Source organism: Hyperolius riggenbachi, chromosome 1 (genome assembly GCF_040937935.1).
Source record: "Hyperolius riggenbachi isolate aHypRig1 chromosome 1, aHypRig1.pri, whole genome shotgun sequence".
NCBI classification, from domain to species: Eukaryota; Metazoa; Chordata; class Amphibia; order Anura; family Hyperoliidae; genus Hyperolius; species Hyperolius riggenbachi.
In genome coordinates, this window is record NC_090646.1 from 488594094 (window position 1) to 488644846 (window position 50753).

At 48.1% G+C, this 50753-nt stretch overlaps 1 protein-coding gene across 1 annotated transcript; it reads right to left on the reverse strand.

Annotated features, from left to right (window-relative positions):
- Window positions 1–17952: 17952 nt before the first annotated feature.
- LOC137522460 (glutathione S-transferase theta-3-like) lies at window positions 17953–49112 on the reverse strand. The gene is made up of 5 exons (XM_068242530.1): window positions 48948–49112; window positions 36859–36946; window positions 29921–30071; window positions 23856–24032; window positions 17953–18717 (listed from the first exon to the last, which is right to left on the reverse strand). The coding sequence occupies exons 1-5, from the start codon at window positions 49060–49062 to the stop codon at window positions 18517–18519; spliced, it is 732 nt and encodes a 243-aa protein (XP_068098631.1). The 5' UTR covers window positions 49063–49112; the 3' UTR covers window positions 17953–18516.
- Between the last annotated feature and the right edge of the window lie 1641 nt (window positions 49113–50753).

Genomic DNA, 50753 nt, shown 5'->3' on the forward strand with positions numbered 1-50753 from the left:
AGCGGGCAGCGGAGTGGAAGCAGAGCAGAGATGGATCGCTGAATTGGAGGGGAGCTTGCAGGGACAGGTAGATGAGAGAGAGGGGACATGGGTGCCACTGCCAGATATGTGTAGAGCACACATACTGGCTGCAATGTGCATTTGAAAATTAGAAATATATCAATTTAAAGGATGAGAAAAAAGTTTAGAGTCAATCAAACCCCATTTTTAGTAGAGAAATAGATATATTTATATAGAAAGAGGGACAAAGTACTGAAAGAGGGACAAATGAGGAGGAAAGAGGGACAAGGCTCCCAAAGAGGGACTGTCCCTCTGAAAGAGGGACAGTTGGGAGCTTTGCAATATGATCCTCCTGCACTCGCTCTAAACAGCTGCACTTTACTTCTGGGAATGCTTCTGGGAATGCTTTCTTTCACTGTGAGACATGTGCATTCAAAGTATACAGATGAACATGCAGGTGAAATACATGTAAAGCATATGATTGCAGCATGTGGGTATTGTGTGCAAACATTTCTGCTCTCTGCTCGTCCCTCCTCCCTTCTCTGTCCACTCCCCGCCCTCTGTCCATCTTCTCCCCTTCTCTGTGTGTCCACCCCCCGCCCCTTCTCCTGTCCACAGCAGGGAAAGACCTGTCCTGCTGTTCATTTCACCCCCGAATGCTTCGGTAGTAAAATGATCTGAGATTCGGATCAAAGATCCGGATCTTTTCAATGATCCGATTCGAATCATCCGGATCATTGAAAAGATCCGAACTTCCCATCTCTATTCTCCTCCTGCAGCTTCTGCTGGTTTCCCGGGGATTGTGTGGGCGGGCTCTCAGCTGGCTGCCTCTGTTTCATTGGATGGAGAGAGGCACGAGCATAGTGGAGGGCTTTAATGATTGGAGGGCAGGAAGAGAAAGGGAAATACTACTTTCCCAACCCTGATCACCATACCTGTGATGAATGGGAGCTTGCAGCAGTGAGACACAGCTCTCATTCATAGCTGAAAGCAAACTGATCCACGACCTTGTTCCCGTCTACTGTTAACAGCAGACAGGAACTAAGTGTAGTGCCATCTTCTGTCCAAAATAAAATACACCATAATACGCTTTAACATAGAAAAAAAGAATAAATTATTATTATTATTATTATTATTTTAACCCCTTCCACCCTACCCCATGGTTACTGAAGTAAAACACTTATAAAAAAACAAACAAAAAAAACACATTATTTAAAAAAACCTACATAAATAGTTACCTTAGGGACGTTTTTAATATGCATGTCATGAGGACATATTACTGTTGCTTTCGTAAATAAACGCTTGTAATTATTGTTATGATATAAAAAAACACTATGGAAAAATACACCTGTATTTCCAAATAAAATATTATCACCATACATTGTACTAGAGACACAAATTAAACATTGTAATAACCAGTACAAACGGGCAAATAAAATGTGTCTTTTTTTTTCTACAATAGCAAATTTTATTTTTAAACTACGATGGCTGAAACCTGAGAAAAGAATTTTTGCAATTTTTTGTATTCCTCTTCCCTGTAAAATGTATATATAATAAAATAATTCTTAGCAAAAATTACTGCCCAAAGACAGCCTAGTTTGTCCTGCAAAAAATAATATATAGATAATTTCAGTGTGATAAGTAGAGATAAAGTTATTGGCGGATGAATGGGAGGAGCATAATGTGAAAATTGCTCTGGATTTGAAGGCACAAAAACAGTGGTAGGGAAGTGGTTAATGAGGAACTTTAACCAAGGATTGAACTTCATCCCAATCGGTAGCCGATATTGCCTTTCCTGTGATGAATCTTTACCTTTTCTCGAAAGATCATCAAGGGTTCTGTGTGGTTGATATAGTAGTGAAACCCCTCCCACAGCATGACGTCATGACCATGGCCCTGACATTTTGCTGCCTGTGAACCTTTTTGCACTGTGGGAAATAATGACTTTTTCCAACTGCCAAGCAAGTAATATCTCCCTGTGTGCACAGAACTCTCAGTAAATGAACATGCCGCACAGATCACACGTCACAATAGTGTGTGACAAGTTTCTAGTGTTCCTCACAGTGTGTCTCAGCTTTCCAGGATCCCCCAAAGTGATGTCTAGCTTTAGGTAGGTATGAATGAACAGGGCCGGATTTGTACTCTGTACCGCCCAAGGCCACTGTCACCAGCCACCCCGCTTCAGTATAGGTAGCGAGATGACCCCTCCATCCTTGCCTCTAGTATAAGTAGTCTGATGACCCCCCCCCCCCCCCCCCCGTATAGATAGCCAGATGACCCCTTTTCCTTTCCCTCCAGTATATGCAGCCAGATGACTCTCCATTAATCCCTCATTTTCCCACCCCCCTTTCAGTATAGGTAGCCAGCTCACCCTTCACACTGCAGCAGCCATCAGTGTCACTCATTTCTCCACACTTCTCCAGTGCAGAAGCTTCCTCTTCCTTTCCATCTCCAATTCTGCGCAAGTCCATATAGCCGCTGGCCACAATGCAAACAAGCACAGAGAGAACAAGGTGGCTGCTGCACAGGCAGTTGGCAGCAGAGTACCGCGGTCAGGTGCTCGCCTGATCTCCCTGCATTGCATCGTTTGCAAGCTTGCTAATTCTGCACCAGTTTAGCCTGCAGCTTTGGTGCCCTTGCTCCTGTGGTGCCCTAGGCCATGGCTTAGGCGGACTTGGCTTAAAGGGAAGGTTCAGGGACACCTTGCAAAAAATAAAAATCGATATCCACTTACCTGGGGCTTCCTCCAGCCCGTGGCAGGCAGGAGGTGCCCTCGCCGCCGCTCCAGAGGCTTCCGGTCGTCTTCGGTGGCCGACCCGACCTGGCCAGGCCGGCTGCCAGGTCGGGCTCTTCTGCGCTCCAAGGCCCGGCACTTCTGCGTCCCACGCCGGCGCGCTGACGTCATCGGACGTCCGCCGGGCTGTACTGCGCAGGTGCAGTAGTTCTGCGCCTGCGCAGTACAGCCCGGCGGACGTCCGATGACGTCAGCGCGCCCGCGTGGGACGCAGAAGAGCCCGTCCTTGGAGCGCAGAAGAGCCCGACCTGGCAGCCGGCCTGGCCAGGTCGGGTCGGCCACCGAAGACGACCGGAAGCCTCTGGAGCGGCGGCGAGGGCACATCCTGCCTGCCACGGGCTGGAGGAAGCCCCAGGTAAGTGGATATCGATTTTTATTTTTTGCAAGGTGTCCCTGAACCTTCCCTTTAAATCCGGCCCTGTGAATGAATACAAACTAGGAATGCAGTATCTATTATTTTATCTAGTGTTCTTGTTAGTAAACATATTTCTCAATCTAAACATTTATGTTCTCCTTTTTGATATAATAAAAGAAGACTTTTGATATAATAAAATAAGTCCTCAGCAAATGTGTCTGTATAAATAAACAATGTATAACTAGTTCTGACATACTAAACTTCTGTAAACTACTACTAGTAGTAAACTTCTTTTCCTGGTTCCTTGGAGTTTACTATAAAGGGATTCTATTGTGTACAATTATTACTGTGAAGGCAAACTGTTGGCTAAAATACTTTTTATACTTTATGCATTTTTATTTAATAAAAAATACAATAGTGCGCCATGAGAGAGCCCTTGCTTCACTTTTGACTTTTAGTTCCTGAGGCGGGAGAGGAGACAAGTGCCGTGCAGACTTGCTAGAGAGTCTGTAGAGTGGCTGATATCCCAGATGCGTTAATGGGCCCATCATTGGCTGCTACATCTGGTGAGTCTGGGTATCAGGGTTGCTCGTAAACTACGCCAGCGCTAATCTACGCGTCGTAGTACGCAACTACGCATCGTAGTTCGTATGCGAAGTTTAAGAACTACACGTACGCATTTCCGCGTAGTCGTAGTCCCGCTATGCGAAGCTTTGCCCGCTAAGCGTAGTTGACGTATGTATTGCGAAGTCAACTACGCATGCGGTAACTGCTTCTATATGGATCATTGCGCATGCGCAGAAATATAATTGCCCTTTATACGCATACAATTCCGCCTTGGATGGTGGAATGTACGCCTACATTAGTTTATATTTGCAAATAGGTTGAAGATTATTGCGGAAATTTTTCCGCATAAGGGCATAAGCGGTCGCATCAGCTACGTTTCGCACTACGCGAAGCTTGCGTATTTTAACACGTAGTCTACGGAATGCAAACATAGTGAAGTTTGTGATAACATAGCCGTAGATTGCGAAGCGTATTTGCGTAAAATTACGCGTAGTTCCAGCGTAGCGAAGTTGGCTGAGTACGACCATCCCTGCTGGGTATACAGCGGAGGTCCTCAGAATAGACACATGCACTGCTGGTCCCTGGAACATTAAAATTGGACTGTGCTATTGGAAAACAATTGTCTATTGATGAAATAAAGAGTTGGACTAATTATAGCCAGTTGATATCATACATACATACATACGGTGTTTGATAACTCATATACAGTTTCTGGTGTTTAAAGAGAAACCAAGGATTGAACTTTATCCCAATCAGTAGCTGATACCCCCTTTCCCACGAGAAATCTTTACCTTTTCACAAACGGATCATCAGGGCGCTCTGTATGGCTGATATTGTGGTGAAACCCCTCCCACAGTGTGATGTGAGGACCATGGTTCTGACATCACACTGTGGGAGCTTTGTTGCATTGTGGAAAATAACAGCTGTTTATAGCTGTTTCCAACTGCCAAAAAAAGCAAGCAACATCTCCTTCCACTGACATCACCTGCCAGCAGTAAAAATGTCACCATATGATAAATGTCAGAATGTAAAATCAGGGAGAGGAAAGATTTTACAATGGGCAAACACTGACTAAACCATTTATACATAATTATTGTAAAAATGAAGCACTTTTTTATTACAATATTTTCACTGGAGTTCCTCTTTAAAGTGCTTTGTAACTCCAATCTTCTTTCATTATTCCACTGTTGATAATTTAAACACATCTAGCTGGGGAGCGCTGCATCAAGGATTGCTAAGTGACCTATGTTGACTGCAGATGATGTGTTTATGTGGTTTTATGTGATCTCTATAGTAACCGCATTGTTAAGGACAGTATATTCTTTTCACCTTTTTGACATGCATAGAAAGTGCAGGGCAAAGAAAGAGAATAATTATTCTGGGCATTTTGTCAAAATAACAAACAAAAAAGTTACGTAAGGCGGGAGTGCAAACATTGTTCTGTTCCAAGTTTGTTGGAGAAAGCAAGTTTAATGAGCATACTGTACTGAGCAAACCTCCTAGTCATTCCTCACTGTCAGGCGTGCCAGTTTGTTCACTAGTGCCAGGTAGGGACACGTGAAAAATATATCTGCTGATTCACCATGACATTCACTGGTATTGCAGTTTCAGAGATTATGAATAGATACCTGTACAAAAGAAAAAGGAGAAACCGAGAGCCCACAATAGTGTAGTAGTATGTTTAACATAATGAGGAGGATAAATAATACACACAAGCAAGGGTTACCACTCAGGCAACCACTGTAAAGGCAGGTGGGCTGATTAGACCTGACCCCACTCAGAGTTGCTCTCTGTAAATAGAAAAAGTAAGGGATAACACCCCTTTACTAGACTAGAATATACACTGTGTATTTGAACAAAGGCGCCAATAACATGAATAGAATATACTAAAATCTATTAAAAAAAGGTAATTAGTGGTGGACTTACTTCCCCAAAAAGTGGACAAGATTCTGTTGATTTGTTCAATAATTCGTTTTATTTGAATGCTTCACAGTGCAACGTGTTTTGCAGCTACAATCCTTCATCAGGCAGATATCGGAGATGCGGAGAGGTAGAGAGAATTTTTTGTTGTAAAATTAAATATTCTAACATTATTTTGCTAGAAAAACACCTTGTGCTCATGGATTTAGTATAAAGCTAATGGTATCCAGGTGATTAGTATACTCTCTATTGTCACATCATGGCATAAACATCTCACCAAATTTACATAATTAACAATCCATAAGCCAATTATTTAAGTGAACCATATGTGCACTGTGCTGAGTTCCCAGACTAAAAATAGCAGAGGTGAGACTTCTGTTTAGGACTTCTGTTTTTAGATACCGGTTGGAACTAAACCGCACATGTGTTGAAAGCAAACTGAGGAAAAGATGTTCACATATCACAGAACAAATTTACACGTATTTTTTAATTGTTATTATAAAGTATAATAGATTACGTAGCCATCTATGTATAGCACAACTGACAAAGTGTGCTTCTAAAACAGGGGTGTCAATCTCAAATACAAAGTGGGGTGAAATTGAACACTGGGACCAAGTCATGTGCCAACCTCAATGTCTAGTAGCCACCTCCCTACCTTATAAAGTTTCCTGTTGTCTAATGATCCCTCCCCCCGTCCCTTCTCTATACAGTTCCCTACCATCTAGTGCCCCCCTCCCTTCCCTATACAGTTTCCTGATATCTAGTGGTCCTCCCTCCCCTTTACAATTCCCCTGTATAGTTCCATGGTGTTTAGTGGTCTTCCCATTTCTCCCCTATACAGTTCACTAGTGTCTAGTGGCCCCCTTCTCTCTCATCAGTTCTCTGGTGCCTAGTGTCCACCTACCTCTCCTATACAGTTCCCTGGTGTCTAGTGGCCCCCCTCCCTCCCCAATACAGTTCCCTAGAGTCTAGTTGTCCACCCTTTCACCCCTAAAATGTTCCTTGGTGTCTATTGAACCCCCTTCGCACCCCTAAACAATTTCCTGGTGCCTAGTGAGCCCCCTTCCCCTATACAGTCCCCTGGTGTCTAATGGTCCCCCCACCCCCGCAAATGGCTTCCCTGGTGATCTAGGGCTTCACCTTCTCATAGCTTTCCTAGTGGTCTAAAGTGTGCCAAACAAAATGCAAAGTGGAGGAACCACTTTCAGGCCAAATGTAATGGCTCTGCAGGCCTGATTTTGCCCTCGGCCCAGAGTTTGACAAGTATACTCCCCCCTTTAGAGATTTTAAGTTATTGAAAAAGCTGTCTATCTGCAATTGATAGCCAGGCTCTCAGCAAACAACATCTTGGACCCTCTACAATCTGGCTTAAAGAAACATCACAGCTGCGAAACAGCCCTCATCCAGGTCTGCAACGATCTGCTTATGGCAAGGGACAGAGGGAATACTACATCGTAATCCTGTTGGATCTCTCAGCAGCTTTTGATACAGTTGACCATGAAATCTTGCTCACCAGATTGCAGGAGTACTGTGGCATCAGTGGCTTAGTTCTCCAGTGGTTCAGATCATTTTTGACTGACAGAACACAGAGAGTATCCCTAGGACCTGTCATGTCCAACTCTGCACCTCTAAAATTTGGAGTCCCACAAGGCTCAATCCTATCCCCTCTGCTATTTGCAATCTACATGCTACCACTTGGTAAAATTATCTGACAACATGGCCTAACATACTACTGCTATGCTGATGACACGTTACTATACTTGTCCTTCAAACTTGGTGGAACAGACCCTACTCCAAAAAGAAATTCTTGCTTAGCTGAGTCACAAGAGTGGCTGAATGACAAGTGGCTGAAACTGAATGCTGACAAAACAGAAGTCCTTCTTGTCCAAGGCCAACATGTGGCATCAAAACAACTCTATTCTAAATCAACACCAGTCAAGATAGGGTATTCAGACATAAATAAATTTGACCTTGTGCACAGTCTTGGTGTGCTAATCGATGGAGAATTGAGCTTCAGAAACCAAACCTCGTCTGTAGTCAAATATTCCTACTTTCATGTGAGGAACATTGCAAAAATTAAACATCTCATTCTCCCAGAGGGTCTTCCAACCCTAGTTCACACCTTCATCACAGCACAGCTGGACTACTGCAGTGCCCTCTATGCAGACCTCCCAATCAAGGACCTGTACCGACTGCAATTAGTAAAGAATGCTAATGCTAGATTGCTAACAAACCAGCCTTGCCAATGTCACATTAAACTGATTCTTCTCTCAATGCACTGATTACCTGTAAAATTGAGAATACTCTTCAGGATTGGACTGTTGACATTCAAATCCCTACACAATCTGGGCCCTGGATACATGAAGGACTTGCTGAAACTGCACCACACATCTCACAACCTCAGATCAGCAAGATCCATAAACTTGGTCACTCCCAGAGTGCACCTCAAAACCTTTGGAGCCAGAACTTTCTGTAATGCTGTCTCTACCCTTTCGAATCCCCTACCACACTCAGTAAAGGCAGCCCTATCCCTACAGACTGAAACGCCACCTGTTTAGCCTGGCATTTGCGGACTTGTAGAAAACTTCCTCTGTACCAAAATGTATTAATCACCCAAATACTGGTCTGAGTCATATTTATGGGTTTGAGTCCTATCAAAGAAAAGTGCTTTACAAATGTTGGGCATTGTTGCTGTGGATGCGAAGCATAGCATAGGTTTGATCTACACATATAAACTGCCTTGCTTCTGCCTGACCTCTCTACTCTAGCTGTCCCTGTCTTGGTGAGAATTCAGGGATCCAACTTGGTATTTCTCAGTAGTGCAATAGCCTCATAATCAGAGATTCTAAAGAAGATTTAACAGTTAATTAGACCCAGCGCCTTAATTTAAACAGCACCAGTCGAATAGCATAGCATACGCACTCAGGTGAGTCTCCAGCTGCTAAATGCTGGTCCCAGCTGTAACTGTAAACCAGGGATTCCCAACCGATGTGCCATGACACAGTTATGTGTTGCGGCAGCACTGGGTATTTGTATTATTCATTTATAAAGCGCCAACATATTCCGTGGCGCTGTACAAAGTATGTGTCGCCTCTTGCCATGAACCCCCTACCCCTGTCTAGTCCCTGCTTCTCAGATCCACCTTGTCCTCTGCTCCGTCTATTTAGAGCAGGGCTACAAGAAAATGTCCGCCAATATCCACAAACGCTGATGCAAATGCTGAGATTTTATTACCAGCTATGAATGGTTTGTCTCTTAGGAAATTATCTTACTTTTTTCATTATGGTATTGAACTCTGCCAGTGCTGCATCCAACTTCTTAATGATAGGAAAATTTGACCAAGAGACAACTCTCTCCCTGATTGAATGTGATTAGAGCGAGATCTGCCTGCTGCCGATACACCACATCAATTTCAGCATGCCGAGTCTGCCACATCCGCTGCCTCACCGCTGACCCCCTAGTGTATAAATGTGCCTCTTCAGAATCCCCTGCTCTTTCATTAGCACTATACACACCACCGACGTGACGTCCCACACACGCCATGTGCTGGATCCAGGTGGCGTGTATAGCGGTGATGTACATAAAGGGACAGCTTTTTACCAGTTAATGCACGTAATGACAGACTGCGTTTCCGCAGTAAATGCACATAAGAGCCTGCTTTTCACCAGTTAATGCACGTAATGACAGACAGTTTCCCCATTAAATGCACATAAGAGCCTGCTTTTCACCAGTTAATGCATGTAATGACAGACAGTTTCCCCATTAAATGCACATAAGAGCCTGCTTTTCACCAGTTAATGCATGTAATGACAGACAGTTTCCCCATTAAATGCACATAAGAGACAGCTTTTCACCAGTTAATTCACATATTGACAGACTGCGTTTCCGCAGTAAATGCACATAAGGGACAGCTTTTCACCAGTTAATGCACATAATGACAGACTGCGTTTCCGCAGTAAATGCACATAAGGGACAACTTTTCACCAGTTCATGCACATAATGACAGACAGCATTTCCCCAGTAAATGCACATAATGACAGACAGACAGTGTCCCCAGCATAGGTAGCCAGGTGTATAGATGTTCCCAGTATATGTAGCCAGGCGTATAGCTGTCCCCAGTATATGTAGTCAGGCTGGTGGTGGTGGGCTGGGGGCCCCAGGGCACCTCAAGCCTGACTGGTGGTGGGCTGGAGGCCTCATGCCTGCGTGGCTGGTGGGCTGGGGTCCCAGGGAAGCTCAGGCCTAGCTAGTGGTGGTGGGCTGGGGGCCCCAGGGCAGCTCAGGCCTGGCTGGTGGTGGTGGGCTGGGGGCCCCAGGGCAGCTCAGGCCTGGCTGGTGGTGGTGGGCTGGGGGCCCCAGGGCAGCTCAGGCCTGGCTAGTGGTGGTGGGCTGGGTGGAAGGGCTCAGGCCTGGCTGGTGGTGGTAGGCTGGGGGCCCCCCAGGGCAGCTCAGGCCTGGCTGGTGGTGGTGGGCTGGGGGCCCCAGGTCAGCTCAGGCCTGGCTGGTGGTGGTGGGCTGGGGGCCCCATGGCAGCTCAGGCCTGGCTGGTGCCAACATCACATGTAAAAAACATCATTAAAGTTGGCTGGCTTGGCTGCCCACCCACCTTGAGTCCTCCTCCTGCTGCTGCTGAGCGGCTGTCAATGGCTGGCTGTCCTCCTCCTCGTCCTCGGACATAGTGTGCCGCATGCTGTCCGTGAGTGAGTCACTCACTAGTAGTGAGTGACGCAGTCTGGTCTGGTGTGGCTGGCGGCTGCAAAGTCCCCCGGTGCTGCCTGCTGCTGTTTAACTGCTGGCCGTCATACGAAAAGCGGCAGCAAGCCTCTCTAAAGCTGGGCGGGCGGGTCAGGCAGGCGACTGAGGCGAGGCAAGCGCATTGCACACTGTGTGCGTGTAACGTGACGGACGTCTTCATCGTCACGTGACACACAAATGTAACCGCTAGGAACGTTCCCGTGCGGGCTGCTCTACCATACCTCCCAACATTTGAAGATGGGAAAGAGGGACACTTAAGCCACGCCTCCTGTGTGGCCTTAAGCCACACCTCTGCTTTTGCAGGAGGGTGACAATGGGAGGAATGAGTTTGCGGAGGAGGGTGACAGTGTGTTGGAGAGCGTGACACTGGGTGGAAAGGGGGGTGCCAGTGGGTGGGGGAGAAGGTGACAGTGGGTAGGAGGAGGGTGTTAGTGGGTAGAAGGGTGACACTGGGTGGGGAGGAGGGTACCTGTGGGTGGAAAGGAGGGTGCCAGTGGGTGGGGAGGAGGAGGGTGCCAGTGGGTAGGAGGAGGGTGTCAGTGGGTAGGAGGAGGGTGCCAGTGGGTGGGGAGGAGGGTGCCAGTGGGTGGGGAGGAGGGTACCTGTGGGTGGAAAGGAGGGTGACACTGGGTGGAGGAGAAAGGTGCCAGTGGGTAGGAGGAGGGTGTCAGTGGGAAGGAGGAGGGTGACACTGGGTGGGGAGGAGGGTACCTGCGGGTGGAAAGGAGGGTGCCACTGGGTGGAGGAGAAAGGTGCCAGTGGGTAGGAGGAGGGTGTCAGTGGGAAGGAGGAGGGTGACACTGGGTGGCGAGGAGGGTACCTGTGGGTGGGGAGGAGGGTGACACTGGGTGGGGAGAAGGGTGCCAGTGGGTAGGAGGAGGGTGTCAGTGGGTAGGAGGAGGGTGCCAGTGGGTGGAGAGGAGGGTACCTGTGGGTGGAAAGGAGGGTGACACTAGGTGGAGGAGAAAGGTGCCAGTGGGTAGGAGGAGGGTGTCAGTGGGAAGGAGGAGGGTGACACTGGGTGGCGAGGAGGGTACCTGTGGGTGGGGAGGAGGGTGACACTGGGTGGGGGAGAAAGGTGCCAGTGGGTAGGAGGATAGTCTCAGTGGGTAGGAGGAGGGTGCCAGTGGGTGGGGAAAAGGGTGCCAGTGGGTAGGGGGGTCGTCAGTGGAGGGGGGAGAATGCCCGTAGGTGGGGAGGAAGGTGCCCCTGTGTGTGAGGAGATTGCCCTGGGGAGAGAAGACAGGAAGAAAATGATCGAGGCGCCAGCCGCGCTAATAAGGGATGCGGGAGCCTGCTTTATTCCTCCCTCCCTCCTCCCTTCCTCTGAATGCCCCCACCTGCTGTGAATGTCCCCCCCCCCCCCCCGTAGGCAGTGTGTGCGGAGCAGAGCGGAGCGGTAGGTCCTCTTACCGCAATCCATGCTCACCGGCAACTAGTCTCCTGCTTCCTGTGACGTCATGGTAAACAGGAAGCAAGAGACTAGTTGCTGGTGAGCATGGATTGCGGTAAGAGGACCTACCGCTCCGCTCTGCTCCGCACACACTGCCTACGGGGGGGACAGTCATTCACAGCAGGTGGGGGCATTCATAGGAAGGGAGGAGGGAGGGAGGAATAAAGCAGGCTCCCGCATCCCTTATTAGCGCGGCTGGCGCCTCGATCATTTTTTGTCATCTGACAGCCAGCAGGCCAGCCCCCCTCCAATTCTCCTTCTCTTCTTCTGAAAATACGCAAGTACAGACTTGCGGTGGCCACGGCCAGCGGGGGGGCTTTAAGAGGGGCTAACAAGTTGCCAGCTGGGGCTGAAGCCCGGGCAAGCCCCAGTGTAGCGCCGCCACTGCTTGCAACATGTCCGATCAATATATGCAACCAATTTAGGCCCAAAATTGGTTGCATCGTCAATCAGGCATGCTCTTGGCGGCACCAATTTTCAACCAATTTGATCAGCCGCCAAGTCAAGAGATGTAAGGCTACCTTTACTCTCAAGTTCATGGCCAAGCAGAAAAGGTGCCATAAGCTGCACCAAGAATATGTAGTTTATTTGGTATATCACATATATTACGATGCAGCTTTTTTCGGTGCGCGGCTCTAAGCGCCGAAGCTGGGCGCTGTCATAGCAGCAATGCTATCCTGCGCACCCCGCATAACGGTAATTCAGGGCTCTGGCGGCTGCTAGACCCCGAATTACATCTCCCTCCGAGTTATGACAACTCGGAGGGGGGAATAGTATTTAACGCTGCCTCGGAGTTTAGCGGCAGCAGAGAGAGACGCCATTCGGCTTTCCCTGCGCTGAACTGGATGCAGGCCACCGATATTTAAAGGTGCAGTGAGCCACATCTATAAGTTATACATTTTGGGCTTGATTCACTAAACTGTGATAAGTCAAATCCCGGCCGTTTTCACGCGCATTTTCGCGTTTGTGCACGATCGTGAATTATCCCATGCAATTGCGCATTTTTGCATGCAAATACGAATTTGCGCATGCAAACGATATCATTTTTGCATGCAAACGTGAAATTGCGCGCAAAAATGATATTGTTCGCGCGTGATAATTTGCGATTGTGCGAAAATGCACCTGAAAATGGCCGTGATATGACTTATCACGGTTTAGTGAATCAAGCCTCTTGTGCTTGGGGGCCAGTGAAAAAGCCTCAGGGAACCGCATTCGGCCTTGAGGACCACTGATCTAAAGGATCTGATACCCCAGCCAAAAACCTACATTGACCAGTCTCATAGTGGTTACTCAGTTGGGGTGAGTTTTCATTTTTTTGTCTCTGGGTGCTCACAAGTCCATATTGAACTGATCATTGATGGTGATGTACACTTGGAACTAAACTTGACTGCTGAAAAGAGTGACTGGTGAAACATTGAAACAGCTCACTCAGAAAAAGACAAGCTGGTGGAAGTTGACTGTTGACACGCCCTGTGCCCACTAACGGTATTTAACAATTAGCACTTAGCACTGGCATGCTCCTATATAGTTTGATAGATTGCAATTATTATTGATGCACGTTTCTGCAGGTCAGAAGGGCACCAGACAGTGATCAGGCGTCTTAAGGTGGCCATACACTGGTCGATGTGCCATTAGATCGACCAGCTGACAGATCCCTATCTGATCGAATCTGATCAGAGAGGGATCGTATGGCTGCCTTTACTGCAAACAGATTGTGAATCGATTTCAGCCTGAAACCGATTCACCATCTGCTGAGCTGCTCCTGCCGCCTGTCATCCCCCCCCGTATACATTACCTGATGCTGGCTCCCGGGCATCTTCTCCGCATTGCACGGCTCTGTTCCGGCTCCATTACGGCGCTTCCTGTGTTACTCCGTGACCAGGAAGTTCAAATAGAGCGCCCTCTATTTGAACTTCCTGGTCACTGCAGTGACACAGGAAGCGCCGGGATGGATGGAGCCGGAACAGAGCCGTGCAGCGTGGAGAAGACGCCCGGGAGCCAGCCTCAGGTAATGTATACTTGATCGGATCGGCCGCCGCTAGCGACGCGCACTTTACCCGCGGGCGATCGAGGGTAATTTCCCGCACGGCGCGATCGACGGACCGATCCGATTTCGGGAGGAAATCGGATCGGCGGCTGCGTTTACCGCAAACGATTGGCAGCAGATTTGATCCCAGGATCGAATCTGCTGTCGAAACGGCCGGGAATCGAGCCAGTGTATGGCCTGCTTAACCACCTTAGCGGTATGGACGAGCTCAGCTCGTCCATTACCGCCAGAGGGTGCCGCTCAGGCCCTGCTGGGCCGATTTACATGAAATAAAGAGCAGCACACGCAGCCGGCACTTTGCCAGCCGCGTGTGCTGCCCGATCGCCGCCGCTCTGCGGCGATCCGCCGCGAGCAGCGGCGAAAGAGGGTCCCCCCAGCCGCCTGAGCCCTGCGCAGCCGGAACAAATAGTTCCGGCCAGCGCTAAGGGCTGGATCGGAGGCGGCAGACGTCAGGACGTCGGCTGACGTCCATGACGTCACTCCGCTCGTCGCTATGGCGACGATCTAAGCAAAACAAGGAAGGCCGCTCATTGCGGCCTTCCTTGTTTATTCCGGGCGCCGGAGGCGATCAGAAGAACGCCTCCGGAGCGCCATCTAGTGGGCTTTCATGCAGCCAACTTTCAGTTGGCTGCATGAAATATTTTTTTTTTTATTTAAAAAAAACCCTCATGCAGCTGCCCTGGCGATCTTAATAGAACGCCAGGGTGGTTAATACTTCTCGGCCATATATAGGAGCATTGCAGTGCTGGTAAAGAGTGAAAGGTGTGGAGCTAAAATGTGTAAGTACATATCACCTGCATTCATATCTTTAAAACCTCAGGGTCCTTATAACAGAATCTTGTTTTATACACTGGTAGGACAGACTCAGCAAAATTATAGGTATATATCTTAACATGTGGGAATTGTAGAGCTAGTGTACAAGGACTGTAGTAGGAATACACCGAGCATGCAATGCATTACATTCATACTGCAGTTGTGTGGTATTCATACAGTGGTGGTAAAACATATGCACCAGGCGTGTTTTTAGGGGCCGGGTGTCCCGAACCCTCTGTGGGATCAATTCGAGATCTCAGGAAGCTCCTGTGGCCCTCAGCCCATGTGGGATGCGCCATCTTTTCCATGGAATTGCCACATCTGCCAAATGTTGTAGTTTACGGGAGTGTCTCTCTCGCAAGCCAAGAGATGTAGTCCATGGATGTGAGAACATCTCTGTACTCACATCCCCGGACTACATCTTAGGCCATGCATTGTGACGCATGAGACACTGCCGGGAACTACAAAATTCAGCTGATGCAGCCAGTCCATGAAGCAGATGGTACATCCCATAAGGGTCATTCTGAAATTGTAACGATTGGTGTCAGCAAGCACAGATTTTCTGATTATTGGTGATCTGCAGTATCACCAACAATACAGATGTTATACCTGATTATGTGGTGATCTGCAGAATCACCAATAATACAAGTATAGCAAGACACAGGACACACAGGTGTAAGATAGTGTTTTGGTGCAACAGTAATATTGGAGGAGATACCCACTATCCCAGAGGCGCTGGTGGAAGGGGGTATCTCTAAGGAACACAGTACTCAGTACCCCAGAAGGCTGGAGACACAGAGCAATGATGATAGTTTCACCCGAGGTGCGGGTGATACACAGTGAGACAATGTAGAGTGATCACTCGAGGGGCGAGTGATTCAGACTGTACTGCAGCAGGTGATTCCCTGAGGGGCAGGGGATCCCGAGAGTGCTGTATAAACTAGTCACCTGAGGAGCAGGTGATTAAGACTGTACTGCAGCTCTCAACCTGAGGAGCAGGTGATTAAGACTGTACTGCAGCTATCAACCTGAGGAGCAGATGATTAAGACTGTACTGCAGCTAGCAACCTGAGGAGCAGGTGATTCAGACTATACTGCAGATATCTACCTGAGGAGCAGGTGATAACTAAACTGAGAGTCCCTCACCAGGACTAAGCTCCCTGGTGAGGGCAGAAGAGTCAGACAAGCAGGTTCGGCAACACACGGACAGATACGGTACAGAGACAGGAAGCTAAATCAGAGTAGTAGTTCAGGCAACTTATATCAGATAGGCAAAGGTACCGAATCAGAGAGCAGAAGAATAGTCAAACTAGCAGAAGGTCATAACAAATATTACAATTCAATTAGTACTTTAAGCTATCAACAGAATCTGGCTAAGTGTGGATCCCCAGCTCCAGCTGGTTCTTGCACACTTTGGGATCTGACTAGGTCTGAGTGCTAACACGTAGCATATGCAACAGCAGACCCGGAACAACTGACAGTCAGGTCCTATATGTATTAAATGCGCTCTATAGCACCACCCCAGTCACTCAGCCAATCCAGAGCATAGCTGGAGTCAGCTGACTGCGTGATCAGCTGACTCCCCTTCTAGATGCATAAAGGTCCTTTCGCTCGGCGCACGTAGCCCTTAGTCTATGAGCGATAGAAGGACCAGGCAAAGCACCAGCATGTAACTGTGAGGCGGAAACCGCCGGCTGCGACACGGAGATAGCCGCCATGCCGCTTGCTGTTGCGGCGGTATCTCCGCTATCCATTACAGAAATCTATTGAAAATCTGTTCCTAGTATGTGGCACACATCAGATAGATTCCTGTTAGATTCGACTTGACAGGCATCTGACAGAAATCTATCTGATGGTCGAATCTGCTGCAAATCTATAAGTGTATGGCCACCTTTACTGTACCACTTTATGTAGTGTGAGGGCCAACAGATTTTGAATACTATGAACAGATTGTGTATGTAAGCTCTCTCACTTCATGGAAGTCAAAATTGGATGCGTGTATGCACTTTAACATTGCTACAGTAGAGTAGAGTCTCATTTATCAGGCGGGGATTGCCTGAAGCCACATATGTGTGCTTGCCAATTGCTTGAGAAGTCAAGCAACTGGCGTTAAAAATAACAGTAACCTCTCCGTAGTGGATTAACTGCACAGCGGTGTGCAGCAGAAACTGTTTATTCATCCTCTGAGCTCCTTCCTTTTCACGTTTTGCATCTCCCAGCTGCTGTGCAGTATTCTCTGTGGATGACCCCGATGTATCATGTGACCTGATGCGGGTCAGGTGACAACACAGGAAGCTTTGCAAGGACACAGGAAGCTGCAAGAAGTGAAATGGACGGTGCCCGGAGGATACATAAGTAGTTTCTTCTGCACGCCGCTGTGCAAAATGGGTAAGAAACACCGCCATTGTGTCCCACCAGGTTGAGACTGCCGGATGCCCGATTTCCAGTTAACCGGGATTCTACTGTATTTGTTTTTGAACCAGCTGGGGATACTTGTCTCCGTAATTAAATAAGTGCTTACCTGAAGTGGTGTAGCAATAGAGGGAGCAGAGGTCGCAACCGAACCAGGGGCCTTGGGCCAGAGGGGCCACGAGGAGCACTCCCGCGACTGCAGTATAAGCTCTTTATTGGTCCTGTGCTGATAATAAACACTTCTATAGATGAGTTGAATAGTAGTAATCATAAACAAACTGTTTCCCATCCCCTTCTTGCACCTCTGACACTGTGGTTGTCCTTGGCCAGTTTTGGTGCGCTGTAGCAATTGTTATGTATAGAGTGCTTGGGGGGACCCAATGTAAAACTTGCATCGGGGCCCACAGCTCCTTAGCTATGCCACTGGAAGGGCTTTATCATGAATCCTCTGTATGGTTGCATTGATATGTATTTTAATATAACCATGGCAAGTTTTTGTTACCCACCGTGACTGAGCATCTGGTGAAGCAGTGTTGAGCCGAAAAATGCACATCATGCAATTACTATTGTACCACCTTTCACTTCCATGTCTTCTATATGGCTGTACATTAGGAAGATAATATAACAAACCATACTGTTACATTCTGAGCCTGGATCCAGTAAAACACACATTTTTTCTTAATATTTATTACAGTAACAAAAATGTAAAAAAAAACTATTAGTAAAAGCTGTTGTTAAAAGATCTTGAACATTCTGTAAACAAATATAATCAACGGCTGAACTGCTGTAGTCTGCATTTAAGTTTCTCCCTAACTTCTGCTGGAAGCTGCACATTTTGTATGTCCTCAATGTGCAGTATTTTCTCATGAGCTTCTTTGAACAGCTTGGCCCCAATCGCCTCTTCCACCCTTTGCTTCCATGCTGCTAACTTCGGCCTGCTCCCAAAAACATCAGCTCCACCAGCAGCAGGCTGCAAAATTAGAAGTCACATTACATACTGTGAAGAATTACACATTAAAAGGTTTAACAAAGATTCAACTATCCAAGATGTCCAGTGGCTCAGCATATGCATGCAAATTGCATTAAAGAGTACCTGTCAGGCTGCAAAAGCTAATTTAAACCTCTATTCTCCTGTGTTAAACAGTTTAGAAGGAAGCCAAAAAGGCAATACTGAAGTTAAAAATCATGCAATTACTATTGTACCACCTTTCACTTCCATGTCTTCTATATGGCTGTACATTAGGAAGATAATATAACAAACCATACTGTTACATTCTGAGCCTGGATCCAGTAAAACACACATTTTTTCTTAATATTTATTACAGTAACAAAAATGTAAAAAAAAACTATTAGTAAAAGCTGTTGTTAAAAGATCTTGAACATTCTGTAAACAAATATAATCAACGGCTGAACTGCTGTAGTCTGCATTTAAGTTTCTCCCTAACTTCTGCTGGAAGCTGCACATTTTGTATGTCCTCAATGTGCAGTATTTTCTCATGAGCTTCTTTGAACAGCTTGGCCCCAATCGCCTCTTCCACCCTTTGCTTCCATGCTGCTAACTTCGGCCTGCTCCCAAAAACATCAGCTCCACCAGCAGCAGGCTGCAAAATTAGAAGTCACATTACATACTGTGAAGAATTACACATTAAATGGTTTAACAAAGATTCAACTATCCAAGATGTCCAGTGGCTCAGCATATGCATGCAAATTGCATTAAAGAGTACCTGTCAGGCTGCAAAAGCTAATTTAAACCTCTATTCTCCTGTGTTAAACAGTTTAGAAGGAAGCCAAAAAGGCAATACTGAAGTTAAAAATCTCTCTTACTTTGATGCTTGCTGAACAGCAAGGCTGGTTATTCCCAAGCTCCTAAGGAGGCCGCAGGACGCATAACAGATACTGCAAAGCATTCTGGGGCTGCTTCTTCTCAGGGGCGTAGCTTGGGGTGGGCGGGGTAGGACATGTGCCCCCGGGCGCTGGGTCCCTAGGGGCGCCCTGCCATGACCTGTGTTTTTTTTAAATTATTATTTATATATCCCCCCCCTCAGGGGGAGCGCGGAGAAGAGGGAGAGCTGTGGACACAGCGATGGGGAAGGGGGGAAGTCTCCCCCCCTTCCCTCACCTTCTCTCTCGCTCCCCCTGCAGATATGAGCGGCGGGCGGGTGGCAGAACACTTACTCCATTCATGCCAGATCTGCGCTCCGCTGTGAATATTTGGCCCCACCCATTACCATGCCCACATTCTGTTGCATGGCCACGCCCCTTTTTGGCGCAGTGCGCAGGTCCCTCCTTACAGGGCGCATTAATAGTCTTTGTCCCCGGGTGCTAAAAAGCCTTAGCTACGCCTCTGCTTCTTCTCCCCACTGCACTCCCTTGGTCCTTCCCTATCCCGCCCTAAGGCTGCTTTTACAGTGAGAAGTCACAGGCTCATGTTACAGCAGCTTGTAATTTGCAGCCAAGCTCACAACACTGAAAAATCTACGTGCTGTTCACAGGGCATATGTTCCGTTAGAGTATACTGCAGGAGTCCGCTATTGTTCCTAACCATGTGACTAATTAATATTCACTGCACAGATTCACTGCACAGTTGTCTGGATCATGAACCATTAGGATCTTTGATCTTGATCTTTTTTGTGAGTCAAATCATCAGGAAGCAGGGTAAGGGAGGATATGACATCACAATTGGCTTCCTAGAAGACAGACAAACATGGAACCTGCCATGAGCTGTCAGGAGCATCAATCTCTGCAAATACTATATAAACATTCTGTGAAATCCAAACGTGGACAGAGAAATGCATATGTAATGTAAGTACAGCCAATATTTAGCTACTGATATATGTGTTTTTTTTCTGTGAGACCCAATACCTAACAGCTCCTCTTTAATAAATTCCATTTTGCTACTACATTAAGATATAATAACATAGTCCCCAACCGTCCCGTTTTCGTCGGGACTGGCACGATTTGGGAGGGCTCTCCCGCTATCCCGCTATGACCCCCCAGTGTCCCGGCTGGCTGGGGGGTCAGACGCAGGGGCGGGCTGTTTGCGCAGGAAGGGAGGCAGCCAGTGAAAGGGAGCTGGTGGCAAAGCGGCAGAGAAGGGGGGAAGTCTCCCCCCCCTTCCCTCACCTTGGTGCTCCCTTTCCTGGCTCTCCCTTCCGGATTAATGTGTCTCTCTCCGATGGCGCAGCGGCTGACAGCGGGCGGGGAGGACTTACCGCTGTTACGCAGCTGCCGGAGAGAGCTGTGATCTGTGCGCCGCAAGTCTGGTCTACTCAAGACCAAACTAGCGGCGCACAGATCACAGCTCCCTCTGCCGGCTGGAAGGACATCGGTAAGTCCTCTCCGCCCGCTATCACTCTGCCGCTGCGCCATCGGAGGAGACACATTGATCCGGAAGTGAGAGCCAGGAAAGGGAGCACCAAGGTGAAGTAAGGGGGGGGGGAGACTTCCCCCCCCCCCCCTTCTCCGCCACTTTGCCACCAGCTCCCTTTCACTGGCTGCCTCCCTTCCTGGGGGCACCTATACACCTGGCTATACTGGGGGCACCTATACACCTGGCTACATATACTGGGGGCACCTATACACCTGGCTGCATATACTGGGGGCACCTAAATACACCTGGCTGCATATACTGGGGGCACCTAAATACACCTGGCTGCATATACTGGGGGCAGCTATACACCTGGCTGCATATACTGGGGGCACCTATACACCTGGCTGCATATACTGGGGAGACCTATACGCCTGGCTATACTGGGGAGACCTATACGACTGGCTATACTGGCGAGACCTATACGCCTGGCTACACTAGGGAGACCTATACACCTGGCTGCATATACTGGGGACACCTATAAACCTGGCTGCATATACTGGGGACACCTATACACCTGGCTGCATATACTGGGGAGACCTATACACCTAGCTGCATATACTGGGGAGACCTATACACCTAGCTACATATACTGGGGGCACCTATACACCTGGCTGCATATACTGGGGGCACCTATGCACCTGGCTGCATATACTGGGGAGACCTATACACCTGGCTGCATATACTGGGGAGACCTATACACCTGGCTGCATATACTGGGGACACCTATACACCTGGCTGCATATACTGGGGAGACCTATACACCTAGCTACATATACTGGGGAGACCTGTACACCTAGCTATATATACTGGGGAGATCTATACATCTGGCTGCATATACTGGGGAGACCTATACACCTGGCTACATCTACTGGGGACACCTATACACCTGGCTACATATACTGGGGAGACCTATACACCTGGCTACATATACTGTGGAGGTACTTTAAATTGATATATTACTAATTTTAAAATGTTAATATGAAGGAAAATGAACCAGGATAGAAAGGACCAGTGTGGTTTGAATTATAAAACCACATATTTTTCTTAGGAAATCTTTATGGTATGCGTGCCTAGGGGTGTGGCGGGGGCGTGATAAGGGGTGTGGCAGGGGCGTGGCTTAAGTGTCCCTCTTTCTCATCTCAAAATGTTGGGAGGTATGTATTAACCACTTCCCAACCATTGACTTATGAAAACAGTCACCTTCCCACGCTGCACGCATGCATATGGGCCCTGGAGCATTGTTGCAAAATGGACATTTATAAAAACGTCCTATTTCTAAGCATAAGTGCAAAAATAGGATGTTTTAAAACATCAATTTTGAAGTAAGGTTCATCAAAGTATATAGCGTAAGCAACCTCCTGTTGCTCGCGCTAATAAATTAGTGTGACTTCATTTTCATTATTATTTAATTATTGCTACCGCAATACTTCAATAGCGCGGCTGTACTATGTTAATTAACCTAGAAGTGACCGCCCTAGTGAAGTATCACAGTAGCGAGCAATACGACGAGGGTTAACTCAACTAATCACCGCCTAATTGACACCACAGTGCTGTCACGTGACAGGCCGTCAGCATGTGCCAGCGTGTAATATACTGGCACTTCCTGATGGCATGTTACGTGACGCCGCTGTGGCCATGTAGACTCAAGCTGGAAGTGACTATTATGGAAGTTAACCCTCTTCCTATCACCCACTCGAAACTCTGCAAGGGAGGGGGGATTAAAAAAAAGGAATGTGGCCCGGGGTCCGGAGCTGGTGCACCGGGTTGCTTCGAATTTGTCCAGGTCTGCACTAGCTTCTACTGCGAGACACAGTGCACACATATGAGCAAAATGTTCTTGCCTCAGTTGGGAAAAACCTGTCTTGTCTGATAATTACATTTATAACTCTTAAATGAAAGAACATTTTAACATAACGTTTAGAAAGAGCTTTAATGATAAGCTGTGAAACACGAAGCTAGTAGCGACAAGAATAATAACAAAGTTTCAATACACTTATGTTTAAGGATACCCAGAGCTGAAACAATGGGATTGAAAGGAAGCTAAGGCCCGGTTCACATTAGCGGTGGCTATCCGGAATCGCCGTGCCGGAGCCGCACCGCATGCGGAACGGACGAAACGGACGCACGGCATAGCAATGTAAGTCTATGCCACCGTTCACATGCGTCCGTTTCGTCCGGACCGGAGCCGGACCGGATCCGGACTCCGGCGTCCGTTCCAACATGCGCTATTTTTTGGTCCGGCTCCTCCGGCAGCCGTATCCGGGGCGGAGCCGGACTGCACCATCCGGCCAATACAAATCAATGAGAACCGGATAGCGCACAACACACTAGCTAAAAATCCGGATGTTCTACCCCACTTCCTATGAGGATTGTTGCGGCGATATTGGATCGGGGACACATGGGCAAGCATTTTGGAGTGGAGCAGCACGAGCTGGAGATGTTGGCAGCATGTTGGAGGTGGAGGTGAGTGCTAAACAGCGGAGGGCCTGATTCCACAGGTCCCCCTTCTGCTGACCTCCCAGACCCCAACATTTTTATTGTTTTTTACGTAACTTTTGCCAAACGGAGCCGGATCGCATCCTGATGAACACCTGATGCAACCTGACCGGATCCGGATCGGATCCGGATCAGAACCGTACGGTTCCGATCCGGATCCGGTCCGGATCCGGTCAGGTCATCCGGTCCGTTTGGCAGACAACCGCAAGTGTGAACGGGGCCTTAGAGAGGTGTGTGGAGCAGTGCAGAGGCTTACCACTCCTCCATTGCACTTTGCTCCCCACTGTTCTTTTGCAAAAGGTCGTGTTACTGTGGCAACTCAGCTGACTTTGGCATGCACAGTAGGTACTTCCCCCTTGTGGCCACACTCCCCAAGCTGCTGCATCCCTGACCCTGCGCTCCTGTCCTCACTGCACTACAAGAAGGTGGATCAGTGGAGCTACATCCCTCTACTGAGCATGCACAGACCTTATTCGCACATGCTCTGTGTGGATGCACTAATTTATGGCCACCCTCTCAGCCAGAAGAAGCCTATTTGACCCAATAGGTATGGAAGGACTCAGCACTGGATGGGTTGGCTGGAGGAGGGAAGCCTTTTAACTATCTGGATATTTCCCACCTATGAGTTAAGTTTCTAACTGTTCAACTTTTTTCTACTTTAGGATTGCCCTAAGAAAAACCCATTTTTATCAATGTATTTCTATATACTGCAATAATTTATTGCAAAGCTCATTTTAGCTTACTTATTTTGACTTTACGTACTTATAAAGCACAGGAATTCTGCATTATTGTTTATGGAACACTTACCTATATAGTAAATATTATTATAGTACAGAGAACATTTGAATGTCATTGTTTCAGGAGGCATCTCACCTGCATTATCTCCACAATAGCCACAATATCAGCGATAGAGATCTTATCCCCAGCTATAAAAGGCTTGTCTTTTATGAAATACTCTTCCAGAGTTGTCATTGTTGTATTAAATTCAGCCATAGCTGCATCCAGCTGTTCTGGTTTAGCTTTATGTCCAAGTAGATAGGGTGTCATAAACTGCAATAAAAATAAAAATGTTATATTCCGTTTATTATGGCATTGCTCTATGGACTAGAAAAACAGCTTAAAGCCAATGGGAACCACTACATAAAAAAACTAAAGTCAGATACTTACCTAAGGAGAGGGAAGGCTCTGAGTCCTAATGAGCCTTCCCTCTCCTCTGCCAGGTATCCGCGGTGCAGCACTGTTTCCGGGAGCAGTATTTGACTAAATTGGTCAAATACTGCTCCTTCCGCCGGCGAAGGTGGCTTCGGAAAGTCTTCGGGAGCACGAATACTCTCGAAGATGGACTGCTCCATAGTGCGCGCACCCGCGAGTGCCCTCTATCGGGCAATCGCGCGTGTGCAGTATGGAACCGCCTCTCTTCGGGAGGGCTTGGTTCCCAAAGACTTCCCAAGTACCCTGCGGTGGGGGATTTAAACGGGGGAGCCAGCGCTGCACCGAGGGCACCGGCAGAGGAGAGGGAAGGCTCATCAGGACCCAGAGCCTTCTCTCTCCTGGGGTAAGTATCTGGTTTCTTTTTTTATTAAGTGTTTCCCATTGGCTTTAAAGGAATCCTACATTGAAAAGTACATGGCGGCTGACATCCTTATATCTAAATTATCAGTTGCTTCATGTCATTCTGATCTTTTGATTTTATTGGTTTACTAGAAAACCCTGTAGCCAGCAGAGTCAGAACATAGACATAGGACTGTGGTAGGGATTAGATTGTGAACTCCTCTGAGGGACAGTTAGTGACTAGACTTTATACTCTGTACAGCGCTGCAGACGATGTCAGCACTATATAAATACTAAATAATAATATTGCCTTGCATTATATAGAGCAATAATACCTGCCTTCCAAAGACAGCCACAGACAGGCACGTAGCTAGGGGGGGTCAGGGTAGGACAAGTGCCCCCGGGCGCCGGGTCGCCAAGGGCGCCCAGCTGAGCTGCAGTGTTTGTTTTTTTTGGGAGGGAGCAGCGCAGAGAAGAGGGAGAGCTGTGAGCAGCGGTAGGGAAGGGCCTACGTCTCCCCCCCTTTCCTCACCTTAGGGTGCTCTCCCTCCCTCGCAGTCCCCTCCATTAATGTCCGGGTGTCTAGCGCAGCGTGCGGAACTCACCTCCAACTCGCTCCAGCGCCGGAAGTTCGGGTGCCGCAGCCGCTGCTCTGGTCTGGACCAGATCAGAGTAGCGGCAAATCCATCCGGCGCTGCGATGAGACGGAGGTAAGTTCCGCCCGCTGCACCAGACACCCGGACATTAATGGAGGGCACAGCGAGGGAGGGAGAGCACCCTAAGGTGAGGGAAGGAGGGGGGAGATGGCCCCCCTTCTCCACCACTGCCCACCGCTCTCCCTCTTCTCTGCGCTGCTCCCCTCCTGCTGGGGAGGGGGACACCTGGCTGCCTACTCTGGGGACATATACCCCTGCCTACATATACTGGGACATATACCCCTGCCTACATATACTGGGCACATATACCCCTGCCTACATATACTGGGCACATGTAACCCTGACTACATATACTGGGCACATATACACCTGGCTACATATACTGGGCACATATACCCTGACTATATATACTGGGCACATATTATACCCCTGGCTACATATACAGGGCACATATACCCCTGGCTACATATACTGGGCACATATACCCCTGCCTACATATACTGGGATATATACCCCTGCCTACATATACTGGGCACATATAACCCTGACTATATATATTGGGCACATATACACCTGGCTACATATACTGGGCACATATACCCCTGACTATATATACTGGGCACATATTATACCCCTGGCTACATATACTGGGCACATATACCCCTGGCTACATATACTGGGCACATATTATACCCCTGGCTACATATACTGGGCACATATACCCCTGGCTACATATACTGGGCATATATACCCCTGGCTACATATACTGGGCACATATACCCCTGGCTACATATACTGGGCACATATACCCCTGACTATATATACTGGGCACATATTATACTCCTGGCTACATATACTGGGCATATATACCCCTGGCTACATATACTGGGCACAACTAACCCCCTGACTACATATACTAGGCACATATACACCTGGCTACATATACTGGGCACATATACACCTGGCTACATATACTGGGCACATATACCCCTGGCTACATATACTGGGCACATATACCCCTGACTACATATACATACATATATCCAGGCACATCGCCTCTAGTTAGGACATTAAATAAATTATTAGGGAAAGGGAGGTGCTGAAGGGGGTGTGGCTAGAAAACAGTCCTAACTAGAGGCGATGTGCCTGGATATATGTATGTTTATTCTTATCATTGACCCCTGTGGCTAGGGTCCAATTCGGTGCACCCCCCCCTTCCCCTGTATGTTTGTCAGCATGCAGACAGCTTATGCTGGTGTATGCGCATGGTGCACATGGACACATAACATTAGCTCCCTTGTGCGATTGGTAAGATGCACTGTCTTTCCCAGGAGAGGAAGTTAGGATGTGTGCTCCTAATCCATTGATAGGTTTGATGCAATGAATGTGTTTGCATGTCTGCACTATGCATGTTACAGGGCCAGAGTTAGGACACCTATGTTTACCTGGGTACTTCTGCGCAGTATAGGTGATTAAGCATAAGAATGCATTCTTCTGTGAACTAAAACCCTGGCTTTTAATTTAGCTGTAGGGATAACAGTTGTGCCTGGATGAGTGAATCTGTGAATGCAATTGTTTGAACATTTGCATGTGAGTGTGCGAAGGGTTAATAGATTTTCGCTGTTTTCTAGCCACACCCCCTTCAGCACCTCCCTTTCCCTAATAATTTATTTAATGTCCTAACTATAGGCGATGTGCCTGGATATATGTATGTTTATTCTTATCATTGACCCCTGTGGCTAGGGTCCAATTCGGTGCACTCCCCCCTTCCCCTGTATGTTTGTCAGCATGCAGACAGCTTATGCTGGTGTATGCGCATGGTGCACATGGACACATAACATTAGCTCCCTTGTGCGATTGGTAAGATGCACTGTCTTTCCCAGGAGAGGAAGTTAGGATGTGTGCTCCTAATCCATTGATAGGTTTGATGCAATGAATGTGTTTGCATGTCTGCACTATGCATGTTACAGGGCCAGAGTTAGGACACCTATGTTTACCTGGGTACTTCTGCGCAGTATAGGTGATTAAGCATAAGAATGCATTCTTCTGTGAACTAAAACCCTGGCTTTTAATTTAGCTGTAGGGATAACAGTTGTGCCTGGATGAGTGAATCTGTGAATGCAATTGTTTGAACATTTGCATGTGAGTGTGCGAAGGGTTAATAGATTTTTCCTGACTACATATACTGGGGACATATACCCCCCACTACATATACTGGGCACATATACACCTGGCTACATATACTGGGCACATATACCCCTGACTATATATACGGGGAACATATACCCCTGACTACATATACTGGGCACATATACCCCTGGCTACATATACTGGGCACATATACCCCTGGCTACATATACTGGGCACATATACCCCTGGCTACATATACTGGGCACATATACCCCTGGCTACATATACTGGGGACATATACCTCCCACTACATATACTGGGGACATATACCCCCCACTACATATACTGGGCACATATACACCTGGCTACATATACTGGGCACATATGCCCCTGACTACATATACTGGGCACATATACCCCTGGCTATATATACTGACAACATATACACTTGCCTACATATACTGGGCATATATACCCCTGCCTACATATACTGGGCACATATACCCCTGCCTACATATACTGGACACATATACCCCTGGCTACATATACTGGGCACATATACCTCTGGCTACATATACTGGGGACACATACCCCTGCCTACATATACTGGGCACATATACCCCTGGCTACCTGTTCTGTGGACATTTCTACCCCTGGCTACCTGTTCTGGGGACATCTATACCGCTGGCCACCTATTCTGGGGACATCTATACTGCTGGCCACCTATTCTGGGGACACCTATAGACCTGGGGCTACCTATTTTTGGGGAACCACTGCTGTCAGATTGAGTGTATTTTTGGAAACTGCTGCCAGGTGAGAGGTGTCTACCATATTAAGGGGGCATTCTGCCTATTTATGTGAAATGCTGTCTATTTATGTGCCTCATGACTGCTGAATTTGTCTTGTTGGGTGCCTCATGGTTACTGAATTTGTCTTGTTGGGGGCCTCATGATTGCTAAATTTGTCTTTTTGGGGGCCTCATGATTGCTGAGTTGGTCATGTTGGGGGCCTCATGTTTGCCCATGATTGTTGAATTTGTCTTGATGGGGGGGGGGGGGCTCATGATTGCTGAATTTGTCTTGGAACATGCTGGAAGGTACATACTGAGGGAGGGTGGGTGAGCGTGAGCCTGCTAACCTCCATGTACATTTGGCTCCACCCATAACCATGCCCACATTTATTAGGTGACCACGCCTCTTTTTGGCGCGGTGCAACCTTCACCTTGGGGGGCGCATTAATAGTCTTTGTCCCCTAGCTACGCCTCTGGCCACAGATAGGCGTAAGCTGGAGAAAGAGGGCAGTGTTTTAAAGATTTCCACTATTTAAAGTGATCCTAAAGTCAAGTATAAAAAATGAGATTTACTCACCTGGGGCTTCCCTCAGCCCCCTGCAGCCGATCGGTGCCCTCGCAGCCCCGCTCTGACGCTCCAGGACCCGCCGGCGAACACATCCGGTTTGGCCGTCACCGGCCGACAGGCATGGGAACGTGAGTAATTCTTCGCGTTCCCAGCCTGTATATCGCCCCCTATGCTGCTATTGCGGCCGGGAGGTTCGGGAGGCCGCAATAGCAGCATAGGGGGCGATATACAGGCTGGGAACGCGAAGAATCACTCGCGTTCCCATGCCTGTCAGCCGGTGACGGCCAAACCGGAAGTGTTCGCCGGCGGGTCCTGGAGCGTCAGAGCGGGGCTGCGAGGGCACCGATCGGCTGCAGGGGGCTGAGAGAAGCCCCACGTGAGTAAATCTCATTTTTTATACTTGACTTAAGGATCACTTTAACTGAATATACAAGTTATGGCCACTTTTGAACCTATGGGGAGGTACTGCCTTGACTAAGGGTGGGACTTAAATGGGTCTTCTGGTGGCCTACATTTCCTACCTCTGCATGTTTTTTGTGGCACCAAATATTGCCAAAGTTACTTTTTCAGCAATATCTCTATCATATTCCTTCTCCCTCCTCCACTAACCTCCTTGCTCCTAATGCCTAACACTAATCTCCCACTCCACTCCTAACCTTCCTCTACTCACTTCTTATATTAACCTTTCCCTCTCCTAACACTAACCTCCCCATCGGCATTGCTACTGCATTCTTTTGCCGAACCAAGTGCCATTCCAGTTGCTAGTTGAGCAACCACGCCATGTGTATGTTCAGCTATATGAAAGCCGAGCGAATGGCTTAGTCAATCTTTTATGCTGGGAATACACGGCTCGATTCTGAGCTGATAAGATGGTTAGATAGATCATTTCTGACATGTCTGATCACCGTTCGATCGTTTTGCCGCTCAATTTGTCATTGAAGTGAATTGAAAAAAGATAAGAAAAATAAGCAGAAGATAAGAGAGAGAGTCGAGCGGGCAAAACGATCGAGTGTCAGAATCGACCCATGTATTCCCAGCATTAGTCAAGTGGCACTTTTGTGCATCAAAATTCAGGTCCCTGGCACCCCATAACTGCATACTTATATTGTGGTCTATTGGTAGCTGGAGATGTGACAGGCGCCTGTGCACCAAAAACACTTGCTTTATTGTAGTCGAGTCCAGGCGTAGCCACAACCTCTGCCTCCTCTATTGCTTTACCACAGCAGACAGAAAATAATCTTACCACAATCCAAAATAGCTTGGCGCTTTGGGGACGGGTATTAGTGTGCTGCCAGGCAAGGTATTCATCAATCCGTGCACGCTTCTGCAAGTCACATGGGTACCAGTGATCGGGAGTCTTGAACTTGTTGGCCATGTACAGAAGCATTGCAGTGCTGGTGAAGAACAGGAAAGAGAGGGGAAACTAGTATCGATTATTGAATTCCCAAATTCAATCAAAATAATTTTGCCTTTAACCACTTCATTTCCAGATCTTATTTCCCACTTATGAACCAGAGCAGTTTTGACATTTTAGCTATGTCCCTATTTAATCAGCAATAACGTTATCCCTACTTATGACACCTAAATGAAATTATATATTGTTTTTTTTCAAGACAAACTAGGCTTTTATTGTACAGCATTTTTTTTCCTTGAACAATTTTATTATCTATGTATTTTAATAGGAAAAAGAGGGGGGAAAAAGTTTTTACCAATTCCACCAGTTTTAAAATTAAAAGCGTTATTGTAGATAAAAAACACAAATTTTGTTTGGCTATTTCTACTGTTTATTACAAAACTTAAATTACGTTCCTGTCAAAATTTAGGTTAAGATATTTGATTCTGAAATAATGTTATAGTGTGTATTTTTCACTGTGAACTGAGAAAATAAAAGTATTTTTAATGGGAAAAATCATTCTTATTGGCTCAGGGAACATATATTCGCTTTCATCAATTAGTGCTGCATCAGATAGTGCTGGAGGTTTTGCACAGGAGCAAGCCCAATCCTGCACAGCTGTGCTTCAGCTACACGACTTATATCTACGTACTTGTGGCTTAGATGGAGTCACAGAGGATGTAAATATACTGTAGTGGTGGAAAAAGTTTAAAGTGAGACAGAGGCAGAAAAGAACACAATATAATGAATTGTATGTGTAGTACGAATAATTCATAGAATATTAGTAGCAAAGAAAAAGAGTCTCATATTTTCAGGTATATAGCTTTTACAAACTACACTCTATGATAGAGAGCAGAGCTAATGTCTCTTTGAACTTTCCTGCAGTAAAACCTACAAAAAAACAAGAAACTGTGAGAGACAGGTTGAGATAAGTGCTTCAGAAAGCAGCACTGAAGCCGACCAAGCTTGGTTGGAGAGCTCAGAGAAGCTCTTTTGCATAGATAACTGGAGTTTCTTAAAGGAGTACTGTAAGCCCTAAAAAAAGAGTTTAACTTACTTGGGGCTACGGTCCCTCACCGTGGCTCATTTCCGTTTTTTGCAACTTTAATGTCGCAAGCAACTGCGCATGCGCATCCTCACTCACTGTGACGCACAGGCGCCCCAGGTAAGTTAAACTTTTTTTTTTTAGGGCTTACAGTACTCCTTTAAAGTAAACCTGAACCAAGTAAAATTATTTAAAATAAACACATGGTGTATCTGCAAATCAAATTACATACTTACCTTGCCATTAGTACCTCTCAAAAACTCAACATTTTCTTCTTACAACAATTCCTTCCAGTTCTGAGAAGATTTTGTCAGAACTGAAATATATCAGTTGCTGTCAGTTATAACTGAAAGGACAAATGATCAGCAAGGTAATGTCCATGTTTCCCCATGGCTCAAGTGGGTGATATTACAGTTTTATACTGTGCTGACCAGGAAGCTGTTATGGCGTAATGGCCATTTTCAATTGATCATAGTAGGCAAACAGGGCGCAGGAGAGGAGAGAGAGATTCATGAGTAGACTACGCGGGAAGTAAGTATGACGTGCGTATGCTTATTTTGACTTTTCATTTTCAGTTCAGGTTTGCTTTAACTCTTCCTCTACCGGAAACAATATGAGACTCACTCATATCTGTGCTACGAATGTCCTATTCCTTAGCTGTACAAATTATTATCTCATAAGATTATTTTCACTTCAGATTCCTTTTAGGGGCCTATTCTTACTGGATGCCGTGTCTGTTTCTGAATCGGAAGCGGCTCTCCCAAATCACATATCCATGCCATGGAGGGCTGCGGATGCGTGCTATGACAAAACTGCTGCATGCCACCCAGAATCGCACCAGGATGTCATTCGGATGGCAAACTATTGTCGGAATAGGCAGCATTTCTCTATCCGGCTCACATGCGGAGAAACTCTGCATGTTCAGAAACGGGCCTTTAACCTACTAGCAGCCCTGCATGCATTATCTCAAGATAGATAATGGCCTTGGTTCACAAAGCAGTGCTAATGCATAGCACGGCCATGCTATGTGTGTAGCGCGCAGAGTTTTACGCTCGTAAAGTTTTACACGAGCACGCTAACAAAGCTCTTTGCGTGTTAACGTGTCACAATGCGCACATTATGTCAGGTTAACATGTGAAGAGCTTTGTTAGCACGCACGTGTAAACCTGTGCGTGCATAAAACTTTGCGGCCAATGTTCCTTGCGTACAGGTTTAAAACATTACTCAGCGTGATAAACGAAGGTTTGCACGCTTTAGTGAATCAAGCCCATAGCTCGGTCGTGCTATGCTTTAGCACGGCTTTGTGAATCAAGGCCAATGTGTGCCAGGGCATAGCTCAATGGCATTTGCCATTAAAGGGACTCCGAGGAGTGCCCAAATTTAAAAGAATACACTTACCTGGGGCTTCTTCCAGCTCAGGATAGGCAGCGTCCACCTGGGTCGTCTTCTGGCTCGTCTCCTTCAGCCCCCGCCGCCCCATCCCATCTACACCCCCCCCCCCCCCCCCGTTATCGGCGTCACCCGGCGACACCCGGGCCTGGTGTCGGCGTGATGACACATTGCCTCCTTTGAAGCAGCAGAACGGCTGCGACCGTGTCAGGCATCCTCCTCTCCCGGCGGCTTCCAGCCCGCATAAGCTCCGGTAAGGCTACCCATCACACTTAGCACACACTTTATTATCTTACTAAGCTCCTTCTTTAATATTAACTTGGGTCTTGTATTTATAGTGGTTGTATTTTGCACAGGTCCTGCGTGGGGAGTCTGTGTGATTGTGCATCTCCAGGTGGTTGTTCCCTGGAGTTGGATATGCACGCAGCCCCTACACGCAGTGCGCCCCCACAGATATGTATTAATGTATGTTATCTATTGTTAGTAGCACTTTTGGGTCTTGTATTTATAGTGGTTGTATTTTGACATGTATTAATGTATTCATGTATGTAATTGATTGTGGGGATATACTTTATGAATTCATTGGCACACATCACTTTATAATTGTGTATTTTGGACATTTTTTTGTCTAGTTCTTGTTCCACTGGTTGCATTTGTACATTAGATAGATAGCTGGGTATATTCAGATCAGATCACTTTGCTATATACACCTTTTTCTTGCACTTGCTCCCCCCCCTTTTTTTTTTTCTTGCACTACATCAGGGCTGCCCAATAGGTCGATTGCGATCTACCGGTAGATCGCGACCGCCTTCTTGGTAGATCGCGGCCTCTCGGACGAGTCTCGTTAAATTTTGCGGCCAGCAGCTCATTATGTTTAGCTGCCGGCCGCTGGCCAATAAGGATGCAGGAGGAGAGGCTGTGAGTTAGAGAGGGAGGAGAGAGGCGGCGCAGCTGCTACGTCATGGCTGGGGGCAGCGGCGGGCAGCCTGCAACGTGCGTGCTTGTAACATGCCCGGCGCCGCCCCCAGCCATGACGTAGCGGCCGCGCCGCCTCTCTCCTCCCTCTCTCCTCGCCGCGTCTTCTCCCCTGCATCCTTATTGGCCAGCGGCCTGCCTGCCGGAGGTCCCAGGAGTCCAGAGGACCTGGCTAACCTATGCTGCAGGTACATATACCTGGCTAACCTACACTGAGGGCCCCTATACCTGGCTAACCTACACTGAGGGCCCCTATACCTGGCTAACCTACACTGAGGGTCCCTATACCTGGCTAACCTACACTGAGGGCCCCTATACCTGGCTAACCTACGCTGCAGGTACATATACCTGGCTAACCTACACTGAGGGGCCCTATACCTGGCTAACCTACACTGAGGGCCCCTATACCTGGCTAACCTACACTGAGGGCCCCTATACCTGGCTAACTTACACTGAGGGCCCATATACCTGGCTAACCTACACTGAGGGCCCCTATACCTGGCTAAACTACACTGAGGGCCCCTATACCTGGCTAAACTACACTGAGGGCCCATTAACCTGGCTAACCTACACTGAGGGCCCATATACCTGGCTAACCTATACTGAGGGCATGTAACCTGGGCAGCATGGTGGCCTAGTGGCTAGCTCTCTCGCCTTGCAGCGCTGGGTCCCTGGTTCGAATTCCAGCCAGGGCACTATCTGCAAAGAGTTTGTATGTTCTCTCCGTGTCTGCGTAGGTTTCCTCCGGGCACTCCGGTTTCCTCCCACATTCCAAAAACATACGGATAAGTTAATTGGCTCCCCCTAAAATTGGCCCTAGACTACAGTACTTACACTACATAATATAGATATATGGCAATGGTAGGGATTAGATTGTGAGCTCCTTTGAGGGACAGTTAGTGACAAGATATATATATATACACTGTACAGCGCTGCGTAATATGTCGGCCTAATGCAGCTATGCAGAGTGGCACAGTGACTTCTTTATATTGTTCCGTGCAGCTGGATCAGCTTCTCCTCTCCTCCACCCGTGGCGCTGCACTACTGGCATCCACTTCAGAGTTCTGATCACATGATATGACATGTGATCTTAACCTGGGTGATGGTGTCAGCATTGCAGCGCCGCCTTGTGGTGGAAGAGGAGTTATGGAAGAGACTGTTCCATCACCACTCTTCCACCACCGGGCGGTGCTGCAATGTTGACACCATCCCCTGGGTTACGATCACATGTCATATCATGTGATCGGAACTCCAAATTTGATCATTGCTGCACCACCCATGGAGGAAAGGAGAGGCCAATCCAGCTGCCTGGAAGAGGTAAATATGGCAGCTATAATGATAATTATCATGGTGTATTGTATATGGCAAACTTTAGATTTAAAGTGTACCTGAGATGGGGCCACAGGAATAGCTGTGCGCTCGCTGCCGACTCTGTCACGTCGCCGTACTGCCCATGTTCAGAACGCTCACGGCGATGTGAACATGTCGGCAGCGAGCACCTGTGCCCCATCTCAGGGTCACTTTAAGATGAGGGTTAGGTTAGCATTAGGCATGGGTTGAAGTTAAGTTTAGGTAGGATATGTTAAGTAAAAGTGATACTTAAGCCGTGTCCTTCCGATCCTCCTGTCCCCGCCGGCGGCTACTTCCAGTTTTGCCGTCACCAGCTGTCAGGCTGGGAACGCGAGTGATTCTTCGCGTTTCCAGCCACAATATCGCCCCCTATGCTGCTATTGCGGCCTTCCTTGCCGGTGGCTGCGAAACCGGAAGTAGCCGCCGGCGGGGACAGGAGGATCGGAGGGACACGGCGAGGGCACCAATCAGCTGCAGGAGGCTGAGGGAAGCCCCAGGTGAGTAAAACTCATTTTTTTTTTATGCTTAAGGCTTACTTTAAGGTTAGGCTTCTAAAGACACTTAGGTGGCAGTGACTACATGATGTACTGAATTTATTTTGCTGCCAACACCCAAACATTCCTCCTTACAACTCTGTACTAGTCAGTGAGTGCTGGAAAAAACATGCCCTGATTTGCAGATGAAAACGTGAGTAGACACCAGCTTTTTTCTTAGTGATCTGACAGAAGAATTCTATAACTGCCTTTTGTCCTCATTTTTTCCTGTCATTTCAGTTGACCCTGGAAGCAACTTTCAGCTGTTAGGGTCACTCATTACTTGGGGGCAAATGCAAAGGATAGGCTCAAACTCCAGAGAGTCATCAACGTGGCTGAGAAGATCACTGGGTCGCCCCTGCCACCAGAGCAGGTACAAGGTCCTCCAGCACCCAAGGCTGAGACACCAAAATGCACCCCTCCATCCCTCTCACACCAGCTGTCGCACACTGATTGCTATTAGACTAAGAGGGCCACAGGGCCCACAACCTCCCCAACACCTTAATCTCTAGTTATCTGTCTTGCAGTCACTGCTATGTACCCCTTTTCTTATTTCTTTCTCCTTCATACACAATTAGGAATGACAGCTGAATGAATTCTGCGCCCCCTCCTACCCTGCGCCCTGAGGCTGGAGCCTCTCCAGCCTATGCCTCGGCCCGGCCCTGCCTGCCACCCTTGGACCTTCTACACACATCCAGAATGAGGATCAGGGCAAATAGAATCTCACTCGACCCCGCCCACCCTGGCAATCACTTCTTCAGTCCCCTCCGCTCGGGACGTCGCTATAGGTCCATATACACCAAAACCACCAGGCGTAGGAACACATTCTTCCCTCAAGCAATCACTCTCCTCAACTCAGACCTTCTCCCCAATGTCATCTCCTAATCCCCTTCAGCACCTCGGGGCGCTAGTGTACGAACGCGTGCCCATAGGCTGTCTCTCATGTTCATCCTTGCATAATAGGGAGACAACCGCTCTATGTGTAATTTTTGCTATGTTAATGTTTCTCTATAAATTGTACTATGTGTAGTGTTACTTGCACTGTTTGCACTTGCCAATATGCCTTGTGTCCACAAATAATTCCGGGTACGGCGCCTGTCGCACTTGGCGAATAAAGTGATTCTGATTCTGATTATTACCGCATCTCCGTATCCCCCTGTCGATCAACCCAGAAAGCCGCCGAAAGTCGCCAAATGCTTTTCTGCACACTTGTAGAAAAGCATCTGACCGCGATGCCGCACGGCCCCCGGCAGTCAGCTGTGTGGACCAGCCCTCTCTCCCACTGTCTTCCAGAGAAATGTATTTTCATCCCCTACCTATGTGAGACTAGAAAGCATTTTAACAAATATGTCTGAAAAGGGAATACATTATACCTAGTACTGACTCCAGGATGATCCAAGTCTCAATCCAAGTCAATGTGATTTGTGTTTTTGTACCAATTTTTTTGTACATTTTTAGTATTTTATGCAAATCTCAAATAACAGCTGTGTTTTCACCTCTCAGCCATTGTGAACTCTCCATCTCGGAGGGCTGGCACCTTACGTAATCGATTCACTTTGCCATAGTCTTCACTTTGAGTTTCTCCTGTAAGTAAAAAAGGCATAAAGATAGTTTATAAAATAAAGGCCCAAGTGAACCAATAGGAATCCCTGGTCAGTTATTCAAGAGCACAGCAGAAGGGGCTCCTGAACAGTATTGGAGCTATTTGCCATAGGCGCCTTGGGGATGCTTTGGGGTGCTGAAGCACCCCCTAAAATTCTCCAAGCACCCGCAGCCGCTCGCCGCCCCGCTCTCTCTCCCTTCTGTAGTGCTACAAAAAAATGGTGGCCAATGTCCACAAATGTGGACATCGGCGGCCATTTTCTTGTAGCACTACAGAGGGAGAGGAGGCGGGGAGATGCCTGACGCAGGAGTGGCGGGAACAGCCATAGAGGTAGCGGCCGCCAGCTCAGAAGGATGCACGAGCGGCGGCTGCAGGAGTGGAGGGGGAGCAGGCTGGGGCAGCATACTACCTACTGTCTGGGCCAGATCTACTACCTACACTGGGGCAGCATACTACCTACACTGGGGCAGATCTACTACCTCTGCTGGGGCAGCATACTACCTACACTGGAGCAGCTCAGCTGTACTACCTACACTGGGGCAGCATACTACCTACACTGGGGCAGCTCAGCTGTACTACCTACGCTGGGGCAGCATACTACCTACACTGGGGCAGCTCAGCTGTACTACCTACACTGGGGCAGCATACTATACACTGGGGCAGCTCTATTACCTACACTGGGGCAGCTATACTACCTACGCTAGGGCAGCTCTATTACCTACACTGGGGCAGCTGTGCTACCTACACTGGGACTACCTACACTGGGGCAGCTGTACTACCTACATTGGGACTACCTACACTGGGACAGCTCTACTACCTACACTTGGGCAGCTGTACTACCCACGCTGGGGCAGCTGTACTACCCATGCTGGGGCAGCTATATTACCTACACTGGGGCAGCTATACTACCTATGCTGGGGCAGCTATACTACCCATGCTGGGGCAGCTATACTACCCATGCTGGGGCAGCTATACTACCCAAGCTGGGGCAGCTATACTACCCACGCGGGGCATCTATACTACTTATACTGGGGAACTATTCTACCTATACTGGGGCTACTTTATTACCTATACACGCCTACTTTTCAGTGCATAAACATGCCCCTTTTGACCACGCCCCCTGTTTTGGCCACGCCCCCTGATTTTTTCAGCGGCGCTTTGCACGTCACAAGTTTACAGCTACCCCTAGAGAAGATCCAGCACCTACATAGCACCCCCTAAAAAAAGGTCCTGGAGCCGCCGCTGCTGGTTGCAGAAAGGACAGATGGAGGTAATGTGTTCCTGTCAAGGTTAGCGAAATACAGAGAAACAAAGAAGACAGAGTTATACAGTAAAACTCCTGTTATCCGGAACTCAGGCACCCTAAAGTCTCATCAGGTCACATGCACGCAGGGCTGGATTTACCTACAGGCGGCCCATGTATAAAAGGTGGCTCTTTGGGCGTCCCAAAGTCTCCCCTCTGCAGAGTGTGAGCAGAGTGGTTAGGAGAAGAGTGACTCACCGGTTTCCGATGTTCCACCGATGATGTCCATTCAGCAGCAGCAGAGCGTGTCCAGCGTGTCTTGGTGCAAGTGACCCGACAGCTCATAATAGAGGGTCACATGATTCATCATTTGACTCGCTGTTACAAGCCGCCAGGTCACACACAGAGAGACCCACTGTAGCTATGGAGACGGCGCTGGTCGCACAACTGCTGCTGAATGAAAATCATCGATGGAGCGCCGGGAGCCGGTGAGTCTCTTTTCCTAAATGTAAAGTATGTATAAAATAGGCACCCCCCAAAATAAATGTTTTCCTGTCAGTTTCATAAATGTATATAATCATAAAAGATCCAGATTTGAAACCCTGGGATTTAGGGTTGCCAGGTCGGCTGATGGAGAAAACCGGACAGGGGGTGGAGTTAGGGGTGGAGTTAGGGGCGGAGTCAGAAGCGCACTTTTATGTAGAGTGGGGCTAAGCAATGGGCTTTTTAAAAAAAAAATTTTTATAGTAATTATATCGCACTGACATCTTCTGCAGCACATTACAGAGTACATAGCCATGTCACTAACTGTCCTCACCAGTAGTACTGGTCCAGTGCACATAAGAGACAGTTTTTCACCAGTAACTGCACATAAGAGACAGCTTTTCACCAGTAAATGCACATTATAAGAGACACGTTTTCGCCAGTAAATGCACATAATAAGAGACAGCTTTTCCCCAGTAAATGCACAAGAGACAGCTTTTCACCAGTAAATGCACATAATAAGACACAGCTTTTCACCAGTAAATGCACATAATAAGAGACAGCTTTTCACCAGTAAATGCACAAAAGAGACAGCTTTTCACCACTAAATGCACATAATGACAAACAGCCAGTGTTCCCAGTATATGTAGCCAGGGATATATGTGCCCAGTATATGTAGCCAGGGGGTATATATGTCCCAGTATATGTAGGCAGGGGTGTAAATGTCCCAGTATACGTAGGCAGGGGTATATATGTCCCAGTATATGTAGCCAGGGGGTATATGTGCCCAGAATAGGTAGCCAGGGGGTATATGTGCCCAGAATAGGTAGCCAGGAGCTATATGTGCCCAGAATAGGTAGCCAGGGGCTATATGTGCCCAGAATAGGTAGCCAGGGGGTATATGTGCCCAGAATAGGTAGCCAGGGGCTATATGTGCCCGGAATAGGTAGCCAGGGGCTATATGTGCCCGGAATAGGTAGCCAGGGGGTATATGTGCCCAGAATAGGTAGCCAGGGGGTATATGTGCCCAGAATAGGTAGCCAGGGGCTATATGTGCCCAGAATAGGTAGCCAGGGGGTATATGTGCCCGGAATAGGTAGCCAGGGGCTATATGTGCCCAGAATAGGTTAGGTAGCCAGGTGCCCCCCGCCCCCCCCCCCCCGCAGGAGGAGAACAGTGCAGCAGAGAGAGAGCTGGGAGCAGCGGTGGAGAAGGGGGGCAATCTCCCCCCCCTTCCCTCACCTTAGGGTGCTCTCTCTCCCCCGCTGTCTCCTCCAATATGATGTGCAGGCTGGCGGGTGGCTGCGGGCGGAACTTACCTCTGTGTCGCTCCAGCACCGGAAGTTCGGGTCCCGCAGCCGCTGAGATTCGACTCAAAAAAGATCCGGATCTTACTGATTAGTGTTGTCCGGCTCATGAATGATTCGGATCTTTGATCCGGATCTTTTTTGAGTCGAATCTCAGCGGCTGCGGGACCCGAACTTCCGGCGCTGGAGCGACACAGAGGTAAGTTCCGCCTGCAGTCACTCGCCAGCCTGCACATCATCCTGGAGGAGACAGCGGGGGAGAGAGAACACCCTAAGGTGAGGGAAGGGGGGGGAGATTGCCCCCCTTCTCCACCGCTGCTCCCAGCTCTCTCTCTGCTGCGCTGTTCTCCTCCTGCGCTGCCGGGGGGGGGGGGGGCTAGGGTTGCCAGGTGTCCGGTTTTACACCGGACAGTCCGGTTTTTGTGCGCTGTGTCCAGTGTGTAAAAACATGCTAAACCGGACAATTAAGTTGTCCGGTTTTAGAGCCCCCCCGCAGCGCAGGAGGAGAACAGCGCAGCAGAGAGAGAGCTGGGAGCAGCGGTGGAGAAGGGGGGCAATCTCCCCCCCCCCTTCCCTCACCTTAGGGTGCTCTCTCTCCCCCGCTGTCTCCTCCAATATGATGTGCAGGGCTGGCGAGTGGCTGCAGACGGAACTAACCTCTGTGTCGCTCCAGCGCCGGAAGTTCGGGTCCCGCAGCCGCTGAGAATCTCATTCATGAGCCGGACAACACTATCAGTCTGAATAGTGTTGTCCGGCTCATGAATGATTCGGATCTTTGATCCGGATCTTTTTTGAGTCGAAACTCAGCGGCTGCGGGACCCGAACTTCCGGCGCCTGCGACACAGAGGTAAGTTCCGCCCGCAGCCACCCGCCAGCCTGCACATCAATATTGGAGGAGACAGCGGGGGAGAGAGACAGCACCCTAAGGTGAGGGAAGAAGGGGGGGAGATTGCCCCCCTTCCCCCCGCCCCTGGCTACCTATTCTGGGCACATATAGCCCCTGGCTACCTATTCCGGGCACATATACCCCCTGGCTACCTATTCTGGGCACATATAGCCCCTGGCTACCTATTCTGGGCACATATAGCCCCTGGCTACCTATTCTGGGCACATATAGCCCCTGGCTACCTATTCTGGGCACATATACCCCCTGGCTACCTATTCCGGGCAAATATACCCCCTGGCTACCTATTCCGGGCACATATACCCCCTGGCTACCTATTCCGGGCACATATACCCCCTGGCTACCTATTCCGGGCACATATAGCCCCTGGCTACCTATTCCGGGCACATATAGCCCCTGGCTACCTATTCTGGGCACATATAGCCCCTGGCTACCTATTCTGGGCACATATTGCCCCTGGCTACCTATTCTGGGCACATATACCCCCTGGCTACCTATTCTGGGCACATATACCCCCTGGCTACATATACTGGGACATATATACCCCTGCCTACGTATACTGGGACATTTACACCCCTGCCTACATATACTGGGACATATATACCCCCTGGCTACATATACTGGGCACATATATCCCTGGCTACATATACTGGGAACACTGGCTGTTTGTCATTATGTGCATTTAGTGGTGAAAAGCTGTCTCTTTTGTGCATTTACTGGTGAAAAGCTGTCTCTTATTATGTGCATTTACTGGTGAAAAGCTGTGTCTTATTATGTGCATTTACTGGTGAAAAGCTGTCTCTTGTGCATTTACTGGGGAAAAGCTGTCTCTTATTATGTGCATTTACTGGCGAAAAGGTGTCTCTTATAATGTGCATTTACTGGTGAAAAGCTGTCTCTTATGTGCAGTTACTGGTGAAAAACTGTCTCTTATGTGCACTGGACCAGTACTACTGGTGAGGACAGTTAGTGACATGGCTATGTACTCTGTAATGTGCTGCAGAAGATGTCAGTGCGATATAATTACTATAAATTTTTTTTTTTTAAAAAAGCCCATCGCTTAGCCCCACTCTACATAAAAGTGCGCTTCTGACTCCGCCCCTAACTCCACCCCTAACTCCACCCCCTGTCCGGTTTTCTCCATCAGCCGACCTGGCAACCCTAGGGGGGGCTCTAAACCGGACAACTTAATTGTCTGGTTTAGCATGCCTTTTTGCACCGGACACAGCGCACAAAAACCGGACTGTCCGGTGTAAAACCGGACACCTGGCAACCCTACTGGGATTCTATAGAGAGGACACACAAGTTCTCCCCAGCATAGCTGTAGCACTTCCTGTGTTAGGGGGAACCACTTGCATACCTCCCAACATTTCAATGTCCCAAAACGGGACAATTAGGCCACACCCCTGGCCACGCCCCCAACCCCCTAGTCACGCCCACCCCAGGGGAAAAAAAAGTTTTGTTTTTTTTAAATAATTTTGTTATTAAATTACTCCCAAATGGGAGGATGCCGGGGTGGTGGTGGTGAGGAGGAGGAGGGGGGTGGCCAGGCAGAGAGAGGGGGGAAAAAAAGCCGATCGAGGCACCAGCCCGCCCGGTATGCGGCATGGATGGCCGCCGCCGCCATCATTATCCTTCTCCCTCCCTCCTAATATGTCCCCCAGTGTCCCCTTCCCCCCCGCACAGTAATATGGGCAGCGGAGCGGGCAGTGAGTCTTACCACTGCCTCTTCGCTGCGTACCGGGATCTCCTCTGATCTTCTCGCTTCCTGTGACGTCACAGGAAGGAAGATCAGAGGAGATCCCGGTACGCAGCGGAGAGGCAGTGGTAAGACTCACTGCCCGCTCCGCTGCCCATAATTAATAACACTGGGGGACATATTAGGAGGGAGGGAGGGAGAAATAAATAGCGGCGGCAATCTATCCCGCATGCAGATCCCCGGGGCTGGTGCCTCGATCAATTTTTTTCCTTCTCTCTGCCCAGCGGCCGGGACAGAAGGGGGGCAGCGCGGGATGGCGGGAGGGGCCCCCCAAATCGGTACAGTCCCGATCAAATCGGGACTGTTGGGGACTATGCACTTGTGCATTCTAGGTTGGTGGGGAGATTTTATGTAGTTACACTGACCCTGCCCTAATGAAAGAATGTCCTCCATCTCATTCCAGGTATGGTGATTCTTTTTCTAAGTGATAGTTTTGCTAAACTTTACTTGTTAGACAGTTTATGATCTCTCATATACTAGGGAAAGAGGTTACAACAGTATAGACTCAGGACAGCTTCCCAGATACCCAGTTCAGTGATTTTAGGACATTGCATGTGGCAGACATAGTGAGCACATGTTATGCAGATTGCTATTATATGTGATATGCTGCACTGTATTTGCACTGATGTTATTTCTGATCAATATGATGATGTGTTATGTATGATTTTATGTAGTTACACTGACCCTGCCCTAATGAAAGAATGTCCTCCATCTCATTCCAGATTGTTTGATCCTCAATAAACACCCAGCCTCTACCCACCCCTATCGCACTGTGGAGTTAATTCATCATATGTGTAACATAAATGCTTCACTTGCACTCTGCAGAGGGATTGAGCGGGAGCAGAGGGGGCACCTATGCCTGGCTAACCTATACTGGCGCACCTATGCCTGGCTAACCTATACTGGCGCACCTATGCCTGGCTAACCTAAACTGGCGCACCTATGCCTGGCTAACCTATACTGGGGGCACCTATGCCTGGCTAACCTATACTGGGGCACCTATGCCTGGCTAACCTATACTGGGGCACTTATGCCTGGCTAACCTATACTGGGAGCACCTATGCCTGGCTAACCTATACTGGGGGCACCTATGCCTGGCGAACCTATACTGGGGGCACCTATGCCTGGCTAACCTATAGTGGGGACACCTATACCTGGCTAACCTATACTGGGGGCACCTATAACTGGCTAAATTACAATGGGGCACCTATAACTGGCTAACCTATACTGGGGCACCTATAGCTGGCTAACCTATACTGAGGGCTTCTATAGCTGGTTAACCTATACTGGGGGCATCTATAGCTAGCTAACCTATATTGGGACACCTATGTCTGGCTACCTATACTCAGGCACCTATAGATGGCTAACCTATACTGGGGCACCTATAGCTGGCAGACCTATTAGAAGGGACACAGAGGTATGTTCCCTGCTCTATGACATGCCTCTTTGTCCCCCCGCACTGCTCTATGTCCCCCCCCCCCCCCCCCCAGTGCCACGCTGTCACCCTCAGAAAACGGTGGCGGTGTTCCTTGCAGGAGAAGGACTCCTGCAAAACTCTCCATGGGGCATTCGTAACGCAGCTTCCCCAGCTATGATTGGCCAGCTCTTCCTCTCCCCCACCTCTCCCACGTAGCTTCCCTGCCTCCCTGCATTCTGCTCTGTGATGAGTTGCACAGAGCAGAGATTGCAGTGTCATGACCCCAGGCATCACGGAAATCTAAATTGCATGATATCTGGTAGAGTGACCATATTTTTGTGGGTCCAACCTGGGACGTGGGGGGGGGTGTGGGGGGGGGGGGCGGCGCGCGCAGCGCGCCGCGGCGAAAAGTGGGAAGGAGTGAGGAGCACGCAGCGGCGAAGACTGGGGGAGGGCGGCTGCGGCGCGCGCAGCGCGCCGCGCCGAAAAAATGGGCGTGGCCATGACATTGTATGGGCGGAGCTAACGTAATGATGTAACAGCGAGGCATAAGAAAGCAGTGTTTACGCCATGATGTGGACAAACGAGACTTTGTATCATGGGTGTGCAGAAACTGTGTGATGCTAATAGTATACCGTAACCACAAAGCAGCAAACATAGCCATCTATGACCATTAAATAATAAATGCAGTAACAGTTACCCCGGACACCAGAAAATAAACGCAATAGGCAACATGTCAGTATAAAATAAATGCAATGCGGGCAAACATGTCAGTACAAAATAAACGCAATGCGGGCAACATGTCAGTACAAAATAAACGCACTGCGGGCAAACATTTCACCAGAAAAGAAACGCACTGCGGCCAAACATTTCACCAGAAAAGAAACGCACTGCGGCCAAACATTTCACCAGAAAAGAAACGCACTGCGGGCAAACATTTCACCAGAAAAGAAACGCACTGCGGCCAAACATTTCACCAGAAAAGAAACGCAATGCGGGCAAACATTTCGCCAGAAAAGAAACGCACTGCGGGCAAACATTTCGCCAGAAAAGAAACAATGCAGGCAAACATTTCACCTGGAAAAGAAACAATGCGGGCAAACATTTCACCTGGAAAAGAAACAATGCGGGCAAACATTTCACCTGGAAAAGAAAGCATTTACTCACCTGGCAGAAGTGTCCGGCCTCTGGCGCGCTGCTCCGTCCCGGGACCGTCTTCCTCCTCCTGCTCTTCTCTCCCGCGCTGACAGGGCTACGACAAGATGGCGCCCGAAGCCCTGTACTAGTGACACAAATAGGTCTCCAGTACAGGGCTTCGGCAGCCATCTTGCCGTAGCCCTGCTCGCCTGCCGGTGTCGGAAACAGACACCGGAAGACGAGGCTGGAGCGGGGTTGCGGGCAATGAACTGGCACGGCGTCTATAGACGCCGCTGCCAGTTCATTGAGGAGAGAGTGGCCAGAGTCCCGAGGCCGGGACGTCCCGCTGCTGAAAGCGGGACGTTTCCCGGGACCTCATTAAGCCTGGGACAGCGGACCCCGAATCCGGGACGTGTCCCGGGCAATCCGGGACGTCTGGTCACTCTAGCTCTGACTGAAGTCAGACTGGATTAGCTGCATGCTTGTTTCAGGTGTGTCATTCAGCCACTTCTGCAGCCATAGAGAGCAACAAGGCTGCCAGGCAACTGGTATTGTTTAAAAGAAAAATCCATACCCCTCTCAGTTTAGGTTCCCTTTAAACAGCCGGGGGCGGGGCAGACTGCGACAGGAATCCAGTTGTTAGCCAATTCAATGCAGGCAGAAGACAGGGAGGGAGGGGAGCAGTAGCAGCAGGGCAGAGCAGGGCGGCGGTGGGCCGAGGACGGAACACTGATGTCACATACTCCCGCAGCTGGGACGTCCTGCATCTAAAAGTGGGACTTTTCCTGGGACCCAAGCCAGCCTGGGACAGGGGACCCCGAATCTGGGACCCGTCCCAGGTAATCTGGGACGTATGGTCACTCTATATCTGGTCATAGAAGCGGAGTAGAGCAATGGAAATTGAGGCTACTTGATCCAGCTAGCCCCCCGATTAGGTTGTATGTTTGTTTTTTTAATTCAAATATTCTGGCTCGGATTCACTTTAAGGCTCTGATTTGCTATGATCACTTCCTGTTTTGGCCTACACAGGGAACAGAATTGGCAAATGACCCTGACAAGCAAATCAGAGCCTTACAAATCTATCACCTGATCAAACTTCTTACATAATTCCCCATCAGTCTTTTTAATATCAGCTGCATCCAAGCCCATGTTGCTGTTTCCACTAGTGTGAAGCTATCTTACTGAAATGCAAAAACACTGCATGCATTTTTTCCCATTCAGTACAACATAATGTGACTTTGCAAGCACAACATGAATCCCACTGCAAGTGCATATGAAAAGTGTGTTTTTCCTTCCAGCTCTGTGATGTACAGGAGGAGGGACAGAGGGCTGAGAAAAATAAGCAGGAAAGTAAAAATATTTTCAAAACTTCATTCATCGTGTGACGCATGAAGATTCTGTACTAATTGTCCAGATTGGCAGTGGGAATCATTAATTGTGATTCACAGGAGCTTTTACATTTTACATGTTCTTTTAGGAAAAAAAAAAAAAAGGAAATCTCTGCTTCAACACTCGCCACTTTCACTTTGAAGAAAATGTGTGCATCACACTAAAGAGTCACCACCTCACCTTTCAGTGCATCTAACCCTAAATTAGCTTCCAACGACAAAAAAACAATAAAAAAATTCTTTAAAAAAAAAAAAGCTTCCAGATAGAGATGTCGCGAACCTCCGATTTTCGGTTCGCGAACCCCGTTCGCGAACCTTCGCGGAAGGTTCGATTCGCGGAAAAGTTCGTGAACCGCAATAGACTTCAATAGGGATGCGAACTTTGAAAAATAGAAAAATTTATGCTGGCCACAAAAATGATGGAAAAGATGTTTCAAGGGGTCTAACACCTGGAGGGGGGCATGGCGGAGTGGGATACATGCCAAAAGTCCCGGGGAAAAATCTGGATGTGACGCAAAGCCGCGTTTTAAGGGCAGAAATGACATTGAATGCTAAATTGCAGGCCTAAAGTGCTTTCAAACATCTTGCATGTGTATACATCAATCAGGGAGTGTAATTAGAGTACTGCTTCACACTGACACACCAAACTCACTGTGTAACGCACCGCAAACAGCTGTTTGCGTAGTGACGGCCGTGCTGGACTGGTGCGCACCGTGGTGAGAGTGTAGGCCGTGGCGGTTTTCAAGCCCATATGGTCGCCGGGCTGTGGTAGCTCAATGATAGAACAACAGTGACTGTCCAGCTGATCAAATTTGGTCTGTCCACAATGAAGCAACAACCTTATTATCTTCTTGTATGTAGGTAGGCATAGGTAGGTGTCCCAGTAGTTAGCTAGGCATAGGTAGGAGTCCCAGTATAGGTAGGTAGGCATAGGTAGGAGTCCCAGTATAGGTAGGTAGGCATAGGTAGGTGTCCCAGTAGTTAGCTAGGCATAGGTAGGAGACCCAGTATAGGTAGGTAGGCATAGGTAGGTGTCCCAGTAGTTAGCTAGACATAGGTAGGAGACCCAGTATAGGTAGGTAGGCATAGGTAGGTGTCCCAGTAGTTAGCTAGACATAGGTAGGAGACCCAGTATAGGTAGGTAGGCATAGGTAGGTGTCCCAGTAGTTAGCTAGGCATAGGTAGGAGACCCAGTATAGGTGAGTTGGCATAGGTAGGTGTCCCAGTAGTTAGCTAGGCATAGGTAGGAGACCCAGTATAGGTAGGTAGGCATAGGTAGGTCCCCTAGTATAGGTAGGTAGGTAGGTGTCCCCGTATAGGTAAGTAGGTGTCCCAGTAGTTAGGTAGGCATAGGTAGGTGTCCCAGTATAGATAGTTAGGCAGGGCCTGGCTGGCACAGTAATAACAATTACCAAGGTCCAGCTGCAACAGATAGGGCTGTATAATGTCAGTGAGCAACACACACACAAAAAAAAAAACACATCTGGAAAACATTATCTTTCAAAAGAGCTGTTGAGGGGTGCTATTTTAGCAATAACAATCAGCCAGGAGCAAGCCAAGAGCCTAACTAATCTTTCCCTAGGAGAACAAGTCTGCAGCAGTTGTCCCTAGTCTGTCTCTAGCAGGCACACGAGTGAGTGTAATGGCCGGCAAACCTGCCTTATATAAGGGGGGGGGGGGGGGGCTCCAGGGCTTAGTGTAGCCTGAATGGCTACAATGTGCCTGCTGACTGTGATGCAGAGGGTCAAAGATGACCCTCATAGTGCATTATGGGGCGAATCGAACTTCCGCAAAAGTTCGCTTGGTCCAGGCGAACGCAAACCCCCAAAGTTCGCCTGGAACCGTTCGCCGGCGGACCGTTCGCTACATCTCTACTTCCAGAGAGGTATATTCCCAAAAGGTCAGTAAACTTATTGGGCTTGATTCACTAAGACAAATAGCATGCCTTATCAAAGTTAACACGCCTTATCAAAGTTAACATGCCTTATCAGAGTAGCATACGAACCCGCAGGGGCTCAGGGCAGGACGAGTGGAGCTCTCGTCATTGTCAATTAGCAGTCATAAGTTCATAGCGCTTGCTATGCTACTCTTATAAGGCGTGTTAACTTTGATAAGGTGTGTTAACTTTGATAAGGCATGCTATTTGTCTTAGCGAATCAAGCCCAATGGGGGCAGGGAGTGCAGTCAAGTTTACCGGGCTTTTGCAATTTACGCAGCAAGTTATACAAATAGCTTAAAGTGGATCCGATATATATATATATATATACATATATTACCCTGGTACCAAGTCATCTATCACTGTATTTCACTTTTAGAAGCAGAGGACACTACACGACAGACTCACCTTTAAAGAGATGTACCTCATGGTGGTTGAAGGGAATGTTGTTAGCCTTAGCGAACATAAAGACAGAGCGACATGGCTGGGATAACAAGTCCAGGTAGAGGGTGAGATCCGACATGATGAAGCTGTGTTCTTCCTGGCACTGTGACTGGACTATGAAGTGGATAGAAAAGAGCAAGTCCCTGACTTTCTGTAAAATGACACGCCCCCTATTCATTGCCAGAAATACGCCTGTCTATGCTTCTTATTCAAGGCTGTAACTTGAGACTGCTGGAGCATGCTGAATTGTGCACAGTGATAACATTGATAACTTCTCAGGTTGTTTACAGTCATGAAAGCCCTGCTGTGTTCTGGTGCAGTTTCTCAACATTGTTACCCATTGTACCTTTTTCCATCTATAGTGGGATGCGAAAGTTTGGGCAACCTTCTTAATACTCATGATTTCCTGTATAAATCGTTGGCTGTTAAAATAAAAAATTTCAGTAAAATATATCATATAGGAGACACAGTGATATTTGAGAAGTGAAATTAAGTTTATTGGATTTACAAAACGTGTGCAATAATTGTTTGAATCCACAACAGCCAATCAGATTTGTACCGTTCACGGCGGAAATCTTTAAAACGTTCAATGGGAAAATTTAGAAGGCTGCTATTTTCAAAGTAATAGAGCCAGAGTCCTCAAACTTGGCACAGCTGGTCACTTGGTGACCGAGGTTAAAGAGAACCCGAGGTGGCATGTTGTAATCCCAATAGGACCCAAAGACATGTCGTGTGCACAATGACATGCCTCTGGGTCATTGTATCGCTGCTGCCAGCCCCCCCCCCCCCCCTACTCTGCTTTCCCCCCTTAAAAGATCGCCAGGCTAGCAACAATCTGCTTGTCGCTAGGCTGCTTTATTTATGTGAGGCTGTCAATCAGCCTCCTCCACATTGCCCCCTCAAGAAGATGCTCCCCCCACTGCTCTCCGCCTCTGTTAGCTTCCTCTAATTAGGAAGCCAAACCGCGACCCAGTAAGCCCAACCCAGGTAGAGAGTACTACACCAAGTACACATGCCATGTGCAGAGACTCCAGCTTTTGCCATTTTGATTTAGGAGATAGGATAAACGGCCTGCTTTCTAACCTTAGGCTCAGTCCACACTTGTCAGGTTGCAGATCGGAATGCTTTTAAATGGATCAGTTTTTCTAAAAACGGATCCGTTTTTCATAATGTTGTGCTTTTGCAGCATACCTTTCCAGTCCTTTTAAACATATGTCAAAACTTGTCCTCTCTTCATGTGTGTTTCTATCGGATAAAGAGGTCCGCAAAGATGACCCTGAAGGGAGGAGCAGGCAGTAGGCATTCTGCTTTGGCTGGGAGATCCATTTTTGTGTTGCCTTTCATTGCCCCTGTGGGTATCCGGGCTCCGTAAAAAACTGCAAAATCCGGACTCTCCGTTCAGTTTTCTAAACTGGAACCCGCAAATCCGTTTTTTTAACTGTGTGAAGATGGACGCTATTTTTAACATTGGTATCCGTAGCTTCGTTTTTGACCGGGGCAAAAAACGGACAACATGGATACGGTTTTGAAACAAGTGTGAACTGACCCTTACAGCAAATCTCTGAGATAAGCTGCTTTTGGATTTGGATAAACCCCACAAAGACAGCATGCTATGGTTTCTCTTACAAACAAAAACAAACATGTTCTCTTTTTTTTTCTTTGCTCTCTAAGTAAACTTTATTTAAAGGAGTTATCAGGCATTTATATGGAAAATAAGTGCTACTTACCTGGGGCTTCTTCCAGCCCCAAGCTCCCAGCATGTCCCTCGCT

Coding starts and splice junctions, on each gene's coding strand:
- LOC137522460 (XM_068242530.1), bottom strand. CDS start 49,062: ATGTCGGATCTCACCCTCTACCTGGACTTGTTATCCCAGCCATGTCGC. Junction 36,947..48,947: donor TGAGGTACATCTCTTTAAAG/GTGAGTCTGTCG, acceptor TTTTACTTACAG/GAGAAACTCAAAGTGAAGAC. Junction 30,072..36,858: donor GAGTTCACAATGGCTGAGAG/GTGAAAACACAG, acceptor GTTCTTCACCAG/CACTGCAATGCTTCTGTACA.